This window comes from Sarcophilus harrisii, chromosome 1 (assembly GCF_902635505.1).
Source record: "Sarcophilus harrisii chromosome 1, mSarHar1.11, whole genome shotgun sequence".
In the NCBI taxonomy this organism is placed as follows: domain Eukaryota; kingdom Metazoa; phylum Chordata; class Mammalia; order Dasyuromorphia; family Dasyuridae; genus Sarcophilus; species Sarcophilus harrisii.
Genome location: NC_045426.1, coordinates 213,596 through 285,131, shown reverse-complemented (window position 1 = coordinate 285,131; position 71,536 = coordinate 213,596). Strand labels below are relative to the sequence as shown.

Here is a 71,536-nt window from a genome sequence, read left to right as displayed (position 1 = left end):
GATTTGAAACCCTCCAGAGGTGAGTTTTTCGGTTGTGTTTGGGTGCTAGCACTTTGGGTCCCCAGATACAGTTGGGCTGACGAATCATACAACTCTGGGAAGTGCCAGTGTGACTCCATGTGGCATTATTTGGTTCTGGGTGCCTTTGAGCACAACTCTGGGTGCTTCTTAGCATAAATTTAGGTGTTTATTGGCACACTGAGTGACATCTGGTATGTTTAGTTTTGAGCAGTTTTTTATTTGTTTGTTTTGTTTTTTAGAGATAAGAGAGTGCATCTGGGCACTTTTCTAGTCCTTGAAAAAAAAATAATAAGGGGTTATTGACACTCGTAAGATGGAGACATAGTACAGGCAGTGCACCAGACAGTTACTGGTGAACCTGGCAAATCCAGGTCAGAAGCCCTCTCTTGATGTCTGGTTGCAAATACTCTCCTTCCTGGCTGAGAGCTGAGACCATGAGAAATGGTATTTGCATTTTGGCCACCCAGTCCCCTGGGAAGGACAAGGAAGGTCGTAAATTACTGGTCTGTTGTGACTGTCTTAAGAGCTCATGGCATATGAGCCCTTTGATCTCAGAGGCGAGATGAATGAGGCGGGAGACTCATAGGATGTGAAAAGAGCTCCAGTTTATTTTGCAGCACCTTGTTGCAGCCTTGTTGACATACATTTTGTAAAAGTAATCAGCATGTAAATAGTAGGCAATCCCCAGTCATCATTCAGAGAAGCTACCTGTGGGCTTTGGGTATGCATGTTATCTGCCAATGGGAGGAGAGGTGATCCAGCAATTCAGCAGCTTGCTCATGGGCAAGAGGCCCTGTCGAGGCATCCCTGCTCACAAGCCACTGGCTGTGACCCTCAAACCGAATCCATTCCCAAGGTCATGAATCAGTGTTCTTTGCTCAACAAGGATCTTTCTGCATCGTGGCAGAAAACTTATTGTGCACCAGAAGTCGAGGTGGCCTCTGTACTCCCTCTCAGCGGGGTCCCATTACTTAGCACTATTCACTCAAGTAAAGCCAGAAAAGAAAGTCTTACAGGACTCTTCTGAACATCCCCTAGATAATCCCCTTCCCCCTCCATATCTGGATTGACTCAGACTTTTGAACATCCCAGACCTCCTTACTTCTCAAAGAAACTTGATGTCTTTGGGGTGACCCTCCTGCCTTAGGACTAATGCCATGGCCCTTCTAATTGAGGAAGCTTCTAACCTCACATTGGAGGTTTTAACCCCCAGAGCAATTTGGAAGCCAAAGGTCATTACTGGCTTGCTAGTGGGAGGCTTATGTCAGATTCTCCTGCTAGACACCCTGACTTGAGTCTCCTGGTGTGCTTCCCACTCCGTTAACTTTGCCACTCTGATTCATTGATCAACCCAGGACACCACTACAAGGAAATATTTGCAAAAGAATTCCTAGGTGTTCTTCCTTCCCTAAATCTAGAACTTATTTCTTGGTAATTCCTAGAAGCCTCTCGTAACCACAACTCTCTTATACCTGCTTTTATCTCACTCACCTAGAGAGCAGCTCCTCAGGCCTTCTTGGTCCAGCAACCATGGTACTTCCCTTTGTTCAAAATAAGAGACCTTATCTTCTCTGGGGCCTGGAACCCCTGGGCAGGAAAACAATTAGGAATGAAGAGGAAGAGAAATTTGTAATTTAGGAAAAGAGATGAGGATCCAGAAATAGTCCATTTTGAGATTCACTCAATTATGTTCACACATGAGTCTAAAATGAATTCACACTCATTCATACTTGTTTAATCCAAAATAGGATATGCCACGTTTTTCTATTGTACAATTCTTTTTTTTTTTTTTTTTTTTTTTTTTTTTTAAATAATACCCTTCCATCAATTGGAAAATGGCTGAATAAATTATGGCATAAGAATGCTATAATATTATTGTTCTACAAGAAATGATCAACAGGATGATTTCAAAGAGGCCTGGAGAAACTGACATGAACTGATGCTAAGTAATGTGAGCAGAACTAGGAGATCATTATACACGGCAACAGCAAGACTTTTCAGTTCTGATAGATGTGGGTCTCTTCAATAATGCGATGATTCAAACCAGTTCCACTTGTTCAGTGATAAAGAGAGACATCTACATCCAGAGAGAGAACCATGGGAGCAGAGTATGGACCACAATATAGCATTCTCACTCTCTCTGTTGTTATTTGCTTACATTTTGTTTTCTTTCTCAGTTTTTTTTTTCTTCCTTCTTGATTTGATTTTTCTTGTGCAGCAAGATTACTGTATAAACATGTATACATACATTAGATTTAACATGTATTGGACTACCTGCCAGCTAGGGGAGAGGGTGGAGGAAAGGAGGGGAAAATTTGGAACTAAAGGTTTTGCACAGGTCAATGTTGGAAAAATTACCCATGCATATGTTTTGTAAATAAAAAGCTTTAATAAAAATAAATAAATAATAGCTTTTTATTTTCAAAATATATGCAAAGTTTGTTTTCAACATTTACCCTTCCAAACCTTGTGTTCCAAATTTTTCTTCCTTTCTTCCCCCCACCTCTTTTCTGGAAGCAAGTAATCCAATATAGAGTAAACATATGCAATTCTTCCATACATGTTTCCATTTATCATGTTGCACAAGAAAAATGACCAAAAAGAGGAACAAATGAGAAAGAAAATAGCAAACCACAACAAAAAAGGTGCAAATACTATGTTGTAATCCACTTTTAGTCCCCACAGCCCTCTCTCTGTTCAAATGATTCTCTCCCTCATAATCTATTGGAACTGGCCTGAATCGCCACATTGCTGAAAAAAGCCACATCCATCAGAAATGATCATCTTCTAATCTAGTTGTTAATGAGTATAAGGTTCTCTTGTGCAGGACTTATTCTGAGACAATGCCTGCCCCCTTTCCCAACTCCTGCCTTCTATCCTATTAGGCTCCATTCTGGAAGAAACTCCTAACCCAATACCTAGAAGAAAGAGTGTTATTGGGCCAGAGCAGCCTCAAGCCTGACCAGTAGGGAGTTTGGTTTTGGGGCACCTTCTTCATAGAAGGGACTCATCCCAAGATTTCCATTTTCTAGAAGTTAAGGGGAGCTGATACCACAATGTTGAGAGACCTGAGCATAGAGCCAGAAGTGCCTGAGCTTAAATCAAGCTTCAAGAAGTTCCTAGCTCTGTACCCCTTAGCAAGTACTTGAACTCTGTTTGCCTGTTTGACTCTTAAATGGGGAGAATAATATCACCTAACTTAGAAGATTATTGTGAAGATAAGATGACATAATATTTAGTTTTCTTTTTAACTTATAGAACAAAACAGGTATTTGTATAACATAGTACACTTTTTAAAAAGATGATTGTATATGAAATTGTAAATCTGTAATGAACAACTTGCTATTCTTTTCACAGGCAACAAATTTATCAAATAATTTTTTTTTTCCTTTCCTCTGCCTTCTCCCACCCTAGAGCAGGCTACCATTCCTATACAAATAAGCAGCTTTCTTCATTTGACCTTTATTGTTGATTTTGTGTACTTATACTCAAAATAACTTACTTACTGAAATTTGTTCTTAAACCACATTGCTGTTACTGTATTGAAAAGAAAGCATATAGCACAGCACCTGGCAAATTGTAGGTGAAAATAAATGCTTACTCCCTTCCATTCCTGTCCTACCACTTGTGCTGATATTTGAGAGAAATAAGATGGAAGATTATGGACAAACTTCTTATCTTCCTATGTTAGGGATAACTAGATCCTTTCAGTTAGAAATTGATGCTTGTTAAGAATATTCCAAATACTAGACCTATCCCACAGAGGAACAGGTTAAAAGGAAAAGCTGCTTGAGCAATTTCCAGGCTTTGGCACACAAAATTCATGTCCCAGTGAAGATTAAATGAAATTACCTCTACAATTAGTTCTGTGTTTGAGATGCTTCTACACTGGTTTGATCTTTGACCTGAAATTAGAATTAGTTAAAATTACCTATAATTGGTAAGACAGCTTTAGGGGAAACAGTGAAAGTCCTCAGGCTCCTATCACATAATGCAAAGACATTTTACAGGAAAACCAGCCTACTGGAGGATTTTGTTTGTTAGACACTGGAGATCAGCACTTTTCCCTTTTTGGGCACTGATAAACCCTGCTAACTCAGGACACTAGGAAATAAAGATATTCCCTTCAGCTTCAGATTCAGACTTAACAGGGGAAATGTCCTTAGCTAGAGAGAAAAGGTTTCAGATATTCTCCAACATGACCTCCTTGTACAACTCCTTCTGAGGCTGGTCTAAAAGATCCCTACTCCTCCTGGGTGAAGTCCATAGTCACATCCTTAAATGTCACCAATTCCTAAACCACCAAATGTCATGAGATGTAGAGCTGAAAGACACTTCAGAGTCCAACCTTTGTGAAGATCGTGTATTTTAAGATCAGCACGAGACAGGAATTCAGGTTAGGGGAAAATTGTCAGTTTTTATTCTCAGTGAAGAAGGATCGGAGGTGGAAGAGAATCGGTGATAGCAATGTGTGCAGCTGAGTCAAGAAGCTAGCTCGACCAGCAGCCACACAACCAGCAGCTCGGAGTCTCAAACCCAGCCCAATCTCTCCCAGCTTCTCTTCCTGTCTCTCTCTCTGCCTCCACCCACCAAAATCGTCATTTCCTATACAACACATCAGGACTTGCACGGAGAGTGGGCAGGGACCATTCTTTATCCAATCATGTATATTAATAGAGTATAGCCCAATTACTATCTAGCCTCATGTACTTGGGACCTCAGTGCATCAGCTCAAACCTCAGCCCATTACAAACCTTCTTCAATTTAGAGGATGAAACTGAAACAAAGAGAAGTGATTTGCTCAAAGGCCATACCATTTATGCGTGTCAGAGGCAACTCTTGTTCTCATGAAGAGCCTGACTGAATTTTGAGAAAAAGTATTTTGTAGGATGAGTTGGAATTCAGCTAAGAAATATCTTATTATGGAATGAATCTCACTGTGGAATCAGGGATCAGTTTGTGGTTTAATGTGGGAAATGGATCTGTGGAGGACAGCAAGAGTAATGGAAAATTTCTTCCTCAACAGAACTGATATAAGTGATGTGTTCCAAAGAAAATTCTGCAAAGAGTTCCTGAGGAGCTAGAATTAGCTCTGGGAGAAAATACTGTGGGAGAAAAAGTTTTATATAACCACTTAAAAGAGAACAAAGTAAAAGAAAAGTTTTTTTTTTTTTTTTTTTTTTTTTTTGAGAATCTAGAATAAAAATGTATTTGATGAAAACATGAAGAAGATTCTAAAGAGATATTAATCAGAATCTACATTGAGTGATAGGAGACAGTTTCCAGCCAAGTGGGTTGGAGGTAACTCTGGGCATGATGTTGCCATGGGCAAAACAGCTCCTGCCTTTATTCATATGGCTTTCATTTGCTTATTTAATTATGATATTTCATTACAGAGAAGATCATTAAGAAAGGAGACTTTTTCATTAATTAAGAAACAATTCATGAGGAAAATATTTTCCAATTTCTTCATGAAAAACACAAAAAGAGGCCTGTAGAACTCTAGAATCTTGGGAGAACAAGAGTCATGAAAATGAGTTAAGAAGCCAGCCATATATGGATGGATTATCTATAGAGAGGCTGGCCAGGTGTGAGAATACTCTGATACTTGGCAGGGGTAACTTGCTATAAATACAACATATGTTTGGCCAACACACTTGGATTTTGATGGTTTTTCATGTCATTTTCTTCCACTTGCACTATAAGTATAGGATTCACTTCGTCAGATATCATGATATTTGGGAACAATTCTCCACCTTGTATAGAAAATTGTGGCTGCATTTTTCTTTAACACATTGTCATTTGTAGTCTATGTATAATGCACATTTCATGTTTTATTTCCTTTATTCAATTTTTTCACATCTAAACAAATGAGAAATTTATTACTTTTTGAGATTCCCAAGGATTTTCAAATCTTTCCTTTTCTCTAGAATCCCTTGAGTCCCTTCTTCATCCGTAGTGTGGGTTCTCACACTGTAGATTCCCCATCCTGGATCTGAGCACTGGCCCTGTGCTCAGCTGCCTCCCCTCCCCACCCTCTCTCCCCAATTCAAACTGACCTTTTCTGAAGTTCTTCCAAAATATATTCTGCTGAAAATTTGTTACACTCCAAATATTTGTGGATTCTGTCGCTTTAAAACCAGTTCAGAGGCTTGATTTGGGGTTGATCTGAGGGAGCATCAGGAGAGCTCAGATAAAGGTATTTCTCCTCTGCCATCTTGGCTCTGCCCCCATTTTTTCTGTTTCTGCTTATCTGTATCTATCTTACTGTTCCTTTCGCTCTCTTTTTCTCTGATCTTCTCTGTTTCGTTTTCTCTTATTCACTTGCACTGTCTTACTTTCTGGGTCTCTTTCTCCCTGTGACACTTTCTATCTTTTTCTTTCACTCTAGATTGCTCTCTCTGTCATTTTCTGTCTCTGTTTCTTTGTCTGTCTGTCTCTCTCTCTCTCTCTCTCTCTCACTGTCTCTGTTTATCGGTCTGTCTCTTTGTCTCTTACTGGGAGCCTTCCTTTCTCTTTTTTTCTGTTTATATTTTTTCTATGATTCTCTCTCTTTTGCTTTCTCTTTTAACCTTATGGCTTTCTTTCTCTTTCTCTGGCATTTTCTTTATCTCCTTTTTTCTTATTATGCTATTTTTGCCCTGCTCACTCTAGCTCATTGAGTCTTTGTCTCTATCTGTATATGATTTTTTTCCCCTCTCTAAATCACTTTTTTATTACTTTCTTTCTCATTCTCTTATTCTCTGGATCCCACTAATCTCTGTTTCTTTTGCTGTCTATTTCTCTCTCACTCTCTGCCCTCTTTCTCACTGTCTCTATCTTCCTTTCTTTCTGACTCTTTTTTTTTCCCCTTTTGAATGAGATGAGGTGAGATCTTTCAAGACAGTTGTGAAAATCGACTAAGGCTTTATTTACTCAAGGGCATAGCTAAGGCCCCTTCCTGCTATCCTCCCATGACATCAGTGTCTCCCTATTTCAGTCAAATATGGGGAACTATGTACTTATTGGTCAAGTTCAATTTCTTGGGTAGTTCCCCCATAGTACATGTTAGAATGTAACATCCTCAGGCAATAAGGATGAGGGTCAGTGGTGGGAGGGGGTATTTGCATTAGGGATTAAAAGTGTTGACCCTGCCCCCGGACATACTCTGTTTCTTTTTTCTTTCTTTCTCTCCATTTCTTTAAATCCTTCTGTTTTGTTCTCTTTAAATCCTCTCTCTGTCACTTTTTGGCTCTCTCTCTCCATCTGGCACTTCTAACAGCTGATTCTGGTGAGTTTGAGGTCCTAAGATTAACTTCTGCAGCTTTCACCCTCCAAGGTTGGTCTACTGACTTAATGATCTGGCAGGTAAATTCAGAACTCAAAAGAATATCAGTTACAGTCCCAAGAGATTTCATTTCTAATAGCAAATTCTACCAATAGCAACATAGGGCTAGGTAAATGATGTTAAAACTGCACCAGGACTTAAACGCGTAAGAGATTTTGTTTAACATATTTTATATATTTAAACTTATCCTGGAACAAAGGATTGTTGTGCCAAAGTTCCCTTTTAATGTTGTGACCCAGTTTCTCCAATTGTTCTATTTAGTTATTCTGCCTCAGGTTATAATCTTTCCCTCTTAATGTTTGATGAGATAAAGGTCTACCTCAGTTGCTCTGCCCCCAAAACCCAGGCTATAATCATTTCCTCTTAAATGGTTAAGATGAAGGTTTTATATCTTTAGGTTATAGACATTCCTTCTTAATGTTTGACAGGATAAAGGTTTATCCATTTTAGATGTCATTAGAATATCAGTAACCTCTCTATAATCTCTGTATTGCTCTGCTTGTTAATTCTTCGGCATTACATTTTGGAGGCTCCCCAGCAAGATAATTAGAAAATGAGCAGGATTAGAGATAAGAGACTTTTGGGTCTCTGTCTTGGGCAGAGTGGCTGCGGATCTGAATTCTTGGCTTGTAGAGGCCAGGCCCTCCTGGATTTTTTTTTCCAGAGCCTCCAAGAAAGAAAGCAGTTTCCAGCCACAACAGCCTGATAGTAGACACCCCCATTTCGGCCACGGGAGACTAAGTTTGTCTGGCTACCTTTTGGGATACCATCTGGTTATGTCTTAAGACTTGTTTTGTTTGGTATGCTAGCATCTGGATTCCCAGAATTATGAAATGCTGACGGGCATAGATTCTGTGAATAGGGTCTTCTGGACACAGGGGACCCTACCTGAGTGTCTCCTAAGACACATCTGGTGTGCCAGTTAGCACAACTCTGGGCATTCTAGAGTATAACCCTGGGTGTCTTTTAAGCCCAGTGTTATAACCCTTTAAGTGTCTCTTTTAACACTCCCCCCCCCTCGACCAAAGAGATACATGGCTGTGCTGGGGACCCCACCTTTCTTGGGGGTCCCAGGCCAGTGCTCTCTTTGATCTGTTCTGGGGAGATAACCAGAGAAACTTTAAGACGAGCTGTGTTTGAGCCCTTCTCCCACTCCACTGTTAAATGCAATGGAGTTTCTAATGGTCAGGCTCTAGCCACGAGGAGAAAGATTACTGAATTGGGGTGAGTTTAGAGATATATCTCTGCCCACGGCTGCTACTCCCTGGACAGGGATAAGGGGTCTCTCCTTCAGGTCTTGCACTCCCAGCAAGATTTGGGGGCTTAGGTGAGCTACCCCGCCCTCAAGTTCCTGTGTGGAATCGCCAGAGGAGCCCTCGCCATTTGGGATGCACTTCGCCGGGTAAGATGGCATCTCTTCCTCCCCCACCCTTGCTCTGGCCTTTCTTCCCACTTCTTCCATCGAGTGGGGAGTGTATATATTTGAAAATGGGACTCAGTTTCCCTGATTTGTTCATCCTGTGTTAGACCAATGCCCCTCCCGTCATAGACTTTTAACTGTAGAAGCCTCAGAATTATGCTTTTGCATGCTCAGGGAGCTGTCTACAAAGACTGGGGATTTTAAGACGCCATTTGGCTTGGTTTTAATGTTAGTATCCTACTGAATGTTGTAATTGTGCAGTCTAAGTGTGATCAGTGTTCTGCATGTCTTGTATGTTAATAGACAGTCTAGTTGTGCTCTATGTTCTGTGTGATTTTTGTCTGTGTTAAATTGTTTGTAATTTGTTTTGTCCGTTTTGTTAATTTAAGAGCTCTGTTAAATTTAAGAACAATGATCAAATTTGGGAATTGGTTATTTCAATACTGAACTCCAGCTGGAGAAAACATTTGATTAGGAATTTAAGATGATTCTAAATTTGGGAAATGAATTGGTTATCCTTAAGTATAAGATCTTAAAGGAACAATAGCTTGTTAAATAACTTCTTAAAGAAGTTCTGTTAACCTGCCTGAAAGAGGTCATGTGCCTCTAATTTTACTTTAAGTATGTAACAAGGACTTTTCTGAAAGCTTTATCCCTGGCCAAGCTGGGCTTAGGAGAAGTCCATTGGGAATAATGGCCACATGGGACCAGAAGGAGAGAAAGAAACTAACCTCTTTTATTATTTGAAATGAGATAGGAAAAGCAGTTTTATAGTATTGAGAATTTAAAGCTGTTTGTTACCTAAATTATAACATTGTAAATTATGCTTTAAATCCAGCTCTGCTGGACATGTGGCTTTTATGAAATTCCCCCACCCACCCACTGATTGCTGCTACTTTAAATGTTGGGTGGGGTAGGGATCTTTTGTAAAGATTTAAACTCGTCCCCCTCTTCCCCCCACTGCTGCTACTTCAGCTATTGGAGCATTTAGTTAGCCTGGAGTGAAGTTTACTTCCTTCCTCCCTGCCCCCCTTGTCTCTTTGGAGTTGGAGTGGGGGGGAAGGGCAGACACATGAAATCCTCTCCTCCCCTCCCTCTCTCTAAATTGTTCCAGACTTTTTTTTTTTTTTTTTTTTTTTTAATATATCAAAATGTAGCTACCTGCTTCTTGGCTAAAAGCAGCAAACTGATAAGGTTATGGTAAATATCTGGTTAGGATTTGTTACTGGAAGTAAAATTTCTTGGGTTTGTAGTTAATATGCACTGCATTTTTTCCTCCTGTAACTAATTTCTATAATCAGCAATGGTCAACAAGAAATTGTTGATTCAATTATGTTGCTGTAATCTGGTTATCTGTAATCATTATATCCTAAATACGTGAGTAAATACGTATTTAGTCTGGTCGTCTATTGGTTACTAGTTATTGTGTCTGGATATTCAAGTTTTTTAAAGGTTTATAACTAATGAGAGGCCACATCTTGTAGCAGTCCTTGTGGACCAGTCTATCTCAGACTGTTCTAACTTTTCTTTGTTTTTTGTTTTTATTTCTAGATTTGGCCAAATTACAGATATATTGACTTGCTTCTGGGACCTACATCAAGCTTTAATTGTCAGCACGCCATACTCCCTGGACTGATCATCTTCTGCCCTTTTCAGCAGGAAGCAGCTATTGAGAACCATCGCCCCTTTTCCTGATGTAATTTAGACTGATATGGGGGAAGTGGAAGGTGGTTGACTGATTAGAATTTTAACTGTATTACTGTGTGTTTAAGACTTGGGATGGAAATCGTTAAACTTGTGTAACTATTGCTGTTATGTTTGAGGGACTTTTAGTCTGTTATGTATATGCATATGTATATGATTTATATGTGGGATGATTATTTGATAATTTCTTTCCAAAAGAAAAAAAAAAGGGAGGAAGAAATAGAAAATTGGGGAAACTGGTATATTTTTTTAGGCACTTCTGCTCTATCCCCTATCTTACTAGTTCAGATTTAATTGGAAGTCCTTTAAACAGTTCTTTTCATTTTTTTACTCCTTGCTTAAATTTACTAGACTATGATTTACTGGTTGTTCTTTAACTTTGAAATCCCTTATTCTGTTGGAATTGTCCTGGCAGACTCAGTTTTTGGGATTATTTTTTAAAAACAACCAGAAATTGGATACCTGTCTTGGAACTGGCAGTCTCTCTGATCTGTTTCTCCACTCCTGTTACCCCAGGTCCTTAATTAGTTGATTTCGGGCCTCTAAAAGTTTGGCGTTTGCCTGCCTTGGTCTAACTGTGCATAATCTGCTCAGAAATCTGATCCTTTCTGCATCTCTATTTGTTCCTCTGGACAGAGACAGGTGGAGCTACTCCAAGCCTCACTCTTCTCCCCTGGAGTGGGTTGCCCCTCTGAATGGGCAGCACAACTATCTTGAGCCCTGCTGCTCTGTAAGCAGAGGCCTAGTCATGCACAAATGACCACAGTTGTCCATATGCTCCCCCAACTTCAGAGGAACTCACAATTGATTGTCAGGAATAATTGAAATAAGGAACTTTGTTTATTGCTGATTGACTCTGGGGTTATCAGGGAGAGACTTGACCTTGCCATAAGTCCTTGCATTGTTCTAGCTTTATTTTGATTTTTATTCGGTCTATTTACGTCACATAGGGTTGTTCAAAATTATGGTGCTAAGACCTACTAGAGGAAGGTAATTCAAAGATTTGAATAGTTACAAGAGAAAGAGTGGGGAATGTTGTGCCAAAGTTCCCTTTTAATATTGTGACCCAGTTTCTCCAATTGTCCTATTTAGTTATTCTGCCTCAGGTTATAACCTTTCCCTCTTAATGTTTGATTAGATAACGGTCTACCTCAGTTGCTCTGCCCCCAAACCCCAGGCTATAATCATTCCTTCTTAAATGGTTGAGATGAAGGTTTTATATCTTTAGGTTATAGACATTCCTTCTTAATGTTTGACAGGATAAAGGTTTATCCATTTTAGATGTCATTAGAATATCAGTAACCTCCCTCCATTGTGTCATCCTAGGGGCTTCCCCCACCATTAGGTTATCCCCACCTAGGCACCTCCCCCATTATGTTATTGTTCTTGTTATCCTATAAAAAAGCTTTCTGTCCCAATACTCGGGGCTAGACTCTTTGAGACTATAGTCTCGTCCAGCCCTGGAACCAACCATGGATCCATTGGTCCCAGTATTTCTCTCCATTTAATAAGCTATTGAATTGGTCTCCAATCTCTGTCTTGCTCAATTTCTGCGGCATTACAGGGTCAATCATTATACAAGATTATAAGCACATTCCTTGTTTAGAAACTATAACTCCTAAACAGGCTGATGATTTTGTTTACTCTGATGCTTTTAAGAAAACTGGCAAACTTAGAAATAAAGGGGAGTTGACAGAGAACCCAGGAAGGGATTGAGCTTATTAAATTACCCAACTCAACTATTCTTAGTGCTTTCCTGGGATGTGGTACTTGATATCTCCACCCACTCACTGAAGAGGGAAAGGAGTTCATACCCCATATGTGGAGGTGAACTGATAAGACTCAACATATTGACAATAACTTACTTAGAAAAATTCTAAAATAGTTAACTAATAGCCAAATAGTCCTACTGTAATATAATGCCAGAGAAACTGAGCAAGACAAAGATTAGAGAACAATTGAATAGTTTATTAAATGGAGAGATATACTGGGACCAAATGGATCCATGGTTGATCTCAGGGCTGAATGAGCCTATCCTCTCAAAGAATCCAGCTCCTAGTACTCAGACAGCAAGATTTTTATATGTAACAAGAACAATAACAATCGGGGAGGTACCTGGATGGGATAAGGTAATGGGAGGAAGCACCTAGGATGACACAATGGAGGGAGGTACTAGAGAGGTTACTGATATTCTAATGATATCTAAAATGGAGAGACCTTTATCCTGTCAAACATTAAGAGGGAAAGGTTATATGAGGCAGAGTAACTAAATAGGACAATAGGGAAACTAGGTCAGGACATTAAAAGGGAACTGTGGCACAACAGTAGTTTCTATTCTCTTAAATAATTTTCCCTTTTGTTTTAGGGAGAAAACAAGGCAACTCTTTAGTTAGGAGATTTATTAGAACCAGAATTATCATCTTCAAGAAGGTAAAGTCTTCTTAGACATTTCCTGTCCGACCCAGGATGACCAGAATCAGAAGCAACGGGGTTAGGAGGGTGCCAACCCTCCTGTGGATGGACTGCACTCACCTGAGGAGGAGGTCCGAGGTTCCCAGGGCCCATTCCCTCTTTCAACCTGCTGAGTGTATGTCCTTAGTCTACACTGGGTGCCAAAATGAAATTGTATATGATATATAATATTGTATATGATACATAATTGTATATGATATTGTATATGATATATAATAAAAAAGAATAAATAAAAATAATTATGGGAAAGAGCAGTACAGAAAGTTGTGGGAACCCCTTCTAGTCGGCTCAGGTCCAACTTAGTTAGAAAAGTTAGACTGGCAGAAAGAAGTTTTTTGTTGGCACCGAGAAGTCAGCTTTTGCTAGGAAGACTGACTTCCCAGTGATGAGGGCCTAGCAGAGCGAGATGAACAGCAGTGTTAACACTGCGAAGGGAATGTCTTCTGAGGGGGCAGGGGTCCTGACAGGCAGCTAGGCCAAGGAGAAACAAGGGGTTTCCTTGGCATGGCATGATCCTGCTTTGGATCATGCAAAGAAATGAGTCCCACATTGCCCTTTTTTATAAGGAATCTGAAACTGAGGTTTCAGTTGAATGAAATTCCTTCAATGTTATTGCCCCCAGGCCTAGATTTCTGGCTGAATAAGAGCACTTACTGGGAGTGGTCTTGAGCCAATTTTCAGCTCAATAGAGATCTGTAGAAGTCTCCAAATCCAGCTAAATGAGACCACTTAAGTTTGAGCTAAGTAGGGAGCAGTCCTGGGCCAATCTTAATGAAACCAATTAACTGCCCCTGAAACAGCCCATGCCCCCAGGCACACACACTCAAATATTTCCTGGTTTCAGCTGACTCCCCTAGCCTTTGGGTCTCCTCCTGACCTTGTGGCAAATGTCCTCAAGTCTACCATGGTCTACATTTTTACCAAGCCTGCCTGCTGGATGGGCTCCCAATCCCTAAACCATTTCCAGAGTCCCAATCCCTTCCCAGATTTGGGTCACACTTTTCCCGACTAAAGACTTTGTCCATAAAAATCTAGGAGTCTCTATTTCAGTCTTCTGAGAAGGACTCAAGGATCCCGTTTCCCTGTCTCCCCGTCATGTTCAGAGATTCACATATGCTGGATTCCCAGCCTTTTGTCTAAAATCGAGTGTAAAATTCAAGTGTCCTCTCTTCAGACCCCAGCCCACTTTAAGGATTCAAGAGTCCTGCCTTGCTACCTCCAGAACCTCAACCTTGGACACAGTTCCTAAAGCTCTTTATTGCTCTTCCTTATCTGATCTTATAGTTCAGCTCCCAGGCATGTGGCTCCCTGTCTCCCCTTTCCCTTTAGAGACTCCAAGAATAATAATTCTACAAGGTCTCAGCAGCCCACCTCAGCTCCTAAGTAGATCACCTGTTTTCCCAGACTCAGCTGTTCCCCTAGAGCACTTCTGTCATTTGAGTATCTCTGATCTCCTGCTACGACCTATCTTGATCTGTCTTCCCTCCCCTACCCCAAAACCTGCTCCCCAAACCTCCTACTTCCTTAGCCTTTTCTTCAATCAGGGCCCTCAGAGTGGAATCCCAGACAGGATTTTGTCCCCCAAGCTCAAGCTTTCCCTGGTCACCACCTAAAGGCTTAATTCTAAGATCTTCCTCATCCCCCACTCCCCTGACTCTCCTTCTTTCTACACTAAGCAGTCTGTTGTCTGAATGATGATGTGTGTGATGGTTGGGGAGAAGGGGGCACAGGGAGGGTAGAGGACCAGTTGGGGGGAGAGAGCTCTGACTCAGGAGCCAGAGGCAGTGAATGGTTTCATCCCATCTCGGATCCCAAAGTCCCTTATACCTCTGGTAGAGGAGAGAGAAGAGAAGGGAATAAAAGTAGGGGAGAAGTCGTCTTCTTTAGCCCACCTTCCTTTCCAATGCTGACCCTGCCTGCATTCTACTGTAGGGTAGAATGTCTTCCCTGAGAATAGGACCAGGGCCTTTGTACCTCCTGGAGGACCTCACTCCCTCAATCCCTGTAGCCTGGACGCCCACATAGGGAAAGAGAGGAAAGTTTTTTCCTCCTCTGGGATGCTTCTCCCTCTCCAGCTTCATCTTCTGAGGACCCAAGCCTCAAAAGCTGAGGGATTGGCTCAAAGGCAAATACTCAAAGGGGAGTGAAATTAGAACAGTTTTAATGTGGGAGCCCCAAATAGAAGTCTCCCAGACTATGAACACCGAGGCAATTTGTAATGGGTCAAAACTCTGGAGACTTATACTTGAAACAAGGGTATTTACAAGGTGTTAACTCAGTGGAAGTGATGAGATGATAGTTCTCTAGTACACATATACTTAGTACTTAGCATGGTGATGTCATGGTTCTCTAGTTCCCACATACACTTAGTGCTCAGCATGGTGATATAATGGTTCTCTAGTTCACACATAATCAGTATGCTATAATGATGTAATTAAAATAGGGGATTTAAGAACTGAGAAGGACTGGAAATGAGCCATTCTATCTTTGACCATCCTCTTGGTGGCTCTCCTGCCTCCTGCTCCTCCACTCAGAGGGCCAGAATAAAGGCTTTAGATGCTATTCCTGACTATTCTCCTGGTAATTATTCTGCTGAGACCAAAGCCCATTTGGAGGACCTCAAGAAAGCTAGCCTGGATATTTCATTTTGGCACCCAGTGTGGACTAAGGACATACACTCAGCAGGTTGAAAGAGGGAATGGGCCCTGGGAACCTCGGACCTTCTCCTCAGGTGAGTGCAGTCCATCCACAGACCTGACCAACCTCAGCAGGTTACAACCATTTCCATCAATATGGAGAATGGTCTGTGAAGCTGGGAGAGCCTTGTGTGTGGGTTATGTCTGTACAAAAAGAGGCATCAGGGGGAACACAGTAGGAACAATACTGCCCTGCCCTTCTATGTTTCCAGCTGATTCCTTGGGCCCTTGGTATCTTGGGCACTGAGACACATCACACATACTCCCTAAATTGGTGCTCTTCCCATCACAACAGACTGATCTGAGGTCTCCACTTTTTGTATTGACTATGTGGTTTTGGATATTTTAGATTAGAGTGAGATAATGTTCATTGTTTTCCAACTGTCAAACTATCCTTCTATCCCCAGTACCATACCCATTTGATCATAATGAATGGTTTTTTAGATAATTTTCTGTGGCATTTTGATAGGATATTGTTTAAAATTGGAGGGAGAAGACAAAGTTTATTCATTAATTTGTAATTTATTCTCTGTGGACTTCCCTTAGTTTCAGTATTGGGTGTGTTAGATTACTAAAAGGATTCTTGTAGGGTACTTTCTTATTGGAAAAATTAGTGGTAAAGTGTGGGTATTAAGTGTTCTTTTTTTTTTATTGTGTTCTTTATAAATTTTAGAATTTTCCTATGTTCTGACAAGTTGACTATTTCATACTATTGGTAGCATTTCCCTTGTTTTTCCCAGTTTCTTTAGTATAAAATGGAATAAAATGTTTTAATTATTCCTTTTATTTCTTCTAGTTTTCTTGTGATATTATTTTTCCATTTCTTATTTTATTTACTAATTTTTTTCTGTTTTTCTTTTGAGCAGATTAGCTAAGTACTTTCTCTATTTTATTAGTCATTTCAAAGAAGCCAATTTTAATTTTTTACTTCCAATTTATCTTTTTCCCTGATAATTTCAGTATCTGATCTTCTGCATTTACTTTTGTTTATTAATTTTTCTAATATTTTTCTAATGCATATTCTATTAATCTTCTCTTTTTCTATATTTATAATGTGTGATGATAAGTCTTTGTTTCTCCTCTGAGGACCACTTTGCCTGAATTTGCCTGAATCCCACAACAGAAATTGTGGGATATTATTTAATTGATCATTCTTATTCTCTTTTGCAAAGTTATTTTGTAAAATTTGTTCTCGAATCAGCCATTATTTACTATGATACTGTTAAATGCCCACTTAGATTTGGATCTTTTGTTGGTGATCCCTGAAATAGTTTCCATTCTCATTTCACTAAGAAATGAAAGGAAACAATGATTATTTCTGTTTTCTTACATTTGTCTGCAGTATCTCAGTATCCTAGTAGTTAATTTTTGTAGAAGTTCCATGTGTTGTAAAGAAATATGCACATTCCTCTCTTGTCCCATTTAGAAGATGCCAGAAGTCTTTTTACCTCTACTTTCTTAAGATATTGTCCATCTCTTCTGTTTTTATCCCATTCTACATTTTTTTTCATCCCCCTGTATTCCTTATAGTTTTCTTATAGATTCCCCTTCCTCTCTTGCCTTTTGACTACTATTGTTAGTTTTCTAATTTCATCCATTTTTCTTCCCTCTTTTAACAAAAATTTCCTTCCCTCACCTCACTGTCCATTTTCTTTTTCTGTTTTGCCTAGATTCTTGGTTTCTCTTCCATAGCTCCACTATTCACTTGCTCTATGTTTTGTCCCTGTACACTTCATACCATCAAAGCGTCCAAGGTTTCCATTCTGAGCTTTGTGCTGTGGGTGCTTTCTGCAATTGGCTTTAGGCCTTTCTTTCAGAATACTGTATCAGGGCAGGTGTCCCAGAGAACACTGCTTCTTAGCAGGGAACATCCCCTCCAGATATTCATACTTTCTTGTTGTCCTTTCATTTCTCCTCTGCATTTTCCTGGAAATCTCTCTTTTCTTTCTTTTCTTTTTTCCTTTTCTTTATTTCTTTTCTTTTCTTTTTTTCTGAGGCAATTGGGGTTGAATGATTTGGCCAGGGTCACACAGGTAGGAAGTTTTAAGTATCTGAGACCATATTTGAACTCACATTCTCCTATCTCAGGACTTTTCCTAGAAATCTCAATCCTTTGTCAAAACTGGCCTATTTCTCCAAGTGCTAGTTCCCTTCCAGGAGTGACAAGTCCTAAATTCCCATGCCTCAGAGTAGGTTACTTTTTCTCCTATAAGAACATTCATCAGTGGACTCGATCCCCAAAGTCAGGCCTCCTTCCTTGCTCTACTTTTTCCAACTTATGACCCTCCTCCCTGAGTATTCATGTGGTCTTCTCCTTGCTTATCTCAAAAGTGTAAAAAAAAATCAATAAACTCCTCAGTTGTTCAGAAGAGAAATAATAGAATAAAGGAAATAAACTGTGAGATATGGCTTATATATAGATCTTAAAGAGGTCAGGGAAAGAAATTCCTAGTTTCACAAAAACAGGTGAAAAATTCACAATGGCCATTCCCTTTGACAAAAGGTGGTTTATTTAGGAGGAGAGGTTATTGCTAAAATGCAGAGATAAAGTGGCAACCAGGAATAGGAAACATGAAATGAAGTTGGGAGAACAATATGGTTACCAAGGAAAAGCATTTGGAAGACTACATTGAAGGGAACATCCTTGGGGCCTGAGTAGGCCATTCCATTAGGACACTTCTCATCATAAAACATTCTCCATAATAATTCTATAATTTCTCAGCTTTCTTCTAACTGATCCTATAAAATGCTTTTCTCAACACTCAGTCAGACTCTTAGTGACCAAGAATTTAAGGGTTGACTCTGACACTCATAAAAGGATGACCTTTGGGGCAATTCTTTTCCCTGCTTTTCAGTTTCCTCCTGTAAATGGAGGAGGGCTGGACTTTTCAATTCTGAAGTATTTTTCAGCTCTACATCTTATGGCTTTTGATGGTTTAGGAGATGGTGACATTCAAGGATGTGGCTGTGGACTTCACCCAGGAGGAGTGGGGCCTCTTGGACCATTCTCAGAAGGAGTTGTATAAGGAGGTCATGCTGGAGAATGCAAGGAACCTGCTCTTCCTGGGTAAGGACATGTCTCCTGATTATTCCAAGTCTACAGTCAAAGGGAATATCTTCTCCAGTGTGCAGTGTTTTTGTTTGTTTTTGTTTTTGTTTTTATTTTTGTTTTTTTTGCGGGGGAAGAAGGTTATCAATTAGAAAAGGCAACGTGCTGGTCTTTGCATTGTTGGGTAGGTCCCTGAGAATGTCTTTTGATCCTGAAGCTTTCTCTTACCAGCTCTAAGCAGCTTCAGGTCAAACATCAAATCAGAATGGAAGCATCTCAACCATGGAAGTAATTCCAGGGGTAATTTCATTTAACCTCTAATTGGACACAAATTTTCTCTGTCTGAGCTCTGAAAATTGCTCAGGCAGATTTTCCTTACAGCTTATTTCTCTACAGGATGGTTCTAGTATTTGGAATATTCATCTTTTAAACAGTCATCAATTTGTAGCCCAAAGCATGTTGTTGTCTCTAGGATAGGAACTTTCTTTTTAATATTCCCTTGCAATTGCAGGAGAAGTGGTGGGAAAGAAGGGGAAGGGAATAAGCATTTCTTTTCACTTACTATTTTCCAGGTTCAGGACCCTGTGATTTCTATAAAATACAGTAACAACAATATTGTTTAAGAACAATTTCCAGCAAATAAGTTATTTTGATTATTCTAAATATCTAAATTAGCAATAAAGAACAAAAGAGGAAAGATGTTATTTATATACAGATAAAGGGGGGAAAGAGGGTTTGGCTCTTTCTCAGAACAAGTAGGACAACAGGATAATGTGACACATCCTGTTTGGAGTTACTTGTTTGTTAAGATCTAATGGGCAAGTATAGACTGATATGGGTGAACATGATGGGATGAATCTCAAAATAAAGAAGCAAATTACAAGCTTCTCTCTATCTTCATCCCTAACTGATTTCTATACCTAGGATTTCAAGTTCCCAGAGAAGATGTGATCTTTTATTTTAACCAAAGGGAAGCACCATGGATGCTGAACCAAGAAGGCCAGAGGAGCTGCCCTCCAGGTGAGTGAGGTGGAAGCAGGTGTATGCGAGTTGTGGTTACAAGAGATTTCCAGAAGTTACTAAGAAATAACTGATAGGTTTGGGGGAGAAGGACCAGTCTTGGAATTCTTTTTCAGATATTTTTTGACAGTGCCTTCCTGGGTCACTGAATCTCAGTTTCCCATTATAAAATAAGTAGGTTGTGCTCTGTGGCTCTGTAGATTCCTTCCAATGATTATTTATGACCCTATAAAAAGTTTGGAATTGGATCAAGGGAATTCTGCTGAAAGTACCAAAAGGAATTAAGTTTTCCAAGATGAGCCAATTCTTAGAATTTCTTCAAGTCAGCAAAAATTTAAGTGCCTGCTGCACCAGTCCCTGAGTTAAGGACTAGAAACAACAAGAGATACAAGGGTCATCCCCTGCTCTCCTGGAGTCCACAGACTTCCAGGGCAGACACTATACAAACATGAACAACACCATGAACCACAAAAGTAGATCAATTTAGTGCCTCACTAAATCATTTATTAGTGAGGATAATAATGGTTAAAGAAGGAGAGAACAACTGGGGAGGGAATAGTCAAAATGGAATCAAATGAATAGCATTTCTACAGCATCTACTGTGTTATACACTATGCTCTTACTTTATCTTCATGAGAACCCTAGGATTAGGAGTGATTGTTATGTGCATTTTAAAGAATAAGAAACTGAGGCAAACAGGATCCTATAAATTGACTAGCCAGTTTATGAGGTGCGAATAAAACTCAGGTCTTCATGATTAAAAGCTTTATCCTCTGTACCAGTAGCTCCACTCTGATTTATTTTTTTTTTCCTGGGGTAATTGGGGTTGTCACATGCCCAGGGTCACACAGCTAGGAAGTATTAAGTGTCTCAGTTCAGATTTAAAGTGCTCCTGACTGCATTCTGATTTTGAAACAAATATGAGGAAAATGCTCACACACATATGAGGTCAAAAATAGGAGGACAAGCTCCGATTTGTTAAACTCTAACCAGTCAAAAGAATTGCTGATTATATTTAAAGAGAGTTATTTTTCTAATGGCTCATGACAAACATGTAATTATTTGACAAATGTATTCAAGCATCAATTGCAAATATTGTTTCATGATGTTTTTTTAATATTTATTTAGTTTTATCTCTGTGAGATGGGTGCAAGAACCCCTTTCCCAAATTAACTACTCAGAGACATCTTCAGATACAAAGAGCAAACATTTATTTAGTCCCTGCAGGGACAGGCCCAACATTCCCAGGAGGCATTCCAGATCTTGCCATGTGCTAGACCTGAGCAGCAGGAAGTAGAACATCCTGTTAATTAGGAAAAGACCCAAGATTTGCATTGGATAGTATCTGCTTCCTGTGGGTCATGTTACTTCCTGTCCCTTGACTAACTTAATGTGACTTTCTGCATCCTAGGATTTGTTGTAATAAACAGGAGCTGTTGGAATACTCGGGAGCCACCTGACAGTGGCTGCTGGAGGTCCAACACAGACCTGCAGAATGGATCTCCTCTTCTGAGAGGATGATACAAGGAGACTGAGAGGAAGTGGCTGTTTTCTGACCTCTCTCATTGAGAGGCCATTGCGTTGCCTGACCTCTCTTCTCTTCCCTCTGCCTCCAGTTTATCTCATTCCCAGTCTGCAACACCTGTATCAGTAAAGGCTGCTCTGCAGCTCCTTCAGATGTTATTTATAATCGACAGCCGTGGAGGCTCTCAGAGAATTGATCTGTCCTTTAACAAGGGTTCAAGGCCTGGAAATGGGGATCATGTGACTTAATCTCAAACTGAGAAAACTTCACCAATCAGTCCCATTCACAACCTTTGAAAGGTAGAATGTAGAAAGATTTTGGTCTCCCATGATGTTTTCATAAACTCTGCTGTCCCTGCCTCCTTACCATGAGTTTCAAGTAGCCTGCCAGAACTGCTGCAAAAATGAAAGCCCAGGAAACCTCTTAATCAGGTGATTAGGGATTTGATGAGATGGGGTTGCTAGGTAACCCAGGAGTCAGATTATTATTCTGGTGCAGTGGGAGACAGTCCCAGAGGGTCTTTGCATGTCTGTGGCCATTTGTCCATGACAGTCTAACCTTCATGGAATGTTTCAAACAATGTCAGATCAAGTTGAGAAACGAGAGGAATATGTTGCACTTAGAAATCAGAATTTGATGTAATCACTGCACAATCCCCCAAAACAGTGTTTTCCTGATCATGATAGATTAAAATCTGCAGAAAGAGAGCTCTTGAGGTGGAAATGTGCACATACATGTTGTCTAAGAGGACATTTTATCTTTATAATTAAATCAGACAATGACTTACCACTTAAAGTGCCACTAACCAATTTGTGGGTCAAATTCCATGTATCATTGTCTCAATTCTTCAAGGGGATTGTGAACTTCTGAAGGGGAGAGAGTTGCAACAGTGGAACATGCCCTGCCCTTCCATACTACAGAATGATGAACTTCATTTTCTGTATGAGACACATGTTCAAATGTTGATAATTTCATCTATTTCTTAAAATTGTTCTTGTTCCGGGGATATGCAAGGGGCATTTGATGCTAATTTTTTCTAAAAGAAATGAGCAATAGTTGTCTAAAAAAAAAAAAATTAAAAAAAGTAATGGGTCAGAACAAAGTCTCAGGTTTACCTCAGGTAAACAAAAGCACAGTGTTAACATTCTGAATGTAATCTCAAATCATGTGACAGAAAAAAAAATTAAATGAAAAATGCTCATAAGGGAAATTGGTTAAGCTTATTGGTAGGGTTGTCATGATATAATTTGAGTATTCAGTATATAAGTAACCAGTGACATGTCTATGAAGAAAGGATTGAAAGTGCTGACAACGAATTGCAAAGGGAAAAATGGAGAGTGGAGTTAATTCATCAGATATTGTAGGCAGACCATGCCCATTTAAAGGTATGAATTCTAGTCTCAGCTGCTAGGATTTGGTCAAGTCACTCAGCCATTCTGAGCTGATGATCTGAGTTATACTTGTAATAAGAATGAAGGCACTTTCTGTGTTGTCACAGGTTGATTGTGTGAATCCATTGTAATTGTGCATGAAACTCATTAGAAATTGAGTAGTCCTTGGAATAAACCTAATGGGATTTTAAAATGATTGTTTCTGCTCGTTTTAGATTTTTCTTTTTGTCTGGGAAAAATAGAAATAATTGAGTTTCTGTTCTGCTGATGGAGGGGAGGGGATAAAATTTATATGTGCCCATATCATGTCTGTATTTATTTTATTGTTTGTTGTTGTTTTTCAGAAGATTCAATGGAACTTGAAATGAAGGAAACTGCTGCAGACTTAAGCCTTTATGTGGCAGAAAGTCACAAGCAAAGATTCATGAGTGATGGTCCCTGTGACTTGCCTTGGAGAGAAATCTGTGTGACAAGTGAGATCATGAACTCTGGAGAGAAGGAAGATAAAATAGCTTTTAGAAAAAGGAGAGCTTTTGCTAGACTTCAGGGTATCCACATTGGAGAGAAACTCTACGAATGTAAACAGTGTGGAAAGGCTTTTGCAAAAAAGGGCAGTGTTATTGTACATCAGAGAATTCACACTGGAGAGAAAACACATGCATGTTACCAATGTGGAAAGGCCTTTAAGCGAATGGAAAGCCTTACTGCCCATCAGAGAATCCACACTGGACAGGAACCTTATGAATCTTACCAATGTGGAAAGGGTGTTATAGACAGTAGATCACTTATTCTACATCAGGCATTTCACATTGGGGAAAAGCCATATGAATGTAACCAATGTGGAAAGGCCTTTAGGCAAAGGGCATCTCTTACTGTACATCAGGTAATCCACACTGGAGAAAAACCTTATGAATGTAACCAATGTGGAAAGGCTTTTAAATACAAGACAAATTTTAATGCACATCAGAGAATCCACACTGGAGAGAAACCTTATAAATGTAACCAATGTGGAAAAACCTTTAGGCAAATAGGAGCTCTTACTGCACATCAGACAATCCACACTAGAGAGAAACCATATGAATGTAATCAGTGTGGAAAGACTTTTACAAGAAATGGGACTCTTACTGCACATCAGAGAATCCACACTGGAGAGAAACCTTTTGAATGTAAGCAGTGTGGAGAGGGTTTTCGGTATAAGAAAAGTCTTATTGTACATCAGAAAATTCACACAGGAGAGAAACCTTATGCATGTAACCAGGATAGAAAGACTTTTGGGTATAAGACTAGTTTTATTCTGCATCAGAAAATTCACACAGGAGAGAAACCTTATGAATGTAACCAATGTAAAAAGGTCTTTATATATAAGAAAAGTCTTAAGGAACATCAGAGAATTCACACTGGAGAGAAACCTTATGAATGTAAGCAATGTGGAAAGGCCTTTATATATAGTAAAAGTCTTACTGGACATCAGAGAATCCATACGGGAGAGAAACCTTATGAATGTAACCACTGTAAAAAGGCTTTTAGGCACAGGGGAGGTCTTACTTCCCATCAGAGAGTCCACTCTGCAGAGAAACCTTATGAATGTAACCAATGTGGAAAGACCTTTAGGTACAGGGGAGGACTTACTAGACATCAGAGAATTCACTTTGGAAAGAAACCTTAGGAATGTAGGCAGTGTGGGAAGGCCTTTAACAAAGGGCACCTCTTACCTCCCATATGAGAATCCACACTGGAGAGTTGAATGTAAGCAGTGTGGAGACACTAATGAAATTCAAAGGTCATTTCTTCTTCTGGAGGCCCCAGACTGACAGGGCAGACACTACACCAAGAACTATGTAAAAAACAATCACAAGCCGGATAAAGTGAATAAATTAGTGTCTAATTAAATCATTTATTAGTGAGGAAAACAGTGGTTAATGAAGGAGAGAATGGGGAGGAAATAGTCAAAATGGAATCAAATGACTACCATTTCTATAGCACCTAATGTATGTCATGCACTGTGTTGTCTCATTTTATCCTCATGAGAAGCCTAGAATTAAGTGTCACTGTTATGCTCATTTTACAGTTTAAGAAACTGAGGCAAACAGGAGTCCTGAAAATTGACTAGCCTGTTTGAGGTGGGATTAAAACTCAGGTCTTCATGATTAAAAGCTCTATCCACTGTACCATCAACTGCATTCTGATTTATTTATTTATTTTTTGATGGGGAAAAAGTGACTTGTCTAGGGTCACAAAGTTAGCAAGTGTTAAGTACCTGAGTCCAAATTTGAACTCTGCTCTTCCTGACTGCATTTTGATTCGGAAATAAATATGAGGAAAATGCTCACACATGTATGAGGTCGAAAATCTGCAGACAATTGGACAAAGTCCCATTTATTAGTCCCTGCAGGGAGAGGCCCAGCACACCTAGGAGACATCCCAGTTCCTGCCATGTGCTCTACCTGACCCGTAGGAAGTAGAACACCCTGTTAAATAGGAAAAGAATCAAGCTTTTTCCATTGGATAGTATCTGTTCTTGTGGGTCATGTCAATTCTTGTAACTTCACTAACAATGTGACTTCCTGCATCCCAGGGTTCAAGGCCTGGGAATAGGGATCATGTGACTTTGACTCAAATTGAGGAAACTTCATCCAGTCAGTCCCCTTCAAAGCTTTTGAAATGATAGAATGTTTTCAGATTTAATTTTGTTTTTTCTACCACTGGTAAATTCACTATACTCTCACTGAAACCCTACAGAATGACCAACCCATGTATCCAACTAATTCTTTTGAGAAACTGCCCGAAAGGAGTGTAACATAAACAGAGGATCAGTTCCAATTAGAATACAGCCTTACAGATTTCAGTATTACTTGAAGATCTCTTTTTCTAACAAGGTTGTGGTCTCCCATGATGATTTTATAATCTCTACTGTTCCTGCCTCCTGACCATGAGCATCAAGTAGTTGGGTAGCACTGCTGCAAGAGTGAAAGCCCAGGAAACCTCTTAGGTGATTAGAGATTTGATGAGATTGGGTTGCCAGGTAACCCAAGAGTCAGAGAATTATTCTGGCCCAGTGAGAAACAATACCTGGGGACCTTTGCACTCCTCTGGTCATTTTCCCATGAAAGTCCAACCTTCCTGGAATGTTGCAAACAATGTCAGGTCAAATTGAGAAACCAGAGGAATATGTTGCACTTAAAACTGGTCAAGGTTTGATGAAATCACTGCACAATCCCCAAAATAGTGTATTCCTGATCATGACAGATTGAAATCTGCAGAAAGAGAGCTCTTGAGGTGGAAATGTGCACATGCATGTTGTCTAAGAGGACAGCTATCTTTATAATGAAATGCAACAATGATTTACCACTTAAAGTACCACTAACCAATTTGTGGATCAAATTTCTTGGATCACTGTCTCAATCCTTCAAGGGGATTGTAAACTTCTTAAGGGGAAAGCATTGCAATACTGGAGCATCCTCTACCCTTCCATACTACAGGATGACGAACTTCATTTTCTGTATGAGACACATTTTCAAATGTCAAAAATTTCAATGATTTTTTAAAATTGTTTAAAAACAGGGATACGTATAGGGCTTATAATGATATTTTTCTTTTTTAAAAACTTTTTTTTTAATATTATAACTTTTTATTGACAGAACATGGGTCATTTTTTACAACATTATCCCTTGCACCCACTTCTGCTCTGATTTTTCCTTTCCTTCCCTCCACCCCCTCCCCTAGATGGCAAGCAGTTCTATACATGTTAAATATGATATAGTATATCCTAGATACAATATATGTGTGCAGAACCGAACAGTTTTTTTGTTGCACAGGAAGAAATGGATTCAGAAGGTAAAAATAACTTGGGGAAAAAAAACAAAAATCCAAACAGTTTATACTCATTTCTCAGTGTTCCTTCTCTGAGTGTAGTTGATTCTGTCCATCATTGATCAATTGGAACTGAATTAGATGTTCTCTTTGTCGAAGATATCCACTTCCATCAGAATACATCCTCATACAGTATTGTTGTTGAAGTATATACTGATCTCCTAGTTCTACTCATTTCACTCAGCATCAGTTCATATAAGTCTTTCCAAGCCTCACTGTATTCATTCTGCTGGTCATGATGTTTTTTTTTTTTTTTTTTTTTTTCCTAAAAGAAATGAACAGTAGGTATTTCAAAAAAAAAAAAAAAAGTAATAGGTCAGAACAAAATCATTTCTACCTAAGGTAAACAAAAGCACAGTGCTAACATTCTCAATGTGACCTCAAATCATATAACAGAAAAAAAAGATAAAATGGAAAATGCTCACAAGGGAAATTGGTTATGCTTATTGGTAGGATTGTCATGAAATAATTTGAGTATTTAGCATATATGCAGCCAATGACCTGTCTATAAAGAAAGGATTGAAATTGCTGATAATGAATTGGAAAGGGAAAATGGAGAGTGGAATTAATTTGTCAAATATTGTAAGCAGGGTATGCCCATTCAAAGGTGTGGATTCTAGTCTCAGCTGCTGGGATTTGGTCAAGTCACTCAGCCATTCTGAACTGATCATCTGAGTTGTACTTGTAATAAGAATGAAGACACATTCTGTGTTTTCCCATGTTTTTTGTGTGAATCCAATGTTATTGTTCATGAAACTCATTAGAAATTCAGTCAACCTTTGTTAGGGACAGATCAATTGTCCAAAAGCCTCCACAGTTGTGGATCATAACATCTGAAGGAGTTGCAAAGCGGCCTTTGTTGATAGAGGTGTTGCTTGTGTACTGGGAAATAAATTGGAGGCAGAGGGAAGAGGAGAGAGGTCAGACAATGCAAAGGCCTCTCAGAAAGAGAGGCCAGAGAGTTACAACTGCTTGTCTCTCAGTCTCCCTTGTATCACCATCATTCTCTCACAAGAAGGGATCCATTCTGGACTGAGTTGCATTCCCAGCAGCCACGGGCAGATGACTCTCCATATCACAATAATCCTTGGCATGAAACTAATGGGATTTAAAAATGGTTGGTTCTGCTCATTTTAGATTTTTCTCTTTGCTTGGGAAAATAGAAATAACTGAGTTTCTGTTCTGCTGATGGAGGGAAGGGTATATAAATATATATGTGCCTATATCATGACTATATTTATTTTATTATTGTTGTTTTTCTGAAGATCCAATGGGACTTGAAATAAAGGAAACTACTACACCGCTAAGCCTTTCTCTGATTGAAAGTCACAAGCAAATATTCATGAGTGATGGTCCCTGTGTCTTGCCTTGGAGAGAAATCTGTATCACATGTGAGATCATTTACTTTGGAGAGAAGCAAGGTGGAGTACCTTTTAAAGAAAGGAGAGCTCTTACTAGACATCGGGGAATTCACATTGGAGGGAAATTCTATCAATGTAAGCAGTGTGGAAAGGCTTTTACAAAAACGGGCAATGTTATTGTACATCAGAGAATCCACACTGGAGAGAAACCTTACGAATGTAAACAGTGTGGAGAGACTTTTCGCTATAAGCCAAGTCTTACTGTACATCAGAAAATTCACATGGGTGAGAAACCTTATAAATGTCATCAATGTGGAAAGGCCTTTATATATAAGAAAAGTATTACTGAACATCAGAGAATCCATACTGGAGAGAAACCTTATGAATGTAATCAATGTGGAAAAGCTTTTAGATATAAGAAAAATCTTATTGTACATCAGAGAATCCACACTGATGAAAAACCTTATGAATGTATCCAATGTAGAAAGGCTTTTAGGCAAAAGGCATCTCTTACTGCACATCAGGCAATGCACAGTGGAGAGAAACTTTATAAATGTAACCAATGTGGAAAGTCTTTTACATATAAGAGAAGTGTTAATGGATATCAGAGAATCCACACTGGAAAAAGACCTTATGAATGTTCCCAATGTGGGAAGGCTTTTACACAAATGGAAATTCTTACTGCATATCAGAGAATCCACACTGGAGAGAAACCTTATGAATGTAAGCAGTGTGGAGAGACTTTTCGGTTTAAGACGAGTCTTATTGTACATCAGAAAATTCACACGGGAGAGGCACCTTATAAATGTAACCAATGTGGAAAGGCCTTTATATATCAGAAAAGTCTTACTGAACATCAGAGAATCCACACTGGAGAGAAACCTTATGATTGTAAGCAGTGTAAAAGGGCTTTTAGGCAAAAGAGAAGTCTTACTTCCCATCAGAGAGTCCACTCTGGAGAGATTCCTTATGCATGTAACCAATGTGGAAAGGCCTTTATGCAAAGAGGAGATCTTATTAGACATCAGAGGACCCACAATGGAGAGAACCCTTATGAATGTAAGCAGTATGGAAAGACTTTTAGGTATAAGACAAGTCTTACTTCCCATCAGAAAGTTCACACAGTAGAGAATCCTTATGAATCTCTCCAGTAAGGAAAGGACTTTATAAAAATCTGATTGGCTAGAACCAGATCTGAAGGTCAATGCATTAAAATAAGAAGGTATATTGGGAGAAGATGTGGGGGTATTGATGCCTTCTATATTTAGCCTTCTCTAGTTATAACTCTAAAGACATAGGGAGGAAGAAAATATAAAAGATGACTAGAGATAGCAGATAGGTTCTTATGCATATTGGATCCTTCTCCACCTGTTTATCTATTTGAAGGGCAGTCTGGTGGAATGTAAAGATGGCTAGATATGGATTCTGAAGACATGGGTTGATATTTGGGTTCTGTACCTCTGTGTTTTTTAGCAAAGTAATTTAATGTGACTTGGGGTATTTAAGAATTAGGATCTCTTCTGATTCTAAATTCTGTGGGGCAATTCAAAGAGCAGCTTGACGGTGACATCTACTCCTTCTGCCAATTCTTTCTGGGTCACCAGCTTCAGATTAGAGCTAATAAGTCAGATTCACTAAGTCTTCTGCATATGACGAATTTTGAGGCAGAAAGATATGAAGAATTCTAAACCTAGATCATTGAGTCACTCGTAAGTAAACAACTCTGCAATTCCTGTAATAGATGTCTTGCGATTTTCATTCAGGTAAAGAATTATGTTTAATTAAGGTGCTTTTAAGAATTAAAGATTTCATTTTTGAGATAACAGCTTACATCCATCAAATTGGTAATGTTGACCCCAAAAGTTGCAAATAGGTTTAAAGGTCTACAGGACTAGAGGAATAATAAATGTATGTAAGTATAAATTGGCCCAGCTATTGTACAAAATCATTTGATATTAAGATTTATTAAAAGGTGATCAAATGCCCATCTTTTGTGACACAAGAGGCCCCACTGCAAGGCATAAACTCTAGTTCAAGCTACACTAACATTGAAGAGTTTTAGTTTGGTCAAGTTTACTTTGATTTTTTTCACCACCTAAAAGAGACCCCAAAATGAAAACTCTCAGGAATAGCATAGTTAAATTTCACAATTATCAGGTCAAGGAAAAAATATTGCAATCAGCCAGAAAGAACCAGTGCAAATACTGAAGAGCCACAATCAAGATTACCCAGGACCTAGCAGCTTCCACCTTAAAGGATTGAAGGGCCTGGAATCTGATGTTCTAAAAAGCAAAGGAACTTGGATTGTGGTCATGAGTCAACTCTGCAGCTAAATTGAGCACCATCTTTCAGGGAAGAAAATGGACATTCAATGATACAGGTGAATTTCATTTATTTCTGATAAAAAGGCCAGAGTTGCACAGAGTTGAATTTTATTTATCGTGATCATATAAAAGGAAACTAGAGGTGGAAAGGGGATTGCACTGGAAAAAGGGGACAATGTAGGTAAAATGAGGAAATTACATTTCATAAAGAAGTAAGAAAGAACCATTATAATTCAGGAAAAAAAGGAAGAGGGGTGAATATTTTATGATTGTTATTCTCTTTTTTTTTTTTTTTTTTTTTTAATTTAATAGCCTTTTATTTACAGGATATATACATGGGTAACTTTACAGCATTAACAATTGCCAAACCTCTTGTTCCAATTTTTCACCTCTTACCCCACCCCCACCCCCTCCCCTAGATGGCAGGATGACCAGTAGATGTTAAATATATTAAAATATAACTTAGATACACAATAAGTATACATGACCAAAACATTATTTTGCTGTACAAAAAGAATCAGGCTCTGAATTATTGTACAATTAGCTTGTGAAGGAAATCAAAAATGCATGTGTGCATAAATATAGGGATTGGGAATTTAATGTAATGGTTTTTAGTCATCTCCCAGAGTTATTTTTCTGGGCATAGCTAGTTCAGTTCATTACTGCTCCATTAGAAATGATTTGGTTGATCTCGTTGCTGAGGATGGCCTGATCCATCAGAACTGGTCATCATCTAGTATTGTTGTTGAAGTATATAATGATCTCCTGGTCCTGCTCATTTCACTCAGCATCAGTTCGTGTAAGTCTCTCCAGGCCTTTCTGAAATCATCCTGTTGGTCATTTCTTACAGAACAGTAATATTCCATAATTTTCATATACCACAATTTATTCAGCCATTCTCCAACTGATGGACATCCATTCAGTTTCCAGTTTCTAGCCACTACAAAAAGGGCTGCCACAAACATTCGTGCACATACAGGTCCCTTTCCCTTCTTTATAATCTCTTTGGGATATAATCCCAGTAGTAACACTGCTGGATCTACTGGGATGCACAGTTTGATAACTTTTTGAGCATAGTTCCAAACTACTCTCCAAAATGGTTGGATTCGTTCACAACTCCACCAACAATGCATCAATGTCCCAGTTTTCCCGCATCCCCTCCAACAATCATCATTATTTTTTCCTGTCATCTTAGCCAATATGATTGTTATTCTCATCAGATTTGGCTCAAAGAGAATATTAGGCATATTTGTTTTCATGGAGAAACTTGTCTCACTTTTTAAGGTAGTGGGAAAGGAAAGAGGGAGGCTGAGAGAAGGGAAAACAGAAGTAGTAAGGGAAAGATAAAGCTGGAGGGCCGTTTGAGGGAAATGATGGTCAGAAGGAAAATACTGGGGAGGATGGAAAGGGGAAAAAGAAATAGAAAAGCAAACTTGAGGTAAACAAGATGGTAGGAAATACAGAATTAGTTATTTTAACTGTGAATGTGAATGATGTCAACTCTCACATAAAATGAAAGTGGATAACAGACTGAATTAAAGCCAGAATATTCCAATATGTTGTTCATAAGAAACTCATTTAAATCAGAATGATACATACAGAGTGAAGGAAAACGGCTGGGGTGGAATGTATTATGCTTCAGGTGAAGTAAAAAAAAGCAGGGGTAATGATCCTGATCTCAGATCAAACAAAAGCAAAAATGTGTCTAATTAAAAGAGTTAAAGAAGGAAACTATATCTTGCTAAATGGTACCATTGATAATGATGTAATATCCATACTAAACATATATGTAATAGGTGATATAGCAACCAAATTCTTAGAGAACAAGTTAAGATTTGGAGTCCAGCTCCTGTAGTGAGATGAAGGGTGTGGAAACATAACTGGGCCAGGCAGAGAAGCCCAGATAAACTCTTCAAAGTTTATTAATCAGAGAGACATTTATATATATAAATACCTCAAATGACTCAATGTTTGGTTGCCTTATTATTTGTGCATAATGTTTATTTGGTCTCCATTTTCATTCTAAATTGGTTCATATAAGTTTTCCACATGTGTGTATGTATGCATACACATTCAATTATATATTCCTATATATATTTACACATGTACATATATACACACATCTTCCCATATCTATGTATACTTGTAGGTATTTCTATATGTGTGTTCCCTGTTGTATTCATATATATGTATAATGTACATGTGATGTACATTTATATGTGTGTGTGCGTGTATTACCATAGATGTGTATTTAGAAATATATCCCTAGGTCTTTCCCATATTTCTCCCATGTACATCATTCTGCTGTTAGTGGACACTCCTTTTGTTCCCAGTCCTTCATTACCACAGATTCTGCTATCAGTACTTCTCTCCACATTGGATCTAAGCTTCTGTTTTGGGCCCTCTTGGGTAAAACCTTTTATTTTAGAGGAAGAAATTGAGGATTATGCAAACTTTGTTTTTTCTATTTTTGCTTGAGTTGGTGTTCAGTGAATAACAGAACTAAGATATTTTTAAAGGGTAAATTGTATAAAAGTATATCCCTCCTCCTCAGAAATACCCAAGGAAATTTAAAAATATTTCCATTTTAAAACATGTCTCTGCAAAAGAACATGGCTTTTTGATATACCTCCAAAGTTAGACAATAAAAATTGCAGATAAACTGCATTTGCTTAATATCAAATCATAGAATTACAGCTTCAAAGGGATTTAGACATCATCTTGTCCACTGCACTCATTTTAAAGATGAGAGAACTGAGATATAATGAGGTTGAATTTCTTGCTGAATATCCCATAGAGAAATGGGGTTTAGATAACCTCATTACTCAGACTGGAGATAACCTGGCCTCCAGAGAGAATAATGGAAGAGTGTGGGCCAGCCACCTGGACTCAAGATGGAAGTTGGGAATATAGAACCATAGAACCCCTATATATATATATATATATATATATATATATATATATATATATATATATATGTTGAACAGGACAATTAGGCTTCAAGCAGTTGTAGAGATTATCACCAATCAGACAGCTAAAGCACTAGATCATTTGGCAGATGGCTCTCAGTAGTGTTATCTTAATCTCTTATCTGCATACCTAGTTTGATTCCATTGATAACCAGAATAGTCCAAAACTCATTATCTAGAATGATTAGATTGGAAGAGAAAGCTGGGTCTGTTAGATTGATGGTGTGGCATGAGGAATTCCACTGGGAATGTGAAGTTATGTTACAAAAATTTGAAGAGATCTCAATGTACAAATAAGGGGGGCTGAACAAGATGAAGTGAGATTTTCAAGACCGTTGTGAAAATCGAGTAAGGAAGGCTTCATCTACTTCAGAGTTTGAGTAGGCCTGAAGGAAATTGAGCATTTAGTCAAGGGCATACTTAAGTCCCCTTCCTGCTATCCTCCCATGACATCATTTTCTCCCCATTTCAGGCAAATATGGGCAACTATGTATTTATTGGACAAGTTCAATTTCTTGGGTAGTTCCCACGTTAAGAATGTAAGATCCTCAGCTTATGAGGATGAGGTCAGTGGTTGGAGGGGGTATTTTCGTTAGGGAATAAAAGTGTTGACCTTGCCCCCAGTGGTGCTTCCTCCCTTCCATTGTCTGCTCAGGGGGTGGGACACCCTTCTCTTGAGAATGTATAATAAACTTTGCTTTGCTTCTTAAAAAAAAAAAAAAAGAAGAAGAAAGTATCCCATAGACATGAAGTGGCCTAGCTAAGATTAAAACTCAATTTTCTGTCTTTTTCTTAGTCTTTCATTCTTTTTTTTTTTTTTTTTTTTTTTGGCGGTCTCTCTCTGTCTCTGTCTCTCACTGTGTCTCTTTCTGTCTCTGCATATGGCATTTCCTTTCTCTCCCTTTTTTTTTTTTTCTCTCTGACTGTGGCTTGCAATCTCTTTCTCTGTCTTTGCCTGTGTCTCATTTTCTCTCTATCTCTTTTAATCATTCATTTCTCTCTCTTTTTCACTTTCTCACTCTCTGGCTCCAGCTCTTTCTCTTTTTCTGTCTGTTTTTCTGTATGTCTGTCTCTAACTCTCTAACACTCTCTCATTCTCTTTCTCTCTCTTCTCTTTCATTCTCTGGCTCCCTCTATCTCGTTTTCTCTAATCTCTTTTAATCATTTGTTTTCTCTCTTTTTCACTCTCTCACCCTCTGGCTTAAGCTCTCTCTCTGGTTCTGTCTGTCTTTCTGTCTGCCTCTGTCTTTCTAATACATTCTCATTCTCTTTCTCTCACTCTTTTATTCTTATTCTTTCTTACTCTCATTCTCTGGCTCTCTGGCTCTTTCCCCCTCACTCCCTCTCCCCCCCACCCCATTCTGTTTTGCTCTCTCTGACTCTGTCTCTGTTTCTCTCTGTCCCTTGGAATCACTCTTTTTTTTTTTTTTTTTTTTTTTTACTGTTTCACTTTTTGGCTTTCCCCATATGTCAGTCTGTCTGTCTGTCTCTTTATATCTCTCTTTGACTGATCCTCTCTCTCTTTTTCTCTGTTTCTGTTACTCTTTTCCTGTCTCTCTGCCTCTTTCTTACTCTGTTCCCTTCCCCCCCCCCTTCTGTTTATATCTGTTTTTCTGATTCTCTCTTTTACTTTCTCTTTTGCACACTCTGGCTTTCTTCCTCTCTCTCTGGCATTTTCTTTGTCTCCTGATCTCTTGTGCTGCTCTTTCTGATCTACTTACTCTGGCCAAATGGTTGTCTCTATTTGTCTGTTTCTTTCTATTTTTTAAAAATAATTTTTAAAATTTCTCTTTCTCACTCTCTTATTATCTGGCTCCCATCACTCTTTGTTTCTCTCTGTCTCTCTCTCCTTCCCTCTCTCCCTCTCTCCCCCTCTCCCCTTCTTGCAGTGTTTTGCCCTGCCTCTGTCTCTCACTGTCTCTTTTCTATCTCTTTTAATCATTATTTTCACTCTCTCAGCTTTTGGCTCCTGCTTTCTTTCTGGGTCTGTCTGTCTCTCTGTCTCCATCTCTCTTACTTTCTCATTCTCTATCTTACTTTCCCTTTTATCTGTTCCTCTCTCTGTTTATATCTGTTTCTCAGACTCTCTTTCTTTTCCCTCTCTCTCTTATTCTCTGGCTTCTCTCAGTTTTTGTCTATCTATCTTTCTCTCTCTGACTCTTCTTTTTCTCTCCATCTGTTTTTTTCTATCTCTCTAGCTCAGCCATTTCTTTTTTGCTCTTTTTCAAAGAATCCTTCAACATGTATGGAATAGAGAGAGATAAGGTGAAGAACTTACAGGAATGTATGAATTCTTTTTCTGTATTTTATTTTCATTATTTCTCTTTTTGCCCTATGACCTGTATATTATGTGCAGACTCATATTTACTTGAGCCTTGGCCAGTTAGAAATATATTTACTTAACCAGAAATGATGACATTTATTCTTGTTCAATGTTATCAATATTTAGATTAGTAAATGCAGTCAGCTCAGTAATCTGAAGTTTGAAGGTCTGAATGATGATTCCTCTGGGAATGAGGGAAACAAAGCATTCTGTTCTAATCTGCCTTTGGCACCAACGTTTAACATTCAGTTAGGGGAGAGGGCACCGATTTCTCAATGCTCCCCAACCTATGATGTAATGCTTTGTAACCAAACATATAAAAACTGCATATCTTTCCTAAATCTTTAGCCCTTCTACTGCGCGCTTTCTCTCTTTCCCTCCTCACAGTGGAATTGCTCATTCTCATGAGAATTTATTAATAAATAACTTTTCTGCTTTCTACTGAGCGATCTCTGAGTAGTCATTTTGGGTAAGGGTCTTCTACATCCCTCACAAACATAAGCAATAAGTTGTCTCTGACACACTCTCTGATGCCAAAAATCAAATTAAAAAAAAAAAAAAACAAATAAAAAAAACCCTAAAACCACAGGTTTTCCCCTTCTGGTTTAAAATAGAGGTCTGTGGATTGTGCTAAATGTCCAAAAGTAACTGTCTCCCTCTAGTGGTAGCAATCTGTAAAAGCAGCTAAATTAAATTGCTAAAAGATACATCTAATTAAGTCACTAGTGGAGAAGTGGATTAAAATTTCTTTCTCTTCGATATTTCTTCCTGTCTCTGTTTTCTTTTTGTGTTTCTCACTCTCCCCATATCTGGCTTTCTGTGAGTTGTTCTCTCTGTCTCTGTCATGTTTGTTGTTCTTTCTTTGAGTTTCTCTTTTTCATTCTCTTTTGCTTAATCTCTGACACAATTTCTCTGATTGTGTTTCTTTCTCTCTTTTTTAACATTCTCTCTCTGTGTGTGGTTCAATCTCTCAGTCTGGTGTTTTCTTTTTCTCTTCTCTCTCTGCTTCACTGTCTACTCTCTCTGGCTCTGGCTCTCCCTTTCTCTTTTCCACTCAATCGCTTTTAATTGTTCTTTTTCCTTCTCTCTTTCTCACTGTCTTTCACTGTCTGACTTTATCTCTGTCTTTCTTTTTGTCAGTGTCTCTTTGTTTCTCTCTTCCCCGGCCTACTTCTTTGACTTTGTTTCTTATTCCATCTCTCTCATTCTCTGGCTTTCCCTCACCCTGTGTTTCTGTCTGTCATTCAGGCTCTCTTTGTATCTCTCTCTCTCTCTCTCTCTCTCTCTCTGTCTCTCTCTCTCTCTGTCTCTCTCTGTCTCTCTCTCTCTCTCTCTCTCTCTCTCTCTCTCTGTCTCTCTGTCTCTCTCTCTCTCTCTTCCTTATCTCTTTCTCACTCTCTATTTCACTCACTGGCTCTCTCCTTCAGGCACATTCACTCTCTCCTCCCTCTGACTTTTGCTGGCTTGTTCTCTCTGCCTCTCTGCATATAGCTTTGAGACTCTCTAATCTCTCTTTCCTTCTTTCTTATCCTTTTTCTCTCTCTCACTCTGTCTCTTTACATCTTTCCAACACTTTTTCTCTTCTTCCCTTTTTCTCTCTCTGGCTAGGTCTATTTTGCTATCTCTTGCTGTCTCTCTGTCTTTATAATCAATCTCTTTTAATTGTTATTTTCCTTCTCTCTTTCTCACTGTCTTTCACTGACTTATTCCCTCCGTCTGTCTTTTCTTGTCTCTGTCTCTCTTTGTTTCTCTCTTCCCTCTATTTCTCTGACTGTTCCTTACTCCATCTCTGCCACACTCTGGCTTCCCCTCTCCCTGTGTTTCTCTTTGTCTGCATTTTGGCTCTGTTTGTATCTCTCTCTCTTGCAGTTTCTCTCTCCCTCTCCCTTCCCCCCCGCCCCCCCCTTTCTCTCTCACTGACTCTCCCCTTCAGGAACATTCACTCTTTCCTCCCTCTGGCTTATGATGGCTTGTTCTCCCTAACTCTCTCTATATGTACCTTTGAGACTCTCTCTCTCCTCTCTCTCTGCTTCCTTCTTTCTCATTCTGTTTCTCTCTCTCTCACTGTCTCTTTACATCTTTCTGACACTCTTTTTCTCTTCTTCCCTCTCCCTCTCTCTAGCTAGGTCTGTTTTGCTGTCTGTCTGTCTCTATCTCTTTTCCACTAAATCTTTTTAAATTGTTTTTTTCTTCTATCTTTTTCACTATCTTTTCCTCTCTGACTTATTCTCTCTGACTTTCCTTGTTTTTATCACCCTTTATTTCTTTTCTCCCCATATTTCTTTGATTCTGTTTCTTACTCCATCTCTGTTACTCTCTGGCTTCCTCTCTCCCCCATGTTTCTGTCTGTCATTCTGGCTCTCTTTGTATCTCTCTCTCTTGCAGTTTCCTTTTTTATTTCTCACTCTCTATTTCACTCAATGACTCTCTTTTTCAAGAACATTTACTCTCTTCACATTCTGGCTTATGCTGGCTTGTTCTCTCTGCCTCTCTCTGTACTTTTGAGACTCTCCCCTCTCTGTTTCCTTCTTTCTCATTATTTTTCTCTCCCTCATTTTGTCTCTTTACATCTTTCTGACATTTTTTCTCTTCTTCCCTCTCCCTCTCTCTGGCTATGTCTGTTTTGCTATCTCTTGCTTTCTGTCTCTGTCTCTTTTCCACTCAATCTCTCTCTTTTTTTTTTTCTTCTCTCTTCCTCACTATCATTCACCCTGTGACTTATTCTCTGTGTCTGTGTTTCCTTGTCTCTGTCTCTCTCTATTTCTCTCTTCTCCCTATTTCCCTGACTCTGTTTCTTTCTGTTTGTTCCTCCATCTCTCTCACTTTCTGGCTTCCCCTCACCCTGTTTTTTTTTTTTTGTTCCATCTTTCTCACTATCTTTCACTGACTGATTCTCTCTGATTCTTTCCTTTTCTCTGTCTTTGTTTCTCTCTAACCCTTATTTGACTCTGTTTTTTACTCTGTCTCTCTCACTTTCTGGGTTCCCCTCGCGATGTGTTTCTTTCTGTCATTCTAGCTCTCTTTGTATCTCTCTCTCCTGCAGTTTCCTTTTCTCTTTCTCTCTGTTTCTCTGTTCTCTGTTTCACTCACTGGCTCTCTCCTGGCATATTCACTCTTTCCTCCCTCTGGCTTATGCTGTCTTGTTCTCTATGCCTCTCTATATAAGTCTCTCTCTTCTTTTTCTCTCTACACTTCCTTCTTTCTCATTCTTTTTCTCACTCTGTCTCTTTGCATCTTTCTGATGCTCTTTTTCTTTTCATCCCTCTCCCTCTTTCTGGATAAGTCTGTTTTGCTATCTCTTGCTGTCTTCCTCTCTGTCTCTTTTCCATTCAATTTCTTTTAATTGTTCTTTTTCCTTCTCTCTTTCTTACTATCTTTCAGTCTCTGCCTTATTCTCTCTGTCCTAAAGTTGTCTCAATTTTCATTTCTCTGATTAATAATGACCTGGAGCATCTTTTCATGTGGCTAGAAATAGTTTCCATTTCTTCATCTGAAAATTGTCTTTTCATTTCCTTTGACCATTTATCAATTGGAAAATGGCTTGATTTCTTATAGAGTCAATTCTCTCTATATTTGGGAAATGAGGCTTTTATCAGAACCTTTGACTGTAAAAATGTTTCCCCAGCTTATTACTTCCCTTCTAATCTTGTCTGCATTTGTTTTGTTTGTACAAAAGCTTTTTAATTTGATATAATCAAAATTTTCTATAATTTCTATAATTTTCTAGAGATCAATAATGATCTCTAGTTCTTTGGTCACAAATTCCTTCTTCCTCTCAGAGATGACCAGGGTGGGGGGTGGGAAGGGGGAAGTGGCCCAGAAGGAATTTAAGTGAAGTTTGGAAGGAGTTTAGGACAGAAGAGGGGATCTTTAAGTGGTGGGTTGCAGGGCTTAGGCAGGAGAGGCCACAAGAGTCCTAAAGTCCTGGCCCTGGGGTGGGAACGGGCTAATGAGCTCTTCCATCCAGAATGGACTGGGCTAGGCTCTTGGTACTAGGAAGACCTAATCAGAGTGAGCTGCTGGGAAGCAGAAAATCCTTGATCTGGGATGTAGAGGGCCACAGATAATGAGGGAGCTCTGAATGACATAGAAGACCCTTCAGCCCAGAGGAAACCTGCTAACAATATCTGCTTTGCCTCCCCATTTTCCCTTTGGAATTTTCACCTGCCTTCCTGAGTCAGGGAGGGCATGACCTACTTGAAGCAAGGATACTTACAGCAGGGTGCTTATAGTTAACACTTACTCAGTGTGATTCATGAGATAATGGTTCTCTATCTAGTTCACATTTACTTGGTGTGCTATAATGTTGTGATCACTCTGGCATATACTTAATGTGATGTAATGATGTAATCATACTGAGATATTTAAGTGCTGAGAGGACTAGAGATTGGAGGACAGAGAAAACTCGGAGAGATCTCAGACTAAGACTCAGAGAGAGCTTGAACTAAGAGTAGACCCAAATGAGGACTCCGAGACAGAGCAGACACTGAGGAGACACAGAACAGACAGAAGAAAATGGAAACAGAAACAGAGATCTTCCTGGTGGCTCTCCTGTCTCATTCACTCCTCCACTTAAGAACAAGACTGGTCCCAAGATCCCCCAGAGAGCCAGTCCAGACACTATATTTTGGCGCCTAACAGGGGCCTCTAGAAGGATACTACATGTATAAATCTATGCCTTCCACTGCAATTAGGAACATCTTTGTCTTCTGGAAGCTAACCCCCTGCTTGCAGGTCCCAGGTAGGTCTGAGGCAGTGCCCCCCACATTTCCTAGTTTCAGCTGACTGCCCGGGCCATTGGGTTTCCTCCTGACTTTGTGGTGAATGTCCTCTAAATCTAACAAGGTCTACCTTTCTACCAAGCCTACTTGCTCAATGAGCTCCCACCCCTAAACCTTTTCCAGACTCCTATTCCCTTCCCAGATTTGGGTCACACTTTTCCAGACTTCAGACTTTGTCCATAGAAATCCAGGAGTCTCTATTTCAGCCTTCTAATCAGGACCCAGGGGTCCCATTTCCCTGTCTCTACCTCATGTTCAGAGATCCACATGTCCTGGCTTCCCAGCCTTTTGTCTAAAACAAGTATAAAATTCAAGCGTCCTCCTTTCAAACCTAGGCCACTTTAAGGATTCAAGAGTCCTGCCTTGCTACCTCCAGGACCTCACCTTGGACACAGTTCCTAAAGCTCTTTCCTGCTCTTCCTTATCTGATCCTATAGTTCTTGGGGTTGTTGCCATCAGCTCCCTGGCATGTGGCTCCCTGTCTCCCCTTTTCCTTTAGAGACTCCAAGAATAAACTATGAGATGGTCTCAGCAGTCCTCCCCAGCTCTTAAGTAGACCTCCCATTTTCCCAGGCTCAGCTGTTCCCCTGGAGCACTTCTGTCACTTGAGTGTCTCTGACCTCCTGCCATGACCTATACTGGTCTGTCTTCCCCCTGAGATCCTAAAACCTGCTCCTCAAACCTCCTACTTCCCTAGCCTTTTCTTCTCCCAGAGCCCTCAGAGTGGAATCCCAGGCAGAATTTTGTCCCCCAGGCTCAGGCTTCGAGTGGTCACCACCAAAGGCTTAATTCAAAGATTTTCTTCATCCCCCACTTCCGTGGCACTCCTGCTTCCTACACTAAGCAAGCAGTCTGTTTTCTGAATGATGATGTGTGTAGTAACTGGGGAAAGGTGACAAAGGCAGGGCAGAGGACCAGGTTGGGGGAGAGAGCTCTGAATCGGGAGCCACTGAGGTTCTGACTGGTCTCATCCTATCTGGGATCCCAAAGTCTCCCTTCTTCCTCTGGGGTCTCTGTAAGAGGATGGGGAGAGAAGGGCAGAGAAGACAAGAAATAAAAGAGGGAGGGGAGTAATCTTCATAACACCTTCATTTCTGATCTGGACTTTCCCTGAATTCTGTAGAGTCTCTCATATGAGGACGGACCCATGGCCTTTGTACCTCCTGGAGGACTTCACTCCCTGAATCCTTGTAGCCTGGCCTCCCACATAGGGAAAGGGGAAAGTCTTCTCCTCCTCTGGGATGCTTCTCCCTCTCCAGCTTCATCTTCTGAGGACCCAAGCCTGGCCCAAGCAGGGATTGGGTCAGAGGCAGACACCCAAAGTGGAGTGAAATTAGAACAGTTTTAATGTGGGAGCCCCAAATAGCAATCTCCCAGACTATGAACACCAAGGCACTCAGGCTGGGACTAAGAAGATGGAGTGGGGAAGCTGAGCTTTTCCATGCAGAGGTAAAGGGAGGAACTCTCCCGGGGGGTCCTGGCTTTCTCATGGCTTTCTGAGAGACTTAGAATTAAAGCCCCCCTTAGTTAGGTGTGACCTCTATTAATAAAAGCTTTGGTTTTTGCTACTCTGGGAGTCCTTCAAGAGTGGGAACAGTAGGACCCTGAGATAAAAGCCTGGGACTAGAGGGAGAAACTTGATAAAATAGAGTCACTTTGGTTGCTTTCCTACCTGCACAGGGAGTCTGGATCCAAAGGGAATGGGCCCTGGGAGCCTCGGACCTCCTCCTCAGGTGAGTGCAGTCCATCCCCAGACCTGCCCGTTCAGCAGGTCACAGCCATTTCTATAGACATGGAGGAGTGGCTGTGAAGCTTGCAGGGCCTTGTGTGTGGGTCATTTTTGTACAAAAAGAGGTATCAGGGAATACAGTAGGACCAACACTGCCCTGCTCTTCTATATTTCCAGCTGATTCCTTGGGCCCTTGGTATCTTGAGCACTGAGACACATACTACACACACCCTAAATTGGTGCCCTTCTCATTACAACAGACTGACCAGGTCCACTACTTCATGGTGAATCTCCATCCCACTGGGATCAGGCCTGCTCTGTCTGGGCCCGCCATCACCCCCCTACCTCCCAAAGTCCTTCCTGGCTCCTCTTGATTTCCTATGGCCAAGCTCTCCTTGTAGCCCTTGAAGCTCCTGGAAAACCCTTCACAGACTCTTGTCGCAGCAGCCTGGGAGCAGATCCTGGAAGACTTCCCAATTCTTGTCCTGGGCAGTGTGCTCATCAGAGCAGGAACTGTCCTCCTGGGGCTGCTCATGTACTTCTGCCTCAGGTCCCACAAGCCTATTCAGGTCTCCCCAAATCCCTCTCCTTGATCATTTCTTGGTTTAGCCAAAAAGCATTGAGAAAACCTTTAGGTCCAAGCCCAGGAGTTCTGGGGTCTTCCTGCTGCTCTGGTGCTTCTAAGACCCACCCCGGCACAGGGACTGATCTTTACCATTTCAAAGAGGCTGCTGGGATTCTCCTTGCCTCTGTTGTTCTTGGACACTAAGACTGTGTGTCCTGATACTATAGAAACTGGTTTTCTGGTGGTTTAATTTGGGTTCCCCCATGCAGAGAGCCAGGAATCGGCAGAAGCAATGAGAAGAACAGGGAGAAAAGGGAGCACTGAAAGAGCCACAGGCTGGATTATTGATTATTCAAGATTTAACGTTCTTAAACACACATACCAGTGATATTTCCTCATCATAACACACATTACTAATGCCACTTCACTGGAATAACATGGCAGTATTTTTGAGGGATTTTCCTCAAAATCTACCCAGTTAAGTGGGGAAGAGTTTAAACATCAGAATGACAGTTTCTCACAGTTCATAACGTCATAATTGGAATGAAACCTTTTGGAATGTTTTGAATGGAATAAAAAATTACTGGCGTGGATTTCCCAAATGTATCCAAGTAAAAGTATGTAAGAAGTTTTAAACATTTTAATAACACGCTTACAGTTTAACTCCTAGTTTCATAGTATCCAGATCACAAAAGGAAACTTTGAAGAATACAATTGTATCACCATTTAAACAAATTCCTGTATTTCTCATGCAATGGTTTCCCAAACATTCCAACAGCAGCACAAATCGAAGTCGGTGTATCAGAAACAACGCTGCAGATTTAAAGCGGGAAACCCTCGCTAAACAATATCCATTCCGTTCTGTGCATTTCTGAATTATCTTACATAGAAAAATCACTTCATCCATCTCTCAGTGTTACTCGAAACTGCATTCAAAATAGAACAGTCATTCTTATCCAATTCATTTTTATTCTTGCAGTTCCATCATTTTGCTTGAATGACGGAGTTTCAGGGTACATTGCCTTAAGGACTGGTCCCTTGTAAAATCTTAAAGATCAGCCATTTAACAATTCAGTCCAGTCCAATCTGGATTAACAGTTACAAATTGCGTGGAGCATCCCAGTCTTCCCAAGAGCCGCTTGCTGCTACCTGCACAAAGAATAGGGTCCTTTACTTTGGCTCAGTCCGCTGAGGCAGTTTCAGCAGGGCGGTCTCTCTGTTCGGAAGGATGAGGGGCTGAGTCTGAGAGGGAGGGAGCTGATGGAGGCACTGGGGAGGAGGAGCTCTCAGAGATGACCGGCCTGGGGAGTGGTGGCTCAGGTGGCCCCTCCTCCAGGTGGGGAGGAGTTTGAAAGGAGGTTAGGACAGAAGAAGGGATCTTTCAGTGACGGGGGGCTGGGCTTAGGCAGGAGAGACTGAGAGTCCTAACGTCCTGGCCCTGGGTGTGATTGGAGGAAAGAGCCCATCTATCCTGGGGAAAGGACAGGGCGGAGCTCTTGGGACTAGAAAGACCCTGTCAGAGTGAGCTGCTGGGAAGCAGGAAACCGTTGCGCTGAAATCTCTCTGCCTTCCGCTGCAGCTGAGACTTCTTTGTCTTCTGAAAGCCAGACCCGTCCTTGCCGGCCCCTGGTAGGTCTGAGACAGCGCCCTCTCCCCCCTTCTCGCCCCTCCCCCAATATTTCCCGGCCATTGGGTCTCCTTTTCCTGACCTCGTGGTGAATGTCCTCCAAGTCTACCAAGGCCTACCTTTCTACCAAGCCTGCCTGCTGGATGAGCTCCCACCCCTAAACCTTTTCCAGACTCCCATTCCCTTCCCAGATTTGGGTCACACTTTTCCAGACTTCAGACTTTGTCCATAGAAGTCCAGGAATCCCAATTTCAGCTTTCTGATCAGGACCCAGGCGGCCCATCTCATGTTTAGAAATTCACATGTCCTGGTTTCTCAGCTTTTTGACTAAAATCAAGTGTGAAATTCAGCTGTCCTGCCTTTAGATCCGGCCCCCTTTAAGGATCCAGGAGTCCTGCCTTCCCACCCCCAAGACCTCACCTTAAACACAGTTACCAAAGCTTTTTCCTGTTCCCCCTTATCTGAACCTATAGCTCTGGGGCTGGTTCCCCTTCAGATCCCAGTTTGGGGGCTCCCTGTCTCCACTTTCCTTTTAGAGACTCCAATCCTAAACTCTATGTGAGGGTCGCAGCAGTCCTCCCCAGCTCCTAGGTATTCTTCCTGTTTTCCCAGGCTCAGTTGTTTCCCTGGAGCACTTCTCTCAACTAAATGGCCATGACCTACATAGGTTTGTCTTCCCTCCCAGACCCTACCCCTGCTCCCCAAACCTGCTACTTCCCTAGCCCTTTCTTCTCTCAGAGTTGATTCCCAAGTAGGATTTTGTCCCTCAGGCTCAGCTTCTGGGGTCATCATTTAGGATGATATTCCCTGGCTTCATTCCAGAGCCCACCCTATCCCCTAGTCCCCTGGCTCTCCTCCTTTCTATATCAAGCAGTCTGTTATCTGATGATGTGTGTGGTAGTTGGGGAGAGGGGACACAGAGAGGACAGAGGACCAGGTGGGAGTAGAGAGCTCTGACTCAGGAGCCACTGAGGCACTGATTGGTCTCCCATCTGGGGTCTCAAAGGCCCTTGTACTTCTGAGGTCTCTGTAGAAGGATGGGGAGAGAGAAGAGAAGTAAAAGAGGGAGGGGAGTTGTCTCCTTCTTCAGCCACCTTCCTTTCCAATCCTGACCCTTCCTGCATTCTTCTGTAGGGTAGAGTCTCTCCTCTGAGGACAGGGCCAGGGCCTTAGTAACTCCTAGGACCTCATTTCCTGAATCCCTGTAGCCTGGCCTCCCACATAGGGAAAGAGGGGGGAAGTCCTCTCCTCCTCTGGGATGCTTTTCCCTCTCCAGCTTCATCTTCTGAGGACCCAAGCCTGGCCCAAGCAGGGATTGGGTCAAAGGCAGACACCCAAAGTGGAGTGAAATTAGAACAGTTTTAATGTGAGAGCCCCAAATCAGAGTCACTCAGACTATGAACACCAAGGCACTCAGGCTGGGACTAAGAAGATGGAGATGGGAAGTTGGGCTTTTCCATGCAGAGGTAAAGGGAGGAACTTTCCTTGGGCCTCCTGGCTTTCCCTTGGTTTTCAAAGAAACTTAGAATTAAAGCCCCCATTGAGGTGTGACCTCTCTCAATAAAAGCTTTGGTTGTTGCTACTCTGTGGGTCCTTCAAGAGTGGAAGCTCCAGGGTCCTGAGATAAAAGCCTGGGACTAGAGGGAGAAACTGGACAAAATGCAGTCATTTTAGTTGCTTTCCTACCTGCACAGGGCGCCTGGAGCCAGAGGGAATGGGCCCTGGGAGCCTCGAACCTCCTCCTCATGTGAGTGCAGTCCATCCCCAGACCTGACCGCTCAGGAGGTCACAGCCATTTCTATAGACATGAGGAGTGGCTGTGAAGTTGGCAGGACCTTGTGTGGGGGTCATTTTTGTACAAAAAGAGGTATCAGGGGAACACAGTAGGACCAACACTGCCCTTCTATATTTCCAGCTGATTCCTTGCCCCCTTGGTATCTTGGGCACTGAGACCCTCCCCCCTCCTAAATTGGTGCCCTTCCCATTACAATAGACTGACCAGGTCTACCACTTCATGATCCATTCACCATTCATGGTGAATCTCCATCTCACTGGGATCAGATCTGCTCTCTCTGGGCCTGTCATTGCTCCCTACCTCCCAAAGTCTCTCCCCCTCCTCTGATTTCCTATGGCCAAGCTCTGCTTGTAGCCCTTGAAGCTCCTGGAAAACCCTTCACAGACTTGTCGCAGCAGCCTGGGAGCAGAGCCTGGAAGACTTCCCAATTCTTGTCCTGGGCAGTGTGCTCATCAGAGCAGGAACTGTCCTCCTGGGGCTGCTCATGTACTTCTGCCTCAGGTCCCACAAGCCTATTCAGGTCTCCCCAAATCCCTCTCCTTGATCATTTCTTGGTTTAGCCAAAAAGCATTGAGAAAACCTTTAGGTCCAAGCCCAGGAGTTCTGGGGTCTTTCTGCTGCTCTGGTGCTTCTAAGCCCCACCCTGATACAAGGATCACTCTCTCCTGGCTAAAAGAGGCTCCCAGGATTCTCCTTGCTTCTGTTGTTCCCGGGCTGCAAGTTACTATACAAACTGTCCTCCTGGGGTTGCTCCTGTTCTTCTGCCTCAGGTCTCACAGGCCTTCCCATATCACCCCAATCCCTCCCCTTGACCATTTCTTGGGTCCAGCCAATAAGCATTGAGAAAGGCCCTAGGTGTAAACCCTGGAGTTCCAGTATAAAGAGCTCTGAGGCCATCCTGCTGCTCTGGTGCTTCTAAGACCCACCCTGGCACAGGGACTGATCTTTACCATTTCAAAGAGGCTGCTGGGATTCTCCTTGCCTCTGTTGTTCTTGGACACTAAGACTGTGTGTCCTGATAGTATAGAAACTGGTTTTCTGGAGGTTTAATTTGGGGTCCCCTGTGCAGAGAGCCAGGAATTGGCAGAGACAGTAAGAAGAAGAGGGAGAAAAGGGAGCACTGAAAGAGCCACATTCGTGTGTCATGGCACTTGAGAAAGTTTCCCAAAAACTGTGACTCTGCCACCAGCTGCAGCAGGTCCTGGGTTTCCCTGGAAAAGTAAAATGGAGGGAACTGACTCCAGACAATGTTTAGTTTAAATGTTCAGCAAACATCAGACACTCTTATTCATTCTACAGGTAAAAAGAGATTAATGAGTATGGCCTAGAAAGGGCATTCAGTATGGATACACTTTCTTTTGTTTCAATACACAAGGCTCCTCTTGCGTCCATGTGGGAGCTCCTGTGTTCAGCAGAGCAGGGGGTGGCAATGTGCCATGTTGGGAAGTCTGTCATAGCTGAAGGACTCTGGTTTCAAAATGGCTGATCTTTAGGTTTCTAGGCAACCATACTAATTTGTCCAGAGGCCTTCAGAATCGTGCTGGGAGGGAGGCACATGGAGCTTTTGCCCACTGGGTCTGTAAGTCTACTCCTGAGCAGCTTTGTCACCTTTCAGGGTAAATAACAAAACTGACCCAACCATGTGGCAGGGGAAAGACAGAACTCGAGGAGATGGTGGCTCTTCCACCAGGGCTGATAGGCTCAAAGGGGAGGGTGATACTTTTTTTTTTTTTTTTGGGGGGGGTAGGTTTATTTTTATCTTTATTTTTTAAATAACTTTTTATTGACAGAACCCATGCCAGGGTAATTTTTTACAACATTACAACATTTGCACTCACTTCTGTTCCGATTTTTCCCCTCCCTCCCTCCACCCTCTCCCCAAGATGGCAAGCAGTCCTATACATGTTAAATAGATTACAGTAGATCTTGGATACAATATATGTGTGGAGAACCGAAAAATTTTCTTGTTGCTCAGGGAGAATTGGATTTAGAAGGTATAAATAACCTAGGAAGAAGAACAAAAATGCAAGCAATTTACATTCATTTCCTAGTGTTCTTTCTTTGGGTGAAGCTGCTTCTGTTCATCCTTGATCAATTGAAACTAAGTTAGATCTTGTCTTTGTTGAAGAAATCCACTTCCATCAGAATACATCCTCATACAGTATCGCTGTTGAGGTATATAATGATTTCCTGGTTCTGCTCATTTCACTTAGCATCAGTTCATGTAATTCTCTCCAAGCCTCTCTGTATTCATCCTGCTGGTCATTTCTTACAGAACAATAATATTCCATAACATTCATATACCACAATTTACTCAACCATTCTCCAATTGATGGGCATCCATTCATTTTCCAGCTTCTGGCCACTACAAACAGGGCTGCCACAAACATTTTGGCACATACAGGTCCCTTTCCCTTTTTTAGTATCTCTTTGGGGTATAAGCCCAGTAGAGACACTGCTGGATCAAAGGGTATGCACAGTTTGATAACTTTTTGGGCTCTCCAGAATGGCTGGATGTATTCACAATTCCACCAACAATGTATCAGTGTCCCTGTTTTCGGAGGGTGCTACTTTTGAAACCCACCTCCTGAGTAGTCAGCCTAATTTCAAGACTGCCTGAAAGAAGAAAACTGGCAATTATTTTGAGGGACCTATTGAGCGCTAGACACAAGTTAAGCACCTTATCAATATCTCCTGTGATCCTCACAAAAACCTTGGAAGGGAGGAGTTTTTAATCCATATTTTAGTGTTACTCCAGTAGTCAGAAAATTGGGTGGGAGCAGGCTGATATTGATTTACTTCATTACATTCAAATTTTGGCCTTTTTTTTGTCCTGAGGTAATTGAGGTTAAGTGACTTGCCCAAGGTCACACAGCTAGGCAATGTTAAGTGTCTGAGACCAGATTTGAACTCAAGTTACTCCTGCTTCAGGCTGGTGCTCTATGGCTTTTTTTAAAACAAAAATTAACCTTCTCTCTCTTTCCTTTATACTATGCTCTCCCATTGAGAAAGCAAGAAAAACTAACCCCCTTTCACAGAAATGTGTGTAGTTAAGCTCAGTAAAATTTCTCAATGTTCATGTTGAAAGAAGGGGTAGACAACATGTCATCTTGAGTTTTCAGGAATTAATTGCTCAGTATTCTCATGTATGTATACACAAACACATATTCGTATCAACCAAGTTCCATCTTCTCATTTTTTTCACCTGTTCCATATTCTTTGGAAACACAAATAAAAACAAACCCATTACATACTTCGTTCAATCAGTGTGAAAAATTAAAAAAAAAAAAATAATCCACTTGCCTTTGTACTAAAACATATTTCTCATTGTGCACCAGAGTCTCACATCTTTAAGTGTTAGAGACCAGCATGTTTCAACATCGTTCTTCAGGATTTGTATTCCATTACATATATGGCTCTTATTCATGCATTTCCCATTCATGGGAAATCCCTGATTGCCTTTACCACCTCAAAAAGAAAAAAAAAATATATAATTTTGTACAGCCTTTGGATTTGTTTTAGTTAGGACTAATCCTTCCCTTCATCTGTCCTCCCTCTAACTTGTCCTCCCCTTTTTCTCCTTCTCCCCTTTTCACTTGTGAGTAAATTGTATTTTTGTGTTCAGCTCCATGTTGTGTTTATCCTTGCTTCCTTGGTCTAGATGAGTGAGGTTCAGGCATCAGATGACCCCATTCACTCCTTGTTTGTAGAGAGTTTGTTGTGTGGACAAGGTTTTATGAGCTCCTTGATTTTTCTTTAACAAAAGTTTCTTCTCAAATATTCTTATTCCACTGATAAACATGTCTAACTCTAGCTCTTACTTTTCCAAGAATTCTGGTCCCACCAGGTCTATAGTCCTAATTAAATTTTTAACCAAAGACTTATGTACTTTCACCAAAACATTCTCTTTATTGTATTGATTATGTGGTTTTGGATATTTTGGTTTAGAATGAGATTATGTTCATTGTTTTCCCAATGTACAACTATACTTCCAACCCTAGTAGCATTAGCACTTGATCATTAAAAATGGTTTCTTGCATAATTTTCTATCTGTTTTGATAGGATAATGCTTAAAATTGAAGAGGAGAGACAAAGTTTATTTGTTGATTTGTAATTTATTCTCTATCTTTGGACTTTCCTTGCTTTCAATATTGGGTCTGTTAGATTCTTCAAAGGATTCTCTTAAAAGGCTACTTTCTTATTTGGGGGAATTAGTGGTAAAATGAGCAGACTAATTGTTCTTTATAGATTGGATAGAATTTTCCTGTCTTCTGACAATTTGAATATTTCATGCTATTGGGAGAATTTCTCTTCCCTTGTCTTTTCCAGTTTCTTTAGTATGAAATGGTATATGTTCTAAATATCCCTTTTATTTCTTCTAATTTATTGTGATATTACTTTTGCCATTTGCTATTTTATTTACTGAATTTTTTTGCTTTCCCTTTGAGCAGCTTAGCTAAGTGCTTCCTCCATTTTATTAGTCATTCCAAAGAAGCCAATTTTAGTTCTGTCATTTTAATTTTTTCACTTGCAATATATCTTTTTCCCTGCTAATTTCAATCTGTTCTTTTTCATTTACTTTTGCTTGTTTATTTTTCTAATATGTTTATAATGCATATTCAATTAATCATCTCTTTTTCTGTATTCTTAATGTGTGATGGTAAGTCGTTGTTTCTTCTCTAAAGACTGCTTTGCCTGAATTCCAGAAATTCTGGTTTATTATTTAAGTGATCATTCTTATTCTCCTTTGCTAAGTTATGTTTTGCAAAATCTGTTCTCTGACTCAGCCATTATTTAACATGATACTGTTAAATTTCCATTTAGGTTTGTCTCTTTTGTTGGTGATCCCTAAAAAGAGTTTCCATTCTTGTTTCACTAAGGAATGAAAGGAAACAATGATTCTTTCTGCCTTTTACATTTGTCTGCAAGATCTCTGTATCCTTGTGGTGAATTTTTGTAGAAGTTCCATGTGTTGCAAAGAAATATGCATAATCCTCTCTTATCCCATTAAGAAGATGCCACAAGTTTTTTTTACCTCTACTTTCTCAAGATATTTGGATATCTTTTCTGCTTTCATCCCATTCCACATTTCTTCATCCCCTTTATTCCTTTTAGTTCTCTTGTAGATTCCCCTTCCTCTCTTGCCCTTTGACTATTTTTGTATATTACATTTTTAATTTCATCCATTTTTCTTCCCCTTTTAAACAAAGATTTCCCTCCTGCACCTCATTGTCCATTTTCTTTTTCTATTTTGCTTGGATTCTTGTTTTCTCTTCCATAGCTCCTCTACTCACCCTCTCTATGTTTCATCCCTGGATACTACATCCAATCAAAGCCTCTAAGGTTTCCATTCTGAGCTCTGTGCTTTGGGTGCTTTCTGCCACTGGCTGAGAGCCAAACCCTACAGATACCTTTCTTTCAGAATAATGTGTATCAGGGCAGGTGTCAGAATGAACACTGCTTCTCAGCAACACTGCAGGAACCATCTCCTCTAGATATTCATCTTGTCTTGTTGTCCTTTTGTTTTTCTTCGATATTTTCTAGAAATCTCTTTTTTCTTTCCTTCTCTCCTTCTGTCCTTTTTTCTTTCCTTCCTTCCTTTTTTTGTCTTTCTTTCTTTCTTTCTTCCTTTTTCTCTTTCTGCCTCTCTCTCATTCTCTCTCCCTCTCTCCTTCTCTCCCTCCTTCCCTCCTCCCTCCCTTCCTCTCTCCCTCCCTCCCTTCCTTCCTTCCTTCCTTCCTTCCTTCCTTCCTTCCTTCTGTCTGTCCATCCATCCATCCGTCCTGGCAATTTGGATTAAGTGACTTAGTATCACACAGCTAGGAACTGTTAAGTATCTGAAATCACATTTGAAAGATTTAAACTCAGATCCTTCTGACTTCAGGGCTTTTTCCTAAAAATCTCAACTCTATGTCTATGCTATCCTACTTCTTCAAGTGCTAGTTCCCTCCCAGGAGTGACAACTCCTAAATCCCCATGGCTCAGAGTGTGGGTTTTTCTTTTACAAGACTATTCATCATTGGAATCCAAAGTCAGGCCTCCTTCCTTCCTCTACCTTTTCTAACTTTGCACCCTCCTCCCTGAGTATCCATGTGGTCTTCTCCTTGGAAATCTCAAAAGTGTACAAAAGCAATAAATTCCTCAGTTGTTCAAAAGAAAAATAAGAGAATAAAGGAAATAAACTGTGAGATATGGCTTATACATAGACCTTAACAAGGTTAGGGAAACCAGTTCCTGGTTCAACATAAACAAGTGAAGAATTCACAATGACCATTCCCTTTGACAAAAGATTTAGGAGAAGTTTTTACTAAAATGCAGAGATGAAGTAGTCATGGGTAGTGGGAAATATGAAATGGAGTTGGGAGAGCAATATGGTTACTAAGGAAAAGAGTTCCATTTATGGAACATGCTATGAGGCCTGAGTAGGCCATTCCATTATGAAACTTCTCATCAGAAGCCATTCCATCATTTCTCAGCTTTCTTCTAACTGGTTGGATCAAATGCTTTTCTCAACACTCAGACTCTTTGTAACCAAAGATTTAAGAGTTGACTCTGACACTCATAAAGGAGATGACCTTTGGGGAAATCCCTTCTCTGTGTTTCAGTTTCCACCTGTATATTGAAGAGGGCTGGACTTTTTAATTCTGAAGTGTTTTTCAGCTCTACATCTTATGATTTTTGATGGTTTAGGAGATGGTGACTTTCAAGGATGTGGCTGTGGACTTCACCCAGGAGGAGTGGGGCCTCTTGGATCATTCTCAGAAGGAGCTGTACAAGGAAGTCATGGTAGAGAATGCCAGGAACCTGCTCTCTCTGGGTAAGGGCACATCCCCTGATAATTCCAAGTCTACAATCAAAGGGATTATCTTCAATCCCCAGTTGGCAGGGTTTTTCTTGGGTTTGTTTGGCCGGGGGTGGGGGGTGGGGGGTGTTATCAATTAGGAAAGTGAAAGTGTTGGTCTTTTTATTGTTGGGTAGGATCCCGAGGGTGTCTTTTGCTGTTCCTAAAGTTTTCTCTTTCTAGATCTAAACAGCTTCATGTCAAAGATCAAATCAGAATGGAAGCATCTCAACCATGGAAGTAATCTCAGGGATGATTTAATTTAACCTGTATGTGGATGCACAATTTGCCTTCCAAAGCTCTGAAAATTGCTCAGGCAGCTTTTCCTTACAACCAGTTCCTCTATGGGATCGCTCTAGTATTTGGAATATTCATCTTTTAAACAGTCATCAATCTGTAGCCCAAAGCACTTTGTTGTCTCTGGTACAGGATATTTCTTAATCTTCTCTGCAATTCCATCACAACTGGTGGGAAAAAAATGGAAGGGAATAAGCATTTCTTTCTTTCTTTCTTTCTTTCTTTCTTTCTTTTTTTCTTTCTTTCTTTCTTTCTTTCTTTTTTCCTTCCTTCCTTCCTTCCTTCCTTCCTTCCTTCCTTCCTTCCTTCCTTCCTTCCTTCCTTCCTTCCTTTCTTTCTTTCTTCTTTCTTTCTTTCTTTCTTTCTTTCTTTCTTTCTTTCTTTCTTTCTTTCTTTCTTTCTTTCTTTCTTTCTTTCTTTTTCTCTTTCTGTACTATTTTCCAGGTTCTGTGACTTGTCATTTCTTTAAAATATAGCAACAAAAATATTGTTTAAGGAAAACTTCCAGCAAATAACTTACTTTGACTACTCTAAATATCTAAATTAACAATAAAGAACACATGAGGAAAGATTCTATTTGTATCCAGAGAAAGGGGGGAGGAAGATTTGGCTCTTTTTCAGAACAAGTAGGACAACAGGATAATGTGACACATCTCATTTAGGGTTCTTGCTTTATAAGCACTACTAGGTAAGTGCAGTGAACATGATGGGGTGAATGTCAAAATAGAGAAGAAAATTACAAACTTCTCTCCATCTTCATCCTTAACTGATTTCCATACCCAGGACTTCCAGTGAAATGTGTGATCTTTTATTTTAACCAAAGTGAAGCACCATGGATGCTGGACCAAGAAGGCCTGAGGAACTACCTTCCAGGTGAGTGAGGTGGAAGCAGGTGTATGTGAGTTGTGGTTACAAGAGACTTCTAGAAGTTACTAAGAAATAACTGATAGGTTTGAGGGGGAAAGACCAGTCTTGGAATTCTTTTTCAGATATTTTTTGACAATACCTTCCTGGGTCACTGAATCTCAGTTTCCCAGCTATAAAATAAGTGGGTTGTGCTCTGTGGATCTCTAGATTCCTTCCAGTGATTATTTATGTGACCCTATAAAAAGTTTGGAATTGGATCAAAGGAATTCTGCTGAAAGTACCAAAAGGGATTAGGTTTTCCAAGATGACCCATTTCCTAGAATTTCTTCAAGTCAGCAAAGATTTAAGTGCCTGCTGCATGCCAGTCCCTGAGTTAAGGACTAGGAACAACAAGAGATACAAGGGATATCCCCTGCTCTCCTGGAGGCCACAGACTGTTGGGGCAGACACTATACAAACAACTATGTAGAAACCCACCATGAGCCAGATAAAGTGGATTAATTTAGTGCCTCACTACATCATTTCTTAGTGAGGATAATAATGGTTAGTTAAAGAGAGACCAATTGGAGAGGGAATAATCAAAATGGAATCAAATAACTAGCATTTCTATAGCATTTACTGTGTTTTATGTACTGTGCTCTCTTATTTTATCCCATTGAGAATCCTAGGATTAGGTGCAATTTTTTATGCTCATTTTATAGAATAAGACACTGAGACAAACGGGGGTCTTGTAAATTGACTAGCTCACTTATGAGATGGGATTAAAACTCAGGTCTTCATGATTAAAAGCTATGTTCACTGTAAAGCTAACTGCATTCTGATTTATTTATTTGTTTATTTCTATTGTAGTTGGGGTTAAGTGACTTACCCAGGGTCACACAGCTAGGAAGTATTAAGTGTCAGAGACCACATTTGAACTCAAGTCCTCTTGACTGCATTCTGATTTTGAACCAAATTTGAGGAAAATGCTCACACATGTATGAGGTCAAAAATAGGAGGAGAGTTGGACAAACTCCCATTCTTTAAACTCTAGCAAGTCAAAAGAAATTCTTGATTACATTTAAAAAGATTTATATTTCTAATGGCTCATGACAAACATGTCATTATTTGACAAATGTACTTTCGGTTCAATTGCAAATTTTGCTTTATGATTTTTTAAAATATTTATTTAGTCACAACTAGGTGAGATGGGTGCAAGGCCTCCTTTCCCAAATTACCTAATCAGAGACATCTTCAGGTACAAAGAGAAAGCATTTATTTAGTCCCTGCAGGGAAAGGCCCAGCATTCCCAGGAGTCATCTATATCCTGCCATGTGCTAGACCTGAGCAGCAGGAAGTAGAACAGCCTATTTATTAGGAAAAGATCCAAGATTTGCATTGGATAGTATCTGCTTCCTGTGGGTCACATCACTTCCTATAACTTCACTAACTTAATGTGACTTTCTGCATCCCAGGGTTCAAGGCCTGAGAACAGGGATCATGTGACATAGTCTCAAACAGAAAAAACTTCATCCTTTCTGTCCCATTCACAACCTTTGAAGGTCTTTCATGATGTTTTCATAATCTCTATTGTCCTGCCTCCTGGCCCTGGGTTTCAAGTAGCCTGCCAGCTCTGCTGCAAGAATGAAAACTCTGATAACATCTTGCTCAGGTGATTAGAGATTTGATAAGATGGAAGGTAACCCAGAAGTCAGAGAATTATTGTGGCCCAATGAGACACAATCCCAGAAGGTCTTTGCCCTCCCATGGCCATTTATCTATGAAAGTCTTGCTTTCCTGGAATGTTGGAAAAAATTTTATGTCAAGTTGAGAAACCAGAGGAAGACCTGGTCAGAGTTTGATGAAATCACTGTACAATCCCCCCAAAACAGTGTATTGCTGATCATGATAGATTGAAATCGCTGCAGAAAGAGAGCTCTGGAGGTGGAAATGTACAAATGCATGTTGTCTCATAGGACAACTGTCTGTAACCAAATATGACAATGATTTACAACTTAAAGGGTCATTAACCAATTTGTGGGTCAAATCCCTTGCATCACTGTCTCAGTCCTTCAAGGCAATTGTGAACTTCTAAAAGGGAGTCAGTTGCAGTAGTGGAGCATGCCCTATCCTTCCATACTACAGGATGATGTACTTCATTTTCTGTATGAGACAAATGTTCAAATGTTGATAATTATATCCATTTCTTATAATTGTGCTTGTTCTGAGGATATGCAGGGGACATTTAATGACATTTTTTCTAAAACAAATGAGCAATTGTTGTCTCAAAAAAAAAAAAGTAAAGGGTCAGAACAAAATCACTTCTCCCTCAGGTAAACAAAAGCACAGTGTTAACATTCTGAATGTGACCTCAAATCATGTAACAAAAAAAAAAAAAAAAAAAAGGAAAATGCTCACAAGGGAAATTGGTTGTGGTTACAATTTCTGAGTATTTAGTATATATGCAGCCAATGACCTGTCTATGAAGAAAGGATTGAAAGTGCTGATGATGAATTGGAAAGGGAAAAATGGAGAGTGGAGTTAATTTGTCAGATATTGTAGGCAGAGCATGCCCATTCAAAGGTATGGATTCTAGTCTGAGCTGCTGGGATTTGGTCAAGTCACTCAGCCATTCTGAGCTGATCATATGAGTTGTACTTAAAGTAAGAATGAAGGCACATCCTGTGTTGTCACAGGTTTATTGTGGGAATCCAATGTTATTATGCTGGAAACTCATTAGAAATTCAGTCATCCTTGGAATGAAATTAATGGGATTTTAAGATGTTTGGTTCTGCCCATTTTAGATTTTTCTCTTTGCCTGGGAAAATAGAAATAACTGAGTTTCTGTTCTGCTGATGCAGGGAAGGGGATATAAATATATATGTATGTATATGTTCCTAAACCATGTCTGTATTTGTTTTATTCTTTGTTGTTGTTATTTTTCAGAAGATGCAATGAGATTTGAAATGAAGGAAACTACTGCACACCCAAGCCTTTCTGTAGTGCAAAGTCACAGGCAAAGATTCATGAGTGATGGTCCCTGTGACTTGCCCTGGAGAGAAATCTGTGTGACGCATGATGTCATCAACTCTGGAGAGAAGCAAAGTGGAATAGCTTTTAGAAAAAGGAGAGCTCTTAGTAGACATCAGGGATTCCACACTGGAGAGAAACTCTATGAATGTAAGCAGTGTGGAAAGGCTTTTACAAAAAAGGGCAATGTTATTGTACATCAGAGAATCCACACTGGAGAGAAACCTTATGAATGTTACCAGTGTGGAAAGGCCTTTAAATATAAGACAGATCTTACTACACACCAGAAAATTCACACTGGAGAGAAACCTTATGAATGTAACCAATGTGGAAAAGCCTTTATATATAAGCAAAGTTTTACTGCACATCAGAAAACCCACACTAGAGAGAGAGCTTATAAATGTAACCATTGTGCAAAGGTCTTTAGATTTAAGACTTGTTTTAGTGCACATCAGAGAATCCATACTGGAGAGAAACCTTATGAATGTAACCAATGTGGAAAGGGTTTTATAAAAAGGAGAGCTCTTATTGTACATCAGAGAATCCACACTGGAGAGAAACCTTATGAATGCAACCAATGTGGAAAGGCCTTTAGGCAAATAGGAACTCTTACTGCACATCAGGCAATCCACACTGGAGAGAAACCTTATGAATGTAACCAATGTGGAAAGGCCTTTATATATAAGCAAAGTCTTACTGCACATCAGAGAATCCACATTGGAGAGAAAACTTATGAATGTAACCAATGTGGAAAGGCCTTTAGTCAAGTAGGAGCTCTTAATGCACATCAGAGAATCCACACTGGAGAGAAACCTTATGAATGTAACCAATGTGGAAAGGCCTTTAGGCAAATAGGAACTCTTACTGCACATCAGAGAATCCACACTGCAGAGAAAACTTATGAATGTAACCAATGTGGAAAGACCTTTAGGCAAATAGGAACTCTTACTGCACATCAGGCAATCCACACTGGTGAGAAACCCTATGAATGTAACCAATGTGGGAAGGCCTTTCTATATAAGCAAAGTCTTACTGCACATCAGAGAATCCACATTGGAGAGAAAACTTATGAATGTAACCAATGTGGGAAGGCCTTTATATATAAGCAAAGTCTTACTGCACATCAGAGAATCCACACTGGAGAGAAACCTTATGAATGTAATCAATGTGGAAAGGCCTTCAGGCAAATGGGAATCCTTATTGCCCATCAGAGAATCCACACTGGAGAGAAACCTTATGAATGTAAGCAGTGTGGAAAGACCTATAGATGTCAGACAAATCTTACTGCACATCAGGCAGTCCACACTGGAGAGAAACCTTATGAATGTAACCAATGTGGAAAGACTTTTAGTCTTAAAGGAAATCTTACTATACATCAGAGAATCCACACTGGAGAGAAACTTTATGAATGTAATCAATGTGGAAAGGCCTTAAGACAAAAGAGAAGTCTTACTAGACATCAGAGAATCCACAATGGAGAGAAACTTTATGAATGTAACCAATGTGCAAAGGTCTTTAGATATAAGACTTATCTTAGTGCACATCAGAAAATCCACACTGGAGAGAAACCTTAGGAGTGTAAGCAGTGTGGAGAGACTAAAGCAATATAAGGGTCTTCTCCTGCTCTCCTGGAAGCCCCAGACTGGCAGTACAGACACTACACCAAAAACTATGTAGAAAACAACTAAACTCCCGATAAAGAGGATAAATTTAGTGCCTCAATAAATCATATGTAAGTAAGAGGATAACAGTGGTTAATGAAGGAGAGAACAACTGGGGAGGAAATGGTCAAAATGGAATCAGTTAACTACCATTTCTATAGTACCCACTGTGTGTCATGCATTATGCTCTCTCATTTTATCATCATGAGAACCCTAGGATTAAGTGTGATTGTTATGCTCATTTTACAATCTAAGAAACTGAGGCAAATAGGGGTCCTAGTAATTGACCAGTCAGTTTATGATGTGGGATTAAAGCTCAGGGTTCTCATGATTAAAAGCTATATCCACTGTACCACTAACTGCATTCTGATTTATTTTTTGGTGGGGCAATTGGAGTTAAATGGCTTGATCAGGGTCACAAAAATAGGAAGTGTTAAGTGTCTGAGGCCGGATTTGAACTCCTGTCCTCCTGACTACATTCTGATTCTGAAATAAATATGAGGAAAATGCTCACACATGTATGAGGTTGAAAATCCGAGGGTCCCATTTATTAGTCCCTGCAGGGAGAGGCCCAGCACACCCAGGAAACATCCCAACTCCTGCCATGTGCTCTACCTAACCAGCAGGAAGTAGAACACCCTGTTAAAAAGGAAAAGACCCATGCTTTTTCCTTGGATAGCATCTGCTTCCTGAGGGTCATGTCAATTCCTGTAAGTTCACTAACTTGATGTGACTTCCTGCATCCCAGGGTTCAAGGCCTGGGAATAGGGATCATGTGACTTTGACTCAAACTGAGAAAACTTCATCTAATCAGTCCCTTTCACAACCTTTGAAAGAATAGAAGTCTTCAGATTTAATTTTGTTTTTTCTACCACTGGTAAAGTCGCTATACTCTCACTGAAACCCTACTGAATGACCAACCCATGTAGCCAACCAATTCCTTTGAGAAACTGCCAGACAGAAGAAATGTAACATAAACAGGATAAGTTTCCATTAGAACACAACCTTACAGATTTCAATGAGTGGCACATGAAGGTCTGTTTTTCTACAAAGGTTGTGGTCTTATGTTATGGGCCAGAACTTGAAACAAGGTGCTAAATCAGTGGAATTGATAGAGACAATGATTGTTTAGCAAGGTGCTTAACAGTTCTCTAGTTCAGTACATGTACTTAGTACTTACTATAGTTCCACAACAATCACATCTTTAAGAGAGCATATAAAAGCTAGGAACCTCAACCAGGATTCAGTCGGTGAGATTCAGAAGCCAGAGCTCAATCTCTCGGAACCAAGTCTACAGAAGGCCTCTAAGAAACTGAAAGGAAGGCTGCTCCCAGAAGCCTCCCAAGAAACCTGCTCCCAGAGAACATTACATTTTAGAGAAGAATATTACAGGGCCGCATGATGATTTCATGATCTCTACTGTCCCTGACTCCTGGCCCTGGGTTTCAGGGCCTGCCAGCACTGCTGCAAGAATGAAAGCCCAGGAAACATCTTGCTCAGGTGATTAGAGATTTGATGAGATGGGGTTGCTAGGTAACCCAGGAGTCAGAGAATTATTCTGACCCAGTGAGAGACAGTCCCCGAGGGTCTTTGCATGCCTGTGGCCATGTGTCCATGAAAATCCAACCTTCCTGGAAAGTTGGAAACGCTTTCATGTCGAGAAACCAGAGGAATATATTGCACTTAGAACTTTCAGAGTTTGATACAATCACTGCACAATCCCCCTAAACAGTGTATTCCTGATCATGATAGATTGTAATCGCTGCAATAACAGAGCTCTTGAGGAGAAAATGTGCACATACACGTTGTCTAAGAGGACATTTATCTTTATAATCAAATCCGACAATGACTTACCACTTAAGGGGCCACTAACCAATTTGTGGGTCAAATTTCTTGGATCACTGTCTCAATCCTTCAAGGGGATTGTGAACTTCTAAAAGGGAGAGTTTCAATACAAAACAATACTTTGTTTCGATTTGATACAATAGCAAGTTATTTGGGCGGCCCCACATGGCAGTATATACTTAGCACATATGGAGTGTTGCTTTGGTTACACATAGATATGAGGGCATAAACAGGAGCCACCTGCTAGTGCTTTCTGGGTGTTATAGGAGCTAGTGGTTGCTGGGGATCTCATTCTCACCAGCAGAATAAATCCCTTCATCTGAGAAGTTGATAACACTACAAGGAGACTGAGGCAGTTGCATTCTCTGTTTCCTCTTCCCTCTTGCCTCCCATTTATTTCATTCCCAATTCACCAGCAACTTCTGCCTCAGTAAAGGCTGATTTGCAATTCCTTCAGGTGTGTATCATTCACAGCTGTGGGGGCTTTGGGAGAACCAACCCACTCCTAATAGTACAGCCTCCTTTAGCCCTTTACAGGCTTTCTGGGTTTTGAACTAAGGCGTAGTCCCTAACACAGACCAGTGGTGCAAGGATTCTCAAAACCATGTGCAGGCTGCAACCCTTCTCCTAGTCAAGAGGCAAAGCTTTATTGTAAGTAACTTTCTTACAAAGTGGGCTGGAATTCTAAGGGAATTCAGCAGAGAAACAGGCCAGGAGCATCATTTATCCAGCTTTCAATCAAAGATGGTAGATCAGGTCATTACTGAGGAGATTATCAGTCTGCTGTGAATTGAGGAGTGGTCTTTTTCACTATTGTCTCAGGAGTTTGATCTGTGCGAGTTTCCTGAGACCTCCTCTGACTAAGGAGGGGTCAGAATCAGACAGGTTGGGCTTAGGAGTTTCCTGAGGCAGAAAATCTAGCATCACTGACTTGCTGCCCCCTCCCCTCCCAAATCAGGTGGCTACAAAATCATATTACATCAATACCAGATCTGAAACTTGTATCAACCTCTGTGACCACAAGATGTGGATAAATTGTAGAGCATCCACAGGAAGGAAGCCAGCATGGGGCAGGCTCTATGTTTATGATTCTAGATTTGGTCTGCTTCATTCCTCTTTCAGAATTCTGATATAATGTTCTGACACAGAATTTTGCACTATTCACCATAGCACATAAAATTCCCTGAGGATTTCCATTTCTTGTTTAAGTAAAAACTTAGAAATTTAAGCGCCTAGAAGTGTTGTGCTACAGTTCTCTTTTAATGTCCTGACCCAGTTTCCCTAATTGTCCTATTCAGTTACTCTGCCTCAGATTATAATCATTCCCTCATAATGTTTGATAGGATAAAGATCTTATATCATAGACTTCAGGCTATAATCATTCCCTCTTAATGTTTGATGGGATAAGTGTCTTTATCCATTTTAGATGTCATTACAATATCAGGAGCCTCTCTAGTACTCCCCATTATGTCATCCTAGGTGCCTCCCCCCATTAGGTCATCCCCATCCAGGTACCTTCCCCATTATTGTCATTGTTCTTCTTACTCTATAAAAGAATCTTGTATCTGTTATTCGCTGCTGGATTCTTTGAGACCCCAGTCTCATTCAACCCTGGTATCAAACCATGGATCCATTTGGTCCCAGTAAATCTCTCCCTTTTAATAAATTATTAAATACTCTCTAATCTCTATCTTGCTCAATTTCTCCACCGTTGCAGAAGAGACCAACAGCATCAATGTAGTCTAACTCCACTAATTTCAGTTATTTATTCTAAAAATATATTTACTGAAGTTTTTTGTATTTATATCATATTCTCCTCTTTCAATCTTTCCCCTAGGCTAAATTCTCTCATAAAAAACAGTTAATCAAAAACATTGGATACAATACTTGCATCTGACAGTATAAATAGTGTTCTGCTGCCGAAAATATAGATAGGATCCCTATTTCTCCTCACTGAGGAGGTAGGTAGGCTTCTTTATCTGTTTTCTAGGACATTTGTGGATTTTGGTTACTTGGTGCTTGGTATGGTGAAGTGACTTGCCCAGCATCACACCCAGGATCACAGGCTAATTAGTGTCTGAGGGTGATGACTCAATGTTTGATTTCCTTTTTGTTATATTCATTGTGCATAGTGTTCATTTGGTCCCCATTTTCATTCTAAATTGGTTCATACAAATTTTTCACATGGATGTATATATGCATATGTATATATTACTATATATATTCACACATATGTGTTTATATGCACAAATCCCCATATGTATGTATATATGTAGGTACTTCCATATGTGTGTTCCCCATTGTTGTAATGTATACATATACATTATATGTATAATGTACATATGATATAGATTTATATGTGTATGTGCATGTATCACCATATATGTATATTTAGAGATATATCCCTAGGTCTTTCCCATATTTCCCCCATATGCATATCATTTGTCACTGAATAAGAAGATTCCATTGCATTCGTATGTCATGATTTTTTCAAATATTTTGCCGTTAGTGGACAATCCTTTTGTCCCTAGTCCTTTGTTACCACAGATACTGCTATCAGTACTTGGCTCCACATTGGATCTGAGCTTCTGTTTTGGGCCCTCTTAGGTAAAACCTTTTATTTTAGAGGAAATTGAGGATTATGCAAACTTTGTTTTTTCTGTTTCTGTTTGAGTTGGTGTTCAGTGAATAACCCAACTGAGATATTTTTAAAGGTAAAATGTATAAAAGTATATCCCTCCTCCTCAGAAATAGCCAAGTAAATTTAAAAATAATTTCCATTTTAAAGCATGTCTCTGCAAAAAGAACCTGGTCTTTTGATATACCTCCAAAGTCAGACAATAAAAATTGCAGGCAAACTGCATTTGCTTAATATCAAATCATAGAATTACAGCTGGAAGGGGACTTAGCACCTTGTCCCCTGGACTCATTTTAAAGATGAGAGGTCTTAGATCTCATTTAACCTCAAATGTGGTTAAATATCTTGCTGAATATCCCATAGACACCAAGTGGCAAAGCTATGATTAAAACTCAGTTTTCTTTGTCTTTTTCTTACTTTTTCACTCTGGCTTTTTTTGTGCTCTCGCTCTTGCTCTCTGTGTCACTCTTGTTCTCTGTCTTGCTTTTTGTCTGTGTCTCTGTGTGTGTGTGTGTGTGTGTGTGTGTGTGTGTGTGTGTTTCTCTCTCTGTCTCTTTCTGTCTCTGTCTCTCCATCTGGCATTTCCTTTCTCTCTTTTTTTTCTGCTCTCTGACTCACTCTGGTTTGCAGTCTTTTTCTCTGCCTCTTTCTCTCTCTATCTCTTTTAATTGTTTGTTTTCTCTCTTTTTCACTCTCTCAGCCTCTGACTCCAGCTGTCTTTTTGGTTCTGTCTGTCTGTCTCTGTAACTTTCTAACACTCTCTTTCTCACTCTCACTCTTTTATTTTTCCTTCCTTCCTCTCTCTCTCTCTCTCCCCTCCCCATTCTGTTTTGCTCTCTCTGACTCTTTCTGTCGGTGTCCCTTGGAATCACTCTTTTTCTTTCTCTCTTTCTTACTCTCCGTTTCACTTTCTGGCTTTCTCCATCTGTCTGTCTGTCTTTCTGTTTCTCTGTCTCTCTGTCTGTTTCTTTGTCTTTGCTCTCTCTCACTGTGTTTTTCTGTCTCTGTACTTATTTCTCTCTGATACTGATCCTCTCTCACTTTTTCTCTGTTTCAATGACTCTTTTCCTGTCTCTCTGGCTCTGTCTCTCTTTGATTCTTTCTTACTGTGTTCCCCCCCTCCCCCTTTCTGTATATATCTGTTTTTCTGGTTCTCTCTTTTACTTTCTCTTTTTCACACTCTGGCTTTCTTCCTCTCTCTGGCATTTTTGTTGTCTCCTGATCTCCTGCTTTCTCTGACCAAATCTTTGTCTCTTATTTGTCTGTGTTTCTTTTTTCTTTCTGCCTTTTTAAATTGCTCTTTTTATTTCTCTTTCTCATTCTCTTATTATTTGGCTCCCATTACCCTTCATTTCTGTCTCTCTCTCTCTCATGTCTGCCTCATCTTTTCCCTCCCTCCCTCTCTCTCTGTCTCTCTCTGTGTCTCTCTGCCACTCTCATCCTTCCTTCCTTCCTTCCTTTGTCTTTTCCTCCTTTTTCCTTCTCTCTTTATCTGTGTTTGTCTCTTTGGTTCTTTTTGGTTCTTTCTCTGGCTCTCTCTCATACCTGTTTCTTTCACTCTTTCTCTGTTTTTCTCTATTTTGCTGACTACTTTTTTTTTCTTTGTTCACTCTCTCTTTCACTCTTGGGCTTTCTTCTCTCTCTCTCTCTCTCCTTTCCTCCATCCCTCCCTCCTTCTCCCCATCTTTGTATCAGTCACTGTCTTTCTGTCTCTCTGATTTTTTTCTCTCTCTTATTCTCTGTCTTTTTCCCTCTGGCACTTTCTCTCCTTTTCTCTTTTTTTTTATTTGCTCTATCTGGTTTTCTCTTTCACTGTTTCTGCCTGTTTGCCTTTTTCTTTCTCTCTGATTCTGTTTCTCTCTTTCTTACTCTTTCACTTTCTTTTTCTGTTCCTCTTTCTCTCTGACACTGTTTCCTTTTTCTTTCTTTTTCTCCATTTCTTTTACTTTTTCTTCTTTAAATTCTCTCTCTGTCACTCTCTGGCTTTCTCTCTCTCCATCTGGCACTTCCATTTTCTCCTTTTTTTCCTCTCTCTGATTTGCTCTCTCTTGTTCTCTCTGGCTCTGTCCCTCTGTCCCTCTTTGTCTCTTTTTCTCTTTATGTTTTTTAATCATTCTTTCTCTTTCTCTCTCATGCTCTGGCTTCCCCTCACCCTGTGTTTCTGTCTTTCTGGCTCTTTGTATCTCTCTCTCTTGCAGTTTGCTTTTCTCTTTCTCTCTCACTCATTGACTCTCTCTCCTTCAGGCACATTCACTCTGTCTTCCCCCTAAGAGTCTAGCTTATGCTGGCTTCTTCTCTCTCCCCCTCTCTATATGTACCTTTGAGATTCTCTCTTTCTCTCTCTCACTCTCTGTTTCCTTTTCTCTTTCTCATTTTTTCCCCCTCCCTCACTGTCTCTTTATATGTTTCTGACATTCTTTTTCTCTTCTTCACACTCCCTCTCTATGGCTAGGTCTGTTTTGCTATCTCTTACTATCTGTCTCTGTCTCTTTTCACTCAATCTCTTTAAATCGTTCCTTTTCTTTATCTCTTTCTCACTTGCTCTCAGATTTATTCTTTCTGTTGGTCTGTCTTTGTCTCTGTCCATCCCTCCTTTTTCTTGACTCTCTGTTTCTATCTCTCTCAGTCTCTTTCTCTCACTCCCTGGCTTCCCATATCCATGTGTTTCCTCTTTCTTTCTATCTCTGTATCTCTTTTTACAGTTTCTCTCTCTCTCTCTCTCTCTTTCTCTCTCTCTCTCTCTCTCTCTCTCTCTCTCTCTCTTTTTCTCTCTCTATTGCTCCTTCTGATACATTCACTCTCTCTTTCTGGCTCATGTTGACTCATTCTTTCTGGCTCTCTATATACCTTTGACTCTGGCTCTTTTCCTCTCTTTTTCTGTCTGTCTCTTTCTGACTCTGTTCCTCGCTTTTTCTCTGTTTAACTCACCCTGTTTCTCTTTTTTACTTTCTCTCTCTCCCTCACTCTGTCTCTACTTCCCTCTCTATCTCTCTAGCTAGGTCTGTTTTGCTATCTCTGACTCTGTCTCAATCAATCTCTATTAATCTTTCCTTTCCTTTCTTTCTCTCTCTAATTCTTTCTGTCTGTCTTTCTCTGATTTTGGCTCTCTGTTTCTTCCCTCCTCCCCCTCTTCCTCCCCCCCCCCATTTTTTTTTTACTCTCTGTTTCTATGTTTCTCACTCCCTTTTTCTCACTCTCTGGTTTCCTTGCTCCGCGTGTTTCTGTTTGTGTCTTTCTGTCTCTTATCTTTCTTCACAGTTTTTCTCTCCCCCTCCATCTCTCCCCCTGCATCTCTCCCCCTCTGTCTTCCCCTCCATCTCTGTTCCTCTCTCTTTTTCCATTTCTCTTACCCTGTTTCTTTTTCTTATTTTTATTCTTTTTCTTTCCCTCACTCTGTCTTTTTACATCTTTCTGATACTTTTTTTTCCCCTTTCTCTCTCTCTGGCTAGGTCTGCTTTGCTCTCTCTCTATGTCTCTTTTTCACTCAGTCTCTTTTAATTGTTCCTTTTTGTTGTCTCTTTCTCACTCAGTCTCAGATTTATTCTTTCTTTCTTTCTGTCTGTCTCTACCTTTGTCTCTCCCTCATTTTCTTTGACTCTCTGTTTCTATCTCTCTCACCCCTTTCTCTCGCTCTCTGGCTTCCCCTCTCCATGTGTTTCCTTCTGTTTTTCTGTCTCTTTCTGTATCTCTCTTCACAGTTCTTTTTTCTCTCTCTCTCAGTCACTGATTTTCTCTCTCTCTCCGTTGCTCCTTCTGACACATTCATTCACTCTTTCTATCTCTGGCTTATGCTGGCTCATTCTCTCTGCCTATCTCTGTATATAACTAACTAACACACACTCTCTCTCTCTCTCTCTCTCTCTCTCTCTCTCCCTCCCTCCCTCCCCACACACACACTGTTTTTCTATCTGTCACTTTCTCTCTGACTCTCTCTTTTTTTTGTTTCTCTCACATTGTTTTTTTTTCTCCCCCCCTCCCCCCACCTATGTATTTCTGACTCTTTTTCTCTCCTTCTGATACTTTCTCTCCTTCTTGCTCTGCTTGGTCTATCTGGCTCTCTCTGTCACTGTCTCTGCCTGTCTGTTTTTCTCTTTGTGTCTGTTTCTCTCACTTTATTTCTTACTCTGTTACTCTGTCTCTTAATGTGTCTCTTATTGTCTTTTTTTTTTCTCTTACTTTTATTATCTTTGTTACAGTTTTAAATTGTCTTATTCTGGCTCTCACTCTCTGTTTGGCACTTGTATTCTCTCCTACTTTCTCTAGATCTGTCTCTTTTTGTTGCTTTTTCACTCTGTCTCTTTTAATTGTCCTTTTTCTTTCTCACTTTTTGACTTCCTCTCTTTTTTTTTTTGTCTTTGTATTTTTGTCTCACTTTTTTTTTTCTTATTCTCTCTCTCACTCCTTTGCTCTCTTTATCTCTCTGTCTATTTTTCTTTGTCCCTCTAACTTTCTCTGATTCTCTTTCTTGATTTCTCTCCTTTGTTCCTTCCCTCTCTATTCCTCTGGCATATTCTTTCTGTCTGTCTGTCTTTGTCTCTGTCTCTTCTATGTCTCTCTGACTCTGTTTCTATTTCTCTATCTCACTCTCTCTTTCACTTTCTGGCTGTCTCTGGTTTCCTCTCTCTTTTTTCCATTTTCAAAATATATGCATGGATTATTTTCAACATTCACCCTTGCAAAACCTTATGTAACAAAACTATCCTTTCCCTTCCCTCCTCCCTCTCGCCTAGATGGCAAGTAATCCAATATATATTATACATGTGCAATTTTTTTGTACATTTTTTTCACATATACTGCACAGGAAAAAATATATCAAAAAGGAAAAAAAATTGAGAAAGAAAACAAAATGTAAGCAAACAACAACAAATAAAGTGAAAATGTTATATTGTGATCTACATTCAATTCCCACAGTTCTCTCTCTAGCTGTAGATGGCTTTCTTCATCATAAGATCATTGGAACTGGCCTGAATCATCTCATTAAACCCACATACTAGTCATATTTCCCCATCATAACACACATTACTAATGCCACTTGACTGGAATAACATGGCAGTATTATTGAGGGATTTTCCTCAAAATGTACCCAGGTAAGTGTGGAAGAATTTTGAAACATTGTTATGACACTTTCTCACAGTTCATAATTTCATAATTTGAATTGAATAACTTTTTGGAATTTTTGGAATAGAATAACTATCACTGGAGTGCAGTTCCCAAATGTATCCAAGTAAAAGTATGTAAGAAGTTTTAAACATTTTAATAATACTCTTTACAGTTTAATTCCTAGTTTCATAGTATCCAGATCACAAAAGGAAACTTCTAAGAATACAATTGTATCACCATTTAAACAAATTCCTGTATTTCTCATGCAATGGTTTCCCAAACATTGTAACAGCAAAAGAAACCGAAGTTGATATATCATAAATAACATTTCAGATTTAAAAAGTGAAACATACTCGGTAAATAATATCAATTCTGTTCAATACATTCCTTTCTGAATTATCTTATATACAAAAGTCTCTTCATCCATCTCTCAATTTGTTACACTAGAATGATTGCATTCAAAATAGAATAATTTTTATCTGATTGCCTTTAATTTTTATATTTACGGTTTTTCATCATATTGCTTTAATGATGAAGTTTCAGAATATTTTGCCTTAAGGTCTGGTCCCCCAGTAAAGGTTTAAGAACAGTGCAATCAATCTGAATTAACAGTTACAAATTGCATGGAGCATCCCAAGAGCCACTTGTTTCTACCTGCACAAAGAATAGGGTCCCTTATTTTGGCTTAGTCGTCTGGTGAGGCAGTTTTAGCAGGGCGGTCTCTCTGCTCTGAAGGATGAGTGGCTGAGTCTGAGAGGGAAGGAGCTGGTGGAGGCAGTGGGGAGGAGGAGCTCTCAGAGATGACCACAGCCTGGGGAGTGGTGGCTCAGGTGGAATTTGAGTCCTGGGGTGGAGTTTGAAAAGAGTTTAGGACAGAAGAAGGGATCTTTGAGTGAGGGGGGGCAGGGCTTAGGTAGGAGAGACTGTGAGAGTCCTGAAGTCCTATCCCTGGGTGTGATTGGAGGAAAGGGCCCATCTATACTAGGGAAAGGACAGGGCGGAGCTCTTGGGACTAGGAAGACCCTGTCAGAGTGAGCTGCTGGGAAGCAGGAAACCTTCCTGCTAAGACCTCTGTGCCTTCTACAGCTGCGACCTCTTTGTCTTCTGGGAGCCAGACCCATGCTTGCAGGTCCCAGGTAGGACGGAGGGACCACTCTCTCTCCCCCCTTCTCTTCCCTCCCCCCTATATTTCCTTGCCATTGGGTCTCCTTTTCCTGACCTCATGGTGAATGTCCTCCAAGTCTACCAAGGCCTACCTTTCTACCAAGCCTGCCTGCTGGATGAGCTCCCACCCCTAAACCTTTTCCAGACTCCCATTCCCTTCCCAGATTTGGGTCATACTTTTCCAGACTTCAGACTTTGTCCAGAGAAATCCAGGAGTCAATTTTAGGATTCGGATCAGGACCCAGGGGTCCTATTTTGTGTCCCCGTCTCATGTTTAGAGATTCACATGTCTTGGTTTCTCAGCTTTTTGACTAAAATCAAGTGTGAAATTCAGCTGTCCTGCCTTTGGACCCAGCCCCCTTTAAGCATCCAAGAGTCCTGCCTTCCTACCCCCAAGACCTCACCTTAAACACAGTTACCAAAGCTTTTTCCTGTTTCCCCCTTATCTGAACCTATAGTTCTTGGGCTGGTTCCTCTTCAGATCCCAGTTTGGGGGCTCCCTGTCTCCACTTTCCTTTTAGAGACTCCAATACTAAACTCTATGTGAGGGTCGCAGCAGTCCTCCCCAGCTCCTAGATATTCTTCCTGTTTTCCCAGGCTCAGCTGTTTCCCTGGAACACTTCTCTCACCTAAATGGCCCTGACCTCCCTGCCATGACCTTCAAAGATTTGTCTTCCCTCCCAGACCCTACTCCTGCTCCCCAAACCTGCTACTTCCCTGGCCCTTTCTTCTCAGAGTTGATTCTCGGGCAGGATTTTGTTTCTCTGGCTCAGGCTTCCTGGGGTCATCTCTTAGGATGATATTCCCTGGCTTTATTCCAGAGCCCACCTCAACCCACAGTCCCCTGGCTCTTCTCCTTCCTGCAGCCAGTAGTCTGTTGTCTGAATGAGGATGTGTGATGTGTGTGGTAGTTGGGGAGAGGGCAGAGAATCAGGTGGGGAGAAAGAGCTCTGACTCAGGAGCCACTGAGGCACTGATTGGTCTCCCATCTGGGATCTCAAAGCCCCTTGTACCTCTGAGGTCTCTATAGAAGGATGGGGAGAGAGAAGTAAAAGAGGGAGGGGAGTTGTCTCCTTCTTCAGCCACCTTCCTTTCCAATCCTGACCCTCCCTGCATTCTTCTGTAGGGTAGAGTCTCTCCCCTGAGGACAGGGCCAGGGCCTTTGTACCTTCTGGAACCTTACTCCCTGAATCCCTATGGGCTTGTCTCTGACATAAGGAAAGAGGGGAATGTCCTCTCCTCCTCTGGGATGCTTCTGCCTCTCTGCTTCATCTTCTGAGGACCTGAGCCTGGCCCCAAGCAGGGATTGGGTCAAAGGCAGACACCCAAATTGGAGTGAAATTAGAACAGTTTTAATGTGAGAACCCCAAATAGCAGTCTCCCAGATTATGAACACCAAGGCACTCAGGCTGGGATTAAGAAGATGGAGTGGGGAAGCTGGGCTTTTCCATGCAGAGGTAAAGGGAGGGATTCTTTTGGGGGCTCCTGGCTTTCTCATGGTTTTCAGAGAATGAGAATTACAGCCTCCCATGGTTAGGTGTGACCTCTCTTAGTAAGAGCTTTGGCTATTTCTACTTTGTGGGTCCTTCAAGGGTGGGAGAAACAGGACCCAGATATAAAAACCAGGGACCCGAAGGAGGAATTTGACAAAATGGAATCACTTTGGTTGCTTTGCTACCTGTACAGGGAGCCTGGAGCCAGAGGGAATGGACCCTGGGAGCCTCAGACCTTCTCCTCAGGTGAGTGCAGTCCATCCCCAGACCTGACCAACCTCAGCAGGTCACAAACATTTCCACCAATATGGAGGATGGGCTGTGAAGCTGGCAGGGCCTTATGTGTGGGTTATTTCTGTACAAAAAGGGGAATCGGGGGAACACAGTAGGTCCAACTCTGCCCTGCCCTTCTATGTTTTCAGGTGATTCCTTGGGCCCTTGGTATCTTGGACACACACCACCCCCTCCTCCCCACTAAATTGGTGCCTTTCCCATTATAATTGACTGACCAGGTCCACTACTTCATGGTGAATCTCCATCCCACTGGGATCAGATCTGCTCTCTTTGAGCCCACCATCGCCCCCCTCCCTCCCAAAGTCTTTCCCCCTCCTCTTGATTTCCTATGGCCAAGCTCTCCTTGTAGCCCTTGAAA

At 40.4% G+C, this 71,536-nt stretch overlaps 2 protein-coding genes across 2 annotated transcripts; both read left to right on the top strand.

Moving 5' to 3' along the window:
* The first annotated feature begins 15,647 nt into the window (after positions 1-15,647).
* Positions 15,648-42,575, top strand: LOC111718993 (zinc finger protein 568-like). Its single transcript, XM_031949153.1, has 5 exons — positions 15,648-15,675; positions 18,581-18,707; positions 19,614-19,709; positions 22,970-23,508; positions 42,384-42,575. The coding sequence occupies exons 2-5, from the start codon at positions 18,584-18,586 to the stop codon at positions 42,573-42,575; spliced, it is 951 nt and encodes a 316-aa protein (XP_031805013.1). The 5' UTR covers positions 15,648-15,675; positions 18,581-18,583.
* Positions 42,576-43,789: 1,214 nt separating this feature from the next.
* On the top strand, positions 43,790-59,059 carry LOC100922713 (zinc finger protein 420). The gene is made up of 4 exons (XM_031951170.1): positions 43,790-44,176; positions 52,660-52,786; positions 53,891-53,980; positions 56,900-59,059. The coding sequence occupies exons 2-4, from the start codon at positions 52,663-52,665 to the stop codon at positions 58,555-58,557; spliced, it is 1,872 nt and encodes a 623-aa protein (XP_031807030.1). The 5' UTR covers positions 43,790-44,176; positions 52,660-52,662; the 3' UTR covers positions 58,558-59,059.
* Positions 59,060-71,536: the final 12,477 nt, after the last annotated feature.

Excerpts from the sequence above, each read along its gene's own strand:
- LOC100922713 (XM_031951170.1), top strand. The coding sequence starts at position 52,663 with ATGGTGACTTTCAAGGATGTGGCTGTGGACTTCACCCAGGAGGAGTGG. Across the intron at positions 52,787-53,890 it reads CAGGAACCTGCTCTCTCTGG|GACTTCCAGTGAAATGTGTG; the intron begins GTAAGGGCACAT and ends TTCCATACCCAG. Across the intron at positions 53,981-56,899 it reads CCTGAGGAACTACCTTCCAG|AAGATGCAATGAGATTTGAA; the intron begins GTGAGTGAGGTG and ends GTTATTTTTCAG.
- LOC111718993 (XM_031949153.1), top strand. The coding sequence starts at position 18,584 with ATGGTGACATTCAAGGATGTGGCTGTGGACTTCACCCAGGAGGAGTGG. Across the intron at positions 18,708-19,613 it reads AAGGAACCTGCTCTTCCTGG|GATTTCAAGTTCCCAGAGAA; the intron begins GTAAGGACATGT and ends TTCTATACCTAG. Across the intron at positions 23,509-42,383 it reads CATCTCTTACTGTACATCAG|CCCTTGAAGCTCCTGGAAAA; the intron begins GTAATCCACACT and ends CTCTCCTTGTAG.